A 69905-nucleotide genomic window follows, 5' to 3' on the forward strand; every position below is an offset into this window, starting at 1 on the left:
GTGATCCCGTCATGGTGCTGCACCTGGAGATAAAACAGAGGGATAATAAGATGAAAACAGTACTTATCTATTTCAAATAATTCATTTTGTGGGTCTTTTATTTCTAAATGTGTGTGTCAGAAATGGGATATGAGAATGTTTAATCACTGGGTTACAATGATAGGTACTATTAATACACAATGAATCACAATCAATCAGTGAGTATTTTGATCAGGCACCTCAGAGACAGCCCAGCGGAGGGCCTTCAGTTTCTTCAGGGCCTCTTCTTTAGGGACCGGTCCATCTGGGTAGCTGACCCGGTACCGGGTGAATAGAGTCTCTGCAGCATGCAAATGCGAACTAGCTCTCCTGGCTATCCCCTTCAGAACATTCCGGGAGGCATAGAACCCAGTCCATGCCTGGAAAGGTTCTGGAGAGACAAAAGGTTCCTTTTTAGAACTCCAAGAACCAGATTGGAATTATGTGAGAAAAGCATTTTTCGGCCCTTGGCTTCATAGCAGTTTTTACTCCTACATGTTTTGAGTGTGCCAACTCTTGGTCATTGGAACCATTGATATATACATTTTATTATACAAGTTTAATTCATATTCCATTTATATGTTTGAAACATATAATAGATAAGAACATTTATCGAAAAACCCACCAGTGGAGTAAGGAAGGAAGTCCTCACTTCCCCTCATATCCCACGTGAGATTTGATTGGTGGACAGCCTGGAAGTACTCGCTGAGAGTGGCGTACTGGACTGTCACTCCAAACTCCTTGCTGTTCTGGTTGATGTATTCCACTAAGGGATCCATGTTGTCAAACTGCACAGATGAGTTGTAGAACTGCTTGTCACAACCCTATGGAGTGAAATAACAGGAGAAACATATATTGGTAAATGGTGAAGTTACTAGAAATAACACTAATAAACGACTTTCCTGATCGCTGTATAGCTATGGCTGCGGCTCTATGTTGACTCACCCAGGGCCAGAGGACATGGTTTGTCCTGAACCACGCTGCCCTCTGCTGGATGTTCTGCACCATGGTCTTGGCATAGGAGTACAGCGTCTCTTTGGTGACAGGCAGGCTCATGTTGGGGTAGATGCCATTTTTAGGGGGGTCAGGGAACAGGGCCACGCCATTCCAATAGAAACCAGAGCTGAGAGAGAACAACTGATTAATTTCACTGAGACAAACATGTGCTTGTAATCTATTAAGAGCCTATGGTGATAGGCAAAATTGATCAAATTGAGATTTTTGGTGATCTATAGCCGTGGTCAAAAGTTTTGAGAATGACACAAGTATTGGTCTTCAAAGTTTGCTGCTTCAGTGTTTTTAGATATTTTTGTCAGATGTTACTATGGTATACTGAAGTATAATTACAAGCATTCCATAAGTGTCAAAGGCTTTTATTGACAATTACATTACGTTTATGCAAAGAGTCAGTGTTGACCCTTCTTTTTCAAGATCTCTGCAATCCACCCTGGCATGCTGTCAATTAACTTCTGGGCCACATCCTGACTGATGGCAGCCCATTCTTGCATAATCAATGCTGAGTTTGTCAGAATCTGTGGGTTTTTGTTTGTCCACCTGCCTCTTGAGGATTGACCTCAAGTTCTCAATGGGATTAAGGTCTGGGGAGTTTCCTGGCCATGGACCCAAAATGTCGATGTTTTGTTCCCCGAGCCACTTAGTTATCACTTTTGCCTTATCATGCTGGAAAAGGCATTGTTCGTCACCAAACTGTTCTTGGATGGTTGGGAGAAGTTGATCTCTGAGGATGTGTTGGTACCATTATTTATTCATGGCTGTGTTCTTAGGCAAAATTGTGAGTGAGCCCACTCCCTTGGCTGAGAAGCAACCCCACACATGAATGGTCTCAGGATGCTTTACTGTTGGCATGACACAGGACTGATGGTAGCGCGCACCTTGTCTTCTCCGGACAAGCTTTTTTCCGGTTGCCCCAAACAATCGGAAAGGGGATTCATCAGAGAAAATGACTTTACCCCAGCAGTCCAATCCCTGTACCTTTTGCAGAATATCAGTCTGTCCCTGATGTTTTTCCTGGAGAGAAGTGGCTTCCTCGCTGCCCTTCTTGACACCAGGCCATCCTCCAAAAGTATTTGCCTCACTGTGCGTGCAGATGCACTCACACCTGCCTGCTGCCATTCCTGAGCAAGCTCTGCACTGGTGGTGCCCCGATCCCACAGCTGAATCAACTTTAGGAGACGGTCCTGGCGCTTGCTGGACTTTCTTGGGCGCCCTGAAGCCTTCTTCACAACAATTGAACCTCTCTCCTTGAAGTTCTTGATGATCCGATAAATGGTTGATTTAGGTGCAATCTTACTAGCAGCAATATCCTTGCCTGTGAAGCCCTTTTTGTGCAAAGCAATGATGATGGCACGTGTTTCCTTTCAGGTAACCATGGTTAACAGAGGAAGAACAATGATTTCAAGCACCACCCTCCTTTTAAAGATTCCAGTCTGTTATTCTAACTCAATCAGCATGACAGAGTGATCTCCAGCCTTGTCCTCGTCAACACTCTCACCTGTGTTAACGAGAGAATCACTGACATGATGTCAGCTGGTCCTTTTGTGGCAGGGCTGAAATGCAGTGGAAAGGTTTTTTGGGGATTAAGTTCATTTTCATGGCAGAGGGACTTTGCAATTAATTGCAATTCATCTGATCACTTCATAACATTCTGGAGTATATGCAAATTGCCATCATAAAAACTGAGGCAGCAGACTTTGTGAAAATATATATTTGTGTCATTCTCAAAACGTTTGACCACGACTGTACTCTACAAACCAATTTGGAGTCTTAATTCAATATCAGCCTGTAGGGGTAATTGTAAGAGAGTAGGATATGCTAGGAGAGTTATGACATGGAAAATGGTGAGAGGGGAAAGGATATACAGTGAGCTCCATAATTCACTGGACAGTGACCATTCTTTTGTTATTTTGGTTCTGTAATTACAGGCCTCTCTCATCCTTTTAAGTGGGAGAACTTGCACAATTGGTGGCTGACTAAATACTTTTTTTCCCCCACTGTATATCTGGTCTCCTATAGCACTGTTTCCTGGAAATGCTGCTCTCTTTTCTGTTAATCATTTATGATCCCCGCATAGTGACGCTTTCTTCAAAAGACAACCTGTGTGTCTGTGTGCATCGCAAAATCAAAACATTTTCAGTCTTCTACATCTAACATCAATCCCCTGAATTAAACATGTTGGTTCAATATTTAAAACACAACTTCTTATATTAGATGAATCTGTGATGATAACAAGTAAACATGTACACAGGAAAGCAAAGATCTTGCCAGACGGCATAAGCAATGAGAACGTTTTGCTGTACCTAACATCTCTGGCTTGGTAGGAGTGCAGCCATGGTTACAAACTGTTGTTTGTTCTTATAAGATGTGAGTAGGTGTGTCTGCTTACTTTGTAACTGCAGGACCTAGTGACTCATTGGGGCAAGTTGTAGGATAATATATTAATATATACATATAATATATTAAGCGTTTACGACTACTGTGAGCATGATATAATTTGTTAGCCGTGACTGCAACTGATAAGAGTGTCGGCTATACAGCTCTAAATAGCTGAAATGTAAATTTGAGTGTCCCCTTTCCTGATCTGTTCGTCAAATAATTTCACAATTTGTATGTGTCTGTGTCATTTTGTAGGGCAACCACATTTACTGTTAATGTAAATACTGTTCAGTTTCTTGTTTCTGTTCATCCTGTAGTCTCCATCAGACGAGGGGCCATGGTTACTTCCTGAGGTAACAGCATATATCGCCACCACTGTCTGCTCTGTTTCCATTTCCTGTCATTGACGAAAGAGAGTGCCCCCAGATAGCATAATTTCCAATGGTGACAGAACACCAGTCAAATTGAGAATCTGATTGCTGCATCTCTGGACTGTATGATTTCTGCCTGATGCTCAATTATTGGGTATTTTTTCAATTCTACTGTATTTTCATTTGCAGTCATTATTATTGTCAAAACACACTCTTTTACTTGCTTTCTCTTGTCGGGCACATGCACACATTCACAGGCACAGTCTGTTTCTTGTGAACACTGGCTTTTGCATAGGTCTATACCACATACTGTAAAATACATACAGAAATGACTGACACATAATAAGCCATTTTAGCAGACGCTTTTATCCAAAGCGACGTACAGTCATGCGTGCATACATTTTTGTGTATGGGTGGTCCCGGGGATCGAACCCACTACCTTGGCGTTACAAGCGCCGTGCTCTACCAGCTGAGCTACAGAGGACCACATAATAGAAAAATACACTCATAGAAAATACATTCACAGACTGGGCTGAGCTGAGCAGGTCCTTAACCTTTGTCTTGGGTCGGTATAGACATGTAATCGAGTGATTCATACACCTGGACTTGACACTGAGAGATTGAGGGTGGGAGAGAGAAAGAGAGAGGGTGAGAAAGAAAGAGAGCGAGAGAAAGAGAGAGAGCGCGAGAGAGAGAGAAAGAGGGGGAGAGAGGGAGAGCGAGAGAGCGAGAGAGAGAGCGAGAGAGCGAGAGAGAGAGAGAGAGAGCGAGAGCGAGAGAGAGCAAGAGCGAGCACGAGAGAGAGAAAGAGGGAGGGGAGAGAGAGAGGGAGAGAGAGAGAGCGAGAGAGAGAGAAAGAGGGAGGGGAGAGAGAGAGTGCGCGAGAGAGAGAGAGAGCGGGAGAGAGAGAGAGAGCGAGAGAGAGCGAGAGCGAGAGAGAGCAAGAGCGAGCACAAGAGAGAGAGAGAGAGAGAGAGAGAGAGAGAGAGAGAGAGAGCGAGCGAGAGAGAGACAGACAGAGGGAGGGGGAGAGCGAGAGAGGGAGGGGGAGAGAGAGAGAGAGAGAGGGATTAAAAGTCAGCAACGCATATGGAATAACACAGAAACATTTTAAAATCGAAAGTGAGATCACCATGCCTATAGCCTAGAAGAACTTACTACACTAAATCAAGACAGGAATATTTGAGCTAATATTCTACTAGAGGAACAGGAGCTCAAGCAGTAGAACATGTGAGGTGTCGGTACTCGGCTCCGGTGAGCTCCTGCCCAAGTCAAGCACTGACGTAAAGATGTAAAATAAGCATAACATCACAATGCTCTCTGACCTTGGTGTCTTTTCCGTGCCCTGTACAGGCAGATGAGGGCGGTGAGGAACAGCGACAGGACAGCAAGAGGACGCATGATAGACAGCAGCAGGGACTGCTTTTCTGCTGGGAGCTCTGCTGTGCAGAAAGAGTGGAGTTATTAGCAAACTATTGCAATAAGATTGGATATATAGCCAGTTTAATTCGTAGGAAGCACGTTTTTAATGTAGGACTTTCACCAAATAAATGTTAATTGTCTCTAATCAGTACTCACCATTGTTTGTCTTATTTTGGGATGTAACTGTTATCTGTGTCCCATTCCCCACGAATTCAGAAAGAGATGGCATCTCTACATGAACTTTACAGATGTAAGTGCCAGAGTCATTTCTAGTGAGGTTTGAGATGGTCCAATTTGAGCAGTAACAGACTACAGTCTGCTGAGATGCCCTGTCCTGACACTGACTGTTGTCGACCAGTACACGCTTATATTTTATCCCGGTGTGCTCTTTTTGCCAATAAACTGTCGCTCTTGACACATTTTTATTCCAGCAGCACTGGATCTGAACAGTACCCCCCTCTGTTACTGTCACATCATGAGGAGACTGGGTCACCAATAATGTGCCGCTTGTACCTGTGGAGAGACAGAGAAAACAACTTATTAGTGAAACATCAAATGACAAGGATAAATAGTATGATATGCATAAAGCTGATGTAATGTATTCACATTAGGGTGGTACCATTACCAAATCTAAATCATTATTACCATATAAAACGTGGTATAAAACGTGGTTTTATTAATTCTACAGGCCTTGTTGTTGTTGTTAATGATACCAAAATAAATGTATTGACTACAGTGAAATGAATGAAAACAAGTAAAGCTAAAATAAAAGGTTATGTCCAGACCAGTAGAATAAGTAAAACATGTTTGTGATGTCTTTGCCTGGTGAGCCAATATGGTGTTGGTTTAATCTAAGATAACGATGGTCCAAATAAATGTGTAACTCAATATTTTTGTAACTTACCCCAAGAAGAGATGGAACAGAGCGAGGAGAGCAGCAGGCAGACCAGCAGATGCTTCATCTTTCTGGAATGATGTCACTATGAGCCCAGTCAGCCTTTAGGTGCTGTTTCCTCCACCCTCCACACACACACACACACACACACACACACACACACACACACACACACACACACACACACACACACACACACACACACACACACACACACACACACGCGGGTGCGTGAGAATCATAACAGACACATTGACGCACTGAATGGTTAACAACATAGTTGCTTATCTCCATCTTCCTCTTTCTTCTTTATGTGCATCATTTTGTTCTTTCTTCATGCTAAACCTTTGACCCCAGTAACGTCTTCTTCTTTTGGTCCTGCTGTCTGCTCTCTACCCAGTTGATTTCAAGTATCTGCAGTTCTGAACAAGCTTTATTTGTTGATTAAAGATCTAGTCAAAAGTTTCATCGTTGGCAAAATTATGTGGAAAGCAGAGAACTAGATGTGCAGATTGTGAAATGTCCGTTGCTGTGTCACTCTGTCAAAGGCGTCAGTGAAATGCGGTGGGCGAAGTCAAACGCAGGACACAGAGCTGATCAGAAAACGTACTTTACTAGAAAGTAAACTGAGAATACACAATCTCCACACAGGGAGGAAATAACCTGCACACTAACGACAGCCGATAACAATAACAATCACACACAACACACAGTGTAAGACAGAGGGTTAAATAGGGAAGACAATACTACATAATGGGAAACAGGTGTACACAATCAAGACAGAACAAGTCGAACACAGAAACATGGATCGGTAGCAGCTAGTACTCCGGTGACGACGAACGCCGAAGCCTGCCCGAGCAAGGAGGAGGGGCAGCCTCGGCTGAATCCGTGACAGTACCCCCCCCTTGACACGCGGCTCCAGCCGTGCGCCGACCCCGGCCTCGGGGACGGCCAGGAGGACGTGGAGCAGGGCGAGTCGGATGACACTGGTGGAAATCCCTCAACATGGAGGGATCTAGGATGTCCCTCCTAGGGACTCAGCACCGTTCCTCCGGACCGTACCCCTCCCACTCCACGAGATACTGCAGGCCCCCCACCCGACGCCTCGAATCCAAGATGGAACGGACTGAGTATGCCGGAGCCCCCTCGATGTCCAGTGGGGGCGGAGGAACCTCTCGTACCTCAGAATCCTGGAGTGGACCAGCTCCTACCGGCCTGAGGAGAGACACATGGAACGATGGGTTAATACGGTAATTAATAGGAAGTTGTAACCTATAACAAACCTCGTTCAATCTCCTCAGGACTTTAAATGGCCCCACAAACCGCCGACCCAGCTTCCGGCAGGGCAGGCGAAGGGGCAGGTTTCGGGTCGAGAGCCAGACCCGATCTCCCGGTGCATACACCGGAGCCTCACTGCGGTGGCGATCGGCGCTTGCCTTATGTCGCCTGATAGCCCGCTGCAGGTGTACATGCGCAGCGTTCCAGGTCTCTTCCAAGCGCCGAAACCACTCGCCCACTGCAGGAGCTTCGATCTGGCTCTGATGCCAAGGTGCCAGGACCGGCTGATAACCTAACACACACTGAAAAGGCGTAAGGTTAGTAGAGAAGTGGCAAAGTGAGTTTTGGGCTATCTCTGCCCAGGGAATATATCCCAACCACTCCCCCATGCTGGTCCTGGCAATAGGACCTCAGAAACCTACCCACATCCTGGTTCACTCTCTCCACCTGCCCATTACTCTCGGGGTGAAAACCTGAGGTAAGGCCAATCGAGACCCCCAGACGTTCCATGAACACCCTCCAGACTCTAGAGGTGAACTGGGGACCCCGATCAGACACTATATCCTCAGGCACCCCGTAGTGCCGGAAGACGTGTGTAAACAGGGCGTCAGCAGTTTGTAAGGCTGTAGGGAGACCTGGCATAGGAATGAGATGGCAGGCCTTCGGAAACCGATCCACAACGACCAAGATCGTGGTGTTCCCCTGTGAGGGGGGAAGGTCCGTGACAAAGTCCACCGATAGATGAGACCACGGCCGTTGTGGAACGGGTAGGGGTTGTAACTTCCCTCTGGGCAGGTGTCTAGGTGCCTTACACTGGGCGCACACCGAGCAGGAGGAAACATAAACCCTCACGTCCTTGGCTAAAGTGGGCCACCAGTACTTCCCACTAAGACAGTGCACTGTCCGACCGATACCAGGATGACCAGAGGAGGGTGACGTGTGAGCCCAATAGATCAATCGATCACGAACCTCGAGCGGCACGTACATCCGACCCTCCGGACACTGGGGGGGAGTAGGCTCGGTACATAACGCCGCTCGATGTCCGCATCAACCTCCCACACCACCGGTGCCACCAGACACGACGCCGGGAGTATGGGAGTGGGCTCAATGGACCTCTCCTCTGTGTCATACAGTCGGGACAGGGCGTCTGCCTTAGCGTTCTGGGAACCTGGTCTGTAAGTGAGCGTAAACACAAATCGCGTGAAAAACATAGCCCATCTTGCCTGACGAGGGTTCTCCTCGCCGCCCGGATGTACTCCAGGTTACGATGGTCAGTCAAAATGAGAAAAGGGTGTTTAGCCCCCTCAAGCCAATGCCTCCACACCTTCAGGGCTTGAACCACAGCTAACAGCTCCCTGTCCCCCACATCATAATTGCGCTCCGCCGGACTGAGCCTCTTAGAAAAGAAAGCACAGGGGCGGAGTTTTGGTGGCGTACCCGAGCGCTGAGACAGTACAGCACCGATCCCAGCCTCGGACGCATCCACCTCAACTTGGAATGCCAAGGAAGGATCCGGATGAGCCAGCACCGGAGCCGAAGTAAACAGGTCCTTCGACTTGTTCTGTCTATGAACAATTGATTTTTATTGAGTCACATAATCGGTATAATCAGTAAGAATCACGATACCATTTTTTAACAAACACCCAAACACCCAAACCCTTCCAACCCCCGCCCAACCCCTTCCAAGCCCCCTACACATAAAACAAGCATGAGGAAGTATAAAATAATTCGCTTTTACCAGTTATTTTCAAAACATTTCTAATGTATAAGTATCCAGGGCCCATCTCCTTGGTATCCCTCACGTCAACCTTCAGAGGCTTCACCTAGAGCAGGGATGTCAAACTATGGAAACATCTTCTTCTCTAAGGTCAAGAACAAGAAGTGGCCGTGTGGTCTAAGGTGGACTGTAAGCGCTGCGCTCACTTGCAAACAGGAAGAACATTTCTCACCAACACCCTTCAGATAAACAGTCTTACCGCTAGTCAAACAGTGAGAGACCCTCATCTCTACTGGGTAAGGTTATCAGATGCCTTGAGAGTTCAATAATGACCTTCTCCTGTCCAAGGCCTTAAAACTGAAGCGCTTCAACTGAGGCAAAGAATTAAACAGACACAAAATGAGTGACTCCCTATTTTAGATTATACTCAATTTTATACAGAAAATGTAGTCCGGCACTTCAAGATAATCCACATCCTGGTCATAAAATGTCACATGTGTTACATTAGAGAATGTACATCACAGAATGTTTAATCCCATGTTCTACATGTCAAAAGGCCTCTCTTTAGATTAGTTATCCATCTTCACAGAAGACTGAAGGGGAACTGGAACTTTCTACTTGAGCTTGAAGTAAATTAAGAAGGTCCTGATTTCTTTGGGTGATATGGTCACGTTGAAATCCGCTCTCACACAAACACTTGACCTCTTGACCCCTGAAACAGACAAACAAATACAAACACTCGGACGTAGACAAAACAAAGAATTGTAAACGCAAAAGATGGTTCAGATTTCATAGGTGGTTAAAATCTCAAAACACTATAGCCTAATCAATTGAGAACTGAATTGACTGCTCCTGAATCTCAAAGGTACACTGATAGAGTAACTTTTCTTATATCTTTTAACTTTGACAAAAGGTATTTATTCAGATGCAATATTCAGATGCAGTTATTTTCCTAAACATTTGTAATGTATAAGTTAGGTTTTGATTAACCCACCCCACCGCTGGATAAGAGAAAGCAGATTGATGAGAGGAGCAGACAGCAACACAACAGGCTATGAAAGTACTTCATGTCAGATGAATGACGGGGTGATCTGTTCTCTCACTTATACCAACACCTCTCTGACTGTCCCTCTCTCTCTCTTTATTTATTTCACACTTTCGCAGCCAATCAAAGTTTGGCATTTCTCTCTCCCCTTTCTACCGCCAACACTGCTGTGGACTCCACTACCCATCTCCCCTGGTTAGTGTAGTCCACAGTGAATATTGACCTCAAAATTACAGTAAGCTTGGAAAAACCTACTGTAGCCTGGAGACACTGACAGTCATACGATCTGTATTAAAGGAATCATAACTAGTGCCCAGAGTGTCTCCAGGGCCCATCTCCTTGGTATCCCTCACGTCAACCTTCAGAGGCTTCACCGAGAGCAGGGATGTCAAACTAATTCCACGGAGGGCCGAGTGTCTGCTGGTTGATTAATTAAGGTCACTGATTAGTAAGGAACTTCCCTCACCTGGTTGTCTAGGTCTTAATTTAAAGTAAAAAACAAAATCCAGCAGACACTAGGCCAGAGACGGTATAGAAAGCAAGACATCCCTCCCCCTCATTTTTTCTGATTGGGGCGAGGCCACTCTGGTCCACTATGGGGAGCGAGACTTCTCACTGGCAAAGAAATGTGGGTCGGGGCGGGCGAGCAGGGACTGGGACAATAAGTAGAGCCTGCAGTTCCCTCTCTCGCGTGAGCATGCCAGATATTGGTTGCGTTCCCCTGCTCATTCGTTGCATGCATCAACCAATGGTTGCGTGACACATCATCGACTGAGATTGCTATAACACATGATGTGGTTAGCCGATACATAAAATACCTATCCAGGTGTTGTAAGATCTGACATGCATCGGCAACACCTGGGCAGAGGAACGCAACCTCATATGGCGGAACCGTGAGCTCACATGGGAAAGCATGCTTACGCGCGAGAGAGGAGAACATCCACATACATACACAGGAACATTGAATATTTTTTACAATGGTAAATGGCTTGAGTGAACCATCTTCATTTATCCACCATCTTTGACTAGGCCAAGGAATGAGTTTGGCACCATTGACCTAGAGTGGTCCCAGCACCATGTCCTTACTGAAATCTCAGTATCTCCATGATAACCAAGCAAAGTATCTCCCAGCATCCTTTTGCCATGTGATAAGACACATCTCAGGTATAGTGGCAAAGTTCTATCCCTTTGTTTGATCGCTTAATACTATTTGCATGCTTGCCTAAAACTGCCCCTTCAACATGGCGCTTGCTCACCTCATTGTCTTTCTCCATTGAACAGGTGCAACATCCTATGCATCATCACCGTAGCTTTGTGTTTCACATTACAGCATTAGACCATTTCTCTGCATGTGTATGTGATCATATGTTTAGCACAATGCTGCTTTTTTTTATTTATTAACCTGTCTTGGTTGGGTTCATGCAAGTGGCGAGTTGACTGCCCAAGAGTAAACCACATTATCACTCATAAGCAATTTGGCAGTACGCCCAGAACATTGCTTGGGGAACTAGGAGTGACACAATAGCTCAGTTTCAAGGGAAGAAGCCTGGTGTGGTATCAGTCAGTCTCATGCAGGAACCAACCATGCTTATAGGACCTGTTTGTGTACCAGTATAAAGGGACTGAAAGGGAACCTCCACTTTATAGTTTCATCGGGCTTGTATTGAGTTTGTGAACCTCTCAGTGCATTAATAAAGATTGCTTCATTTACTTTGACTTTGAGTCCTCAGTGGTGAATTTTCACGACATCTGTGTCAACGGTTCTGAACAGAAACTCTGGATGAGTTTTGGATTGAACTTTCAGATCGATCACTGGATGCTCTTGATGTGGATGTTGCATTTTAGAGCCACTGGAAAGGAAAATTCAAGTGCAGCTATAGACTGATGTCACCCTACGGAAACTTCTTCTTCTCTAAGGTGAACAACAAGAAGTGGCCGTGTGGTCTAGGGTGGACTGTAAGCGCTGCGCTCACTTGCAAACAGGAAGAACATTTCTCACCAACACCCTTCAGATAAACAGTCTTACCGCTAGTCAAACAGTGAGAGACCCTCATCTCTACTGGGTTAGGTTATCAGATGCCTTGAGAGGTCAATAATGACCTTCTCCTGTCCAAGGCCTTAAAACTGAAGCACTTCAACTGAGGCAAAGAATTAAACAGACACAAAATGAGTGACTCCCTATTTTAGATTATACTCAATTTTATACAGAAAAAGTAGTCCGGCACTTCAAGATAATCCACATCCTGGTCATACAATGTCACATGTGTTACATTAGAGAATGTACATCACAGAATGTTTAATCCCATGTTCTACATGTCAAAAAGGCCTCTCTTTAGATTAGTTATCCATCTTCACAGAAGACTGAAGGGGAACTGGAACTTTCTACTTGAAGTAAATGAAGAAGGTCCTGATTTCTTTGGGTGATATGGTCACATTGAAATCACCTCTCACACCAATACTTGACCTCTTGACCCCTGAAACAGACAAACAAATAAAAAACACTCGGACGTAGACAAAACAAAGAATTGTAAACGCAAAAGATGGTTCAGATTTCATAGGTGGTTAAAATCTCAAAACACTATAGCCTAATCAATTGAGAACTAAATTGACAGCTCCTGAATCTCAAAAGGTACACTGATAGTTACTTCTCTTATATCTTTTAACTTTGATAAAAGGTATTTATTCAGATGCGATATTTCCCTCCACCAAAGTTGAACTGAAGCTTACCAAGCCTCTCACCTCTCCCTGGGTCTTCTGAAGTCTTCCACTTCCACCTCTGGAGGTCGGAGATATCCCAGGTTCCTGTGAGAGAGCGCTCCTCCACCGCTCCCACTTCTCCCATGCCCCGCAGCACTTCCTGTTTACACAGGAAATTGATTTTCAAAACAAACAGTGTAAATGGAGTAGTGACCACCAAATGTCAATATCAAATTTTTTAGTACACACAAATAACTCTTATTTGACCTCAATATGATCGCAGTGTATATAGAGTTGTCATATTCATCTCTTCCAGCTGTGTTTTCTGTTACCTTCATGTTAATTGTAGCCGGCTGAGAGAGAACCGGGTCTTCACCCTTCTCATACAGATGCATGATCCTCAGTAGGACCCGATCGTAGTCCGGCTGTGTGGATCCAGGGGTACCTGTCTCTATGTTGTGGAGGTGCAGGGTGTGGTTGGAGCTGTAGACCCAGCCCGGGACACTGAATGTCAGCAGGTGGAGGTTGTCAGGCAGGACCACGGGGCGAAGCGGAGATCTGGTCCGAGGCTCCTTCCTCCAGGCCTTCTCTAGAGGGAGAGGTGGAATGGCAGTGCAGTGTAGGTATGAGACCATACATTGTGACAATGCATAGTATAGGTGAGCAAAAACATGGTCGACTCCATTTGGGAATGTCTCAATTGTGTATTTGTTTTTAGAATGGATTACACTTTATGGATTTCTAGGGAAAGTTTTAGTGGAAAGTAGCTGTGCGTGCTTTAAGCAGGTTGGTATTTACGGTCATGAATCTTGCCCTGGGAGGCAGCTCTGCAGAGTGGTCACAAACTGGCACAGCCATAAAGTCATAAAATCTGATTTTAAACATAACCCTAGCCTTAACCTTAACCATACTGCTAACCCTAATAACGAATCCTAATCTTAAATTAAGATCAAAAAGCACATTTTGTTTTCATGAATGTTTACGATATAGGCAATTTTGACTTTGCAGCTGGACCATCTAGCGGAAAATCGCTCAGTTCTGCCTCCAGGACAAGATTCATGACATTAAAGGTCAACCTGCGAGCCAGAGTAGTTAAATAGGAGAGCTATAAGGAGTGGACTCACGTGGCCTGTCGATGGGCATGACCACAGGTCTATGCTGCAGCTCTATCGCCTCCCTCTGGTAGAGAGAGGAGTTAGCAGTCAGGGAGCTCAGTGTCATCCAAAGGACAGGCCTCACCACCGAGCTGTCGTTCAGGGTCAGGTTATAACCCAGGTTCCACTCCTGGTTGTTCCACAGACGTCGGTGGAGCATCACCTGGGACAAATACAGGGGGGTGTGTTTGTGTGTGTGTGTGTGTGTGTGTGTGTGTGTGTGTGTGTGTGTGTGTGTCTCATACCTAAACACACACTCACCTCCAGCTCTCCCTCCCTCTGGCTGGATGCACCATGAGCTCTCTCACTGAGGAGGAACAGTCTGCTAGAGTCATCTTCAATGTAGGCCGTTCGAACCATGGGGTAGTAGTTCTGCAGTACACAGACACGGGAAGAAACACCAGCAATTGTCACAAAGTCCTGAACTGTAACCCAGGCCTGATTCACCAAAGGGAAAGCTGAGGAGACCAACCACCCAAACTCCCTGAGTAGGAAAACATCTTGAGGTGAACCAGGCTCATAAAGTGTAGGCCAAACAGTCCTTAAATACAACCCACTCACTCTGGCAACATTATTATGGACGAACGTCCTGGAAGGCCTCTTCATCATCTGGTACCCATTGTCGTCAGTGAACAGAGTCCTGTTGTTCTTCAGGCTGGTCCTGGTCCTGAGGACAGCCTCGGTGTTGACCACCAGGGGGCCCAGCGAGTAGCTCTGCTCCAGCCTGTAACACAGCCTGCCCCTGGGGAAACCCTGTGGTACTCTGGTGGTGACCGAGTAGGTGTAGTCCTCATCCGCTTCCTCCCTGCGGACAGAACTCACTGTTAATGTGAGCCACCGAACATTAGACATGCACCTTACTAAGATGTAGCCTTGTTTGAGTGAGTGAGTGAGTGAGTGAGTGAGTGGTGAGTGGGAGTGAGGAGTGAGTGGTGAGTGAGTGAGTGAGTGCGCGAGAAAGAGAGAGAGGATAGAGGGAGGATAAAATAGATACAGTGAGGGAAAAAAGTATTTGATCCCCTACTGATTTTGTAAGTTTGCCCACTGACAAAGAAATGATCAGTCTATAAATTTAATGGTAGGTTTATTTGAACAGTGAGAGACAGAATAACAACAAAAAAATCCAGAAAAACGCATGTCAAAAATGTTATTAATTGATTTGCATTTTAATGACGGAAATAAGTATTTGACCCCTCTGCAAAACATGACTTAGTACTTGGTGGCAAAACCCTTGTTGGCAATCACAGAGGTCAGACGTTTCTTGTAGTTGGCCACCAGGTTTGCACACATCTCAGGAGGGATTTTGTCCGACTCCTCTTTGCAGATCTTCTCCAAGTCATTAAGGTTTCGAGGCTGACGTTTGGCAACTCGAACCTTCAGCTCCCTCCATAGATTTTCTATGGGATTAAAGGTCTGGAGACTGGCTAGGCCACTCCAGGACCTTAATGTGCTTCTTCTTGAGCCACTCCTTTGTTGCCTTGGCCGTGTGTTTTGGGTCATTGTCATGCTGGAATACCCATCCACGACCCATTTTCAATGCCCTGGGTGAGGGAAGGAGGTTCTCACCCAAGATTTGACGGTACATGGCCCCGTCCATCGTCCCTTTGATGCGGTGAAGTAGTCCTGTCCCCTTAGCAGAAAAACACCCCCAAAGCATAATGTTTCCACCTCCATGTTTGACGGTGGGGATGGTGTTCTTGGGGTCATAGGCAGCATTCCTCCTCCTCCAAACACGGCGAGTTGAGTTGATGCCAAAGTCTCATCTGACCACAACACTTTCACCCAGTTCTCCTCTGAATCATTCAGATGTTCATTGGCAAACTTCAGACGGGCATGTATATATGCTTTTTTGAGCAGGGGGACCTTGCGGGCGCTGCAGGATTTCAGTCCTTCACGGCGTAGTGTGTTACCAATTGTTTTCTTGGTGACTATGGTCCCAGCTGCCTTGAGATCATTGACAAGATCCTCCCGTGTAGTTCTGGGCTGATTCCTCACCATTCTCATGATCATTGCAACTCCACGAGGTGAGATCTTGCATGGAGCCCCAGGCCAAGGGAGATTGACAGTTCTTTTGTGTTTCTTCCATTTGCGAATAATCGCACCAACTGTTGTCACCTTCTCACCAAGCTGCTTGGCGATGGTCTTGTAGCCCATTCCAGCCTTGTGTAGGTCTACAATCTTGTCCTTGACATCCTTGGAGAGCTCTTTGGTCTTGGCCATGGTGGATAGTTTGGAATCTGATTGATTGATTGCTTCTGTGGACAGGTGTCTTTTATACAGGTAACAAACTGAGATTAGGAGCACTCCCTTTAAGAGTGTGCTCCTAATCTCAGCTTGTTACCTGTATAAAAAGACACCTGGGAGCCAGAAATCTTTCTGATTGAGAGGGGGTCAAATACTTATTTCTCTCATTAAAATGCAAATAAATTTATAACATTTTTGACATGCGTTTTTCTGGATGTTTTGTTGTTGTTATTCTGTCTCTCACTGTTCAAATAAACCTACCATTAAAATTATAGACTGATCATTTCTTTGTCAGTGGGCAAACGTACAAAATCAGCAGGGGATCAAATACTTTTTTTCCCCTCACTGTAGCAGCTAGGGAAGGAGGGTAACATGGAAACCAAAGACTGTCAGAAAGGAGTTGTTGACATTCCCACCTGTAGAAGTACTGTCTGATCTCAGTGATGATCTTCCCAGGGACAATCTCCATCTTGACGGCCTTGTATGCCCTCACTGCAGAGCCGTTAGCACTGAAGATGTAGTTATCAGAGATGGGCCCTGCGCTGACATTCCCATTGACCTGGTACTCCCAGAAATCCTGACTCATTCTCACCGTTCTCTTCTCATGCCTGTCAGGGTCACAGAAAGTTCACAGGGGGCATTGTTGACGTAACGCCTGGGCTGCGTTCAATAGGAAAACGTTGTGGAACGTTCAGTAAAATAAAACATGCTTCTCTGACATGTAGAAGAAATCACGTCAGCTCTATTAACTACATTTCTATCTGCAGCGTTCCACAACGTTCGCCTGTTTAATGTGACCCCGATGTGAATGTTGAATATAACTACCTGTCGGTGATGCTATGCAGTAGGTTAGTATCCTGGTCCAACATGATCTTATAACATTCATTCAGAACCGGTAAGAGTCTCCTTCCTGTCTTCAACCACTGTGAAACATTTCGTCTATTGAACGACACGACCCAGGCATGGTGGGTCACGAGGCCCTCTTCACCCGGCTTCTCTGAGAACTTGATGAGGTACTTCCTGTGTTGGAGACCCCCAAGGTCCACCACGATGAACAGGTCATAGGTCTTGTTGGAGTCAGCTGAACTCTGGGTCTGTTGGGAGCAGAGAGATGCGGGCCGTGTTCATTGGACACGAAACAGAAGCCAACAGACAAACAGGGAGGGAATACCTGGACATCTTCCGTTGCGAACTGTTTTTCGCTGCATGCCCAATGAACACAATCATGATTAGCTGAAAACTGGGTTTGTTTAGAAGGTATGTCGTCAATGGAACTGCAGATATACACATGGCTTTTATGTAATATAAGGGCGACTCATTGTCCTACAACATGTTTAGCTGGATTAATCAACCATGTATTTCCACACTACCTGCGCAGGCACGGCCTGTCCTTGGTCGTCAAACACCGTTGCCATGGGGAAGGTTACCGTGACGTTGATGATGGTGGTGGTGTTCCATGCCAGGGGGTTGTATACAATGATGTGCTGTTCCTGGTCCTGATGGGAGCCTGCAATTACACTTATTATCAAATTATCATTGATTTATATAAAAAAAATACCCATGTTGTAGTTGATGAAGATAGTTATAAGATTATGCCTTGGACCAAGCGGAGCCTTGGGCCTTGTCAGAATACATCCTTTTGTACCCCCTTCCTTGATGTGTAATCACTGATCTGTAGTGTGCGATTGGATAAGTGAAAACACGCTTCCCATCCTACTACTTTAACACATCCACTCCTCTGAGATCATGTCAAAGGAAGGAAGGATGCATTTTTCAATTATTAATGATTATTTTTCAAATACATTACTTTACCCTTGCTCTGAGAGTCTTGTCTATAGAAGGCTTCAGAGTTGCTAGCGGTGCCCAGGGCCTGGGGTAGGAGGAAGAGGGCAGCCAGGAGTTCCTCTACTCCCATCATAGCCTGGGTCAGGTGCTCTATGTACATGTCAGCCACCTTGGGAGACTCTGTCCCTGTGATCCCGTCATGGTGCTGCACCTGGAGATAAAACAGAGGGATAATAAGATGAAAACAGTACTTATATATTTCAAATAATTCATTTTGTGGGTCTTTTATTTCTAAATGTGTGTGTCAGAAATGGGATATGAGAATGTTTAATCACTGGGTTACAAGGATAGGTACTATTAATACAGATAAATAAACAATGAATCACAATCAATCAGTGAGTATTTTGATCAGGCACCTCAGAGACAGCCCAGCGGAGGGCCTTCAGTTTCTTCAGGGCCTCTTCTTTAGGGACCGGTCCATCTGGGTAGCTGACCCGGTACCGGGTGAATAGAGTCTCTGCAGCATGCAGCTGCGAACTAGCTCTCCTGGCTATCCCCTTCAGAACATTCCGGGAGGCATAGAACCCAGTCCATGCCTGGAAAGGTTCTGGAGAGACAAAATGTTCCTTTTTAGAACTCCAAGAACCAGATTGGAATTATGTGAGAAAAGCATTTTTCCGGCCCTTGGCTTCATAGCAGTTTTTACTCCTACATGTTTTGAGTGTGCCAACTCTTGGTCATTGGAACCATTGATATATACATTTTATTATACAAGTTTTATTCATATTCCATTTATATGTTTGAAACATATAATAGATACGAACATTTATCGAAAAACCCACCAGTGGAGTAAGGAAGGAAGTCCTCACTTCCCCTCATATCCCAGGTGAGATTTGATTGGTGGACAGCCTGGAAGTACTCGCTGAGAGTGGCGTACTGGACTGTCACTCCAAACTCCTTGCTGTTCTGGTTGATGTATTCCACTAAGGGATCCATGTTGGCAAACTGCACAGATGAGTTGTAGAACTGCTTGTCACAACCCTATGGAGTGAAATAACAGGAGAAACATATATTGGTAAATGGTGAAGTTACTAGAAAGAACACTAATTAACGACTTTCCTGATCTCTGTATATCTATGGCTCTATGTTGACTCACCCAGGGCCAGAGGACATGGTTTGTCCTGAACCACGCTGCCCTCTGCTGGATGTTCTGCACCATGGTCTTGGCATAGGAGTACAGCGTCTCTTTGGTGACAGGCAGGCTCATGTTGGGGTAGATGCCATTTTTAGGGGGTCAGGGAACAGGGCCACGCCATTCCAATAGAAACCAGAGCTGAGAGAGAACAACTGATTAATTTCACTGAGACAAACATGTGCTTGTAATCTATTAAGAGCCTATGGTGATAGGCAAAATTGATCAAATTGAGATTTTTGGTGATCTATAGCCGTGGTCAAAAGTTTTGAGAATGACACAAGTATTGGTCTTCACAAAGTTTGCTGCTTCAGTGTTTTTAGATATTTTTGTCAGATGTTACTATGGTATAATGAAGTATAATTACAAGCATTCCATAAGTGTCAAAGGCTTTTATTGACAATTACATTAAGTTTATGCAAAGAGTCAGTGTTGACCCTTCTTTTTCAAGATCTCTGCAATCCACCCTGGCATGCTGTCAATTAACTTCTGGGCCACATCCTGACTGATGGCAGCCCATTCTTGCATAATCAATGCTGAGTTTGTGGGTTTTTGTTTGTCCACCTGCCTCTTGAGGATTGACCTCAAGTTCTCAATGGGATTAAGGTCTGGGGAGTTTCCTGGCCATGGACCCAAAATGTCGATGTTTTGTTCCCGAGCCACTTAGTTATCACTTTTGCCTTATGGCAAGGTGCTTCATCATGCTGGAAAAGGCATTGTTCGTCACCAAACTGTTCTTGGATGGTTGGGAGAAGTTGATCTCTGAGGATGTGTTGGTACCATTCTTTATTCATGGCTGTGTTCTTAGGCAAAATTGTGAGTGAGCCCACTCCCTTGGCTGAGAAGCAACCCCACACATGAATGGTCTCAGGATGCTTTACTGTTGGCATGACACAGGACTGATGGTAGCGCGCACCTTGTCTTCTCCGGACAAGGTGTTTTCCGGATGGTCCAAACAATCTGAAAGGGGATTCATCAGAGAAAATGACTTTACCCCAGTCCTCAGCAGTCCAATCCCTGTACCTTTTGCAGAATATCAGTCTGTCCCTGATGTTTTTCCTGGAGAGAAGTGGCTTCCTCGCTGCCCTTCTTGACACCAGGCCATCCTCCAAAAGTATTTGCCTCACTGTGCGTGCAGATGCACTCACACCTGCCTGCTGCCATTCCTGAGCAAGCTCTGCACTGGTGGTGCCCCGATCTTGCAGCTGAATCAACTTTAGGAGACGGTCCTGGCGCTTGCTGGACTTTCTTGGGCGCCCTGAAGCCTTCTTCACAACAATTGAACCTCTCTCCTTGACGTTCTTGATGATACGATAAATGGTTGGTTTAGGTGCAATCTTACTAGCAGCAATATCCTTGCCTGTGAAGCCCTTTTTGTGCTAAGCAATGATGATGGCACGTGTTTCCTTGCAGGTAGCCATGGTTAACAGAGGAAGAACAATAATTTCAAGCACCACACTCCTTTTAAAGCTTCCAGTCTGTTATTCTAACTCAATCAGCATGACAGAGTGATCTCCAGCCTTGTCCTCGTCAACACTCTCACCTGTGTTAACGAGAGAATCACTGACATGATGTCAGCTGGTCCTTTTGTGGCAGGGCTGAAATGCAGTGGAAATGTTTTTTTGGGATTAAGTTCATTTTCATGGCAGAGGGACTTTGCAATTAATTGCAATTCATCTGATCACTTCATAACATTCTGGAGTATATGCAAATTGCCATCATAAAAACTGAGGCAGCAGACTTTGTGAAAATTTATATTTGTGTCATTCTCAAAACGTTTGACCACGACTGTACTCTACAAACCAATTTGGAGTCTTAATTCAATATCAGCCTGTAGGGGTAATTGTAAGAGAGTAGGATATGCTAGGAGAGTTATGACATGGAAAATGGTGAGAGGGGAAAGGATATATATGTAGGAGACCTGTTAGAGAAAGCCAGGTAAGATGGAGTACAGTAGCTGAACTGGTCCATGGTGTGAGTGAAGAGCTCTTGCTGCTCTTTCAAGGAGGGGGAGCCTCTCCAAACAAACTGGAGTTTCTGCTCCAGACATAAAGACCATGACAATAAGTTATTGTAAATATAGTGTAAACATTACTGTAGCACAGTTGGTAGAGCATGGTGCTTGCAACACCAGGATAGTGAGTTCGATTCCCGGGACCACCTGTACGTAAAATGTGTGCATGACTGTAAATCGCTTTGGATAAAAGTGTCTGCTAAATGGCATATATTATTTAGTCAAACCTCTTTAAACCAGTTAACTGCTTAAAAGTCACTGATCATGGTCAAGACTGCTCAATAGAGATGGTAACCTGCCTGGTAGGCTGTAGCTGAAACTATGGTGACTACCATACCTTGCTCTTCTGCATGTCATCTTTGAGGTCATAGTCGATACGCGAGATGAGGTGGGCATGGAACCCAGCCAGGGCAAAGAGGACAGGGGTGGTGGCGGAGGCTCCAAACGGGTCCACGTGCCACGAGAACCGGGGACGCACCCCAAACGTCTCGTACAGGAACCCATGGCCCTCTGTAATGAGAGTGTGTGTGTGTGTGTGTGTGTGTGTGTGTGTGTGAGTGAGAGAGAGAGAAAGAGTCCATGAGTGTTTAAAGTAACCAACAAAACAAATGTTCTACATCAAGTATGAAACCACTTTTACCCGTCAGCTGCAGTACCTCATCATCTAGATCGGTCACAGCTTCATCATGCATCACCTGTCCCCCGATGATGAACTCAAGTCGACTCTCCTTCAGTAGCTGTCGCACCTGGGGGGGAGGGAGATAGGTGAATCAACACAAAGTCAAACAAAGATAAGAGGGGGGGTTGTATAAGACAGTTGTAATGAAAAGGCCTTAATCATCATCCTGTCGTATGGTGTCCTGTCAGTTCTACAGCCCTCTGAATAGAGATCGCGACCCCGGCCCGCCATAACCAACAACAGCCACACATTGTGTCTCCGCAACAGTTTTATCACCAAGCAATCAACCCAACACACAAATTGCTTTCCTGAACACAACGGTGACTTAAACTTGACCAGTTGTTTTGCCCACATTCAAGAGTGCCAGGAATTGGCAACATTTATCCCCCTTATTACTATGGGAACTGGGGTTGAAAGACAGAGAAGCGGAGGTATTGAGAAGCATCAGGATTTATTAACATTTAGGAGGGGGAGGAACTGAATGTACTACTTGGGTTCTAATGGGGAATATGTCATGCATGGAATTGAACTGAGAGTACTAAATTAGTGGATACAGGAAATGAGAACAAACAAACAAAATAACTGTAAAGAGTTCCAACAGTCGCTAATGAAAGACAGAGCGAGCATTGAGGCATGTTGCTTCTGTTGTGGGTGAAGTTTTCAAATCAAATTGGCGTAGTCCATCCATTCCGGATTCTCACTGACCACCGGAATTTGGAGCACATATGGACAGCGAAACGGATGAACTCTCGTCAAGCCAGGTGGGCCCAATTTCTTACTTGATCTCAATTCATTCTGTCCTATCGCCCAGGATCCCAGAATGTGAAAGCCGACGCACTCTCCAGGATGCACCATACCGGAGAAAGGAAGGATCTGGGGGGTCCGATCCTGCCCTCGTCTCTCATCGTTGCACCTGTCGTTTGGGATGTGGACGAAGACATCCGCCTGGCAGCTCAGGAGGACCCAGTGCCTGCCAACGCCCCTCCGGGGCGCGTGTATGTACCCACCTGTGTCTGTGACCGCCTGCTGATCTGGGCGCACACCACCCTTACGGCAGGGCACTCTGGTATTACGCGCACCCTGCATTCTCTAGCCCAAAAATACTGGTGGCCCTCCTTGGCTTCTGATGTGTCCCGCTACGTCAACTCCTGTTCCGTATGTGCCCAAACGAAGACACCTCGGAACGCCCCGGCAGGCAAACAAGTTTACTGAGTCTACTGAGTCTACTGAGCCACCGGTCTGAGCACACCACCTCGGCAACACCGGAATGGAAACCCAACGCACCCTAATCACCTCCAGCGCACTTGCACCTCATCATCTCATCACAATTACATTTACATTTTAGTCATTTAGCAGACGCTCTTATCCAGAGCAACTTACAGTTAGTGAGTGCATACATTTTCATACTGCCCCCCGTGGGAAACGAACCCACAACCCTGGCATTGCAAGCACCATGCTCTACCAACTGAGCTACATCCATCACCACCCCTATTTAGCCCTGGACTGTTCTGAATGATGTTGTGTGTGATTGTTTAGCTTTGTGTCATGTAGTCTATCTTTGTTATTTCTCTTTGTCATTGTTTAAGTAAACCTTGACCTTGTTAATTCCTGCGTATGCGTCCTGCCTCTTCGTATACTCAGTACTCGTCACACCACCAGAGCTGTTGCCAGATAATTGAATGTTCATTTCACTACCATAAGCCGCCTCCAACGTCGTTTTAGAGAATTTGGCAGTACGCCCAACCGGCCTCACAACCGCAGACCACGTGGATGGCGTCGTGTGGGTGAGCAGTTTGTTGACGTCAACGTTGTGAACAGAGTGCCCCATGGTGGCGGTGGGGTTATGGTATGGGCAGGCATAAGCTACGGACAACAAACCCAATTGTATTTTATCAATTGCAATTTGAATGCACGGAGATCCTGAGGCACATAGTCTTACCATCCATCCGCCGCCATTCCCTAATGTTTCAGCATGATCATGCACGGCCCCATGTCACAAGGATCTGTACACAATTCCTGGAAGCTGAAAAAGTCCCAGTTCTTCCATGGCCTGAATACTCACCAGACATGTTTGGGATGCTCTGGATTGACATGTACGACAGCGTGTTTCAGTTCCCACCAATATCCAGAAACTTCGCATAGCCATTGAAGAGAAGTGGAACAACATTCCACAGGCCACAATCAACAGCCTGATTAACTCTAAGTGAAGGAGATGTGTTGCGCTGCATGAGGCAAATGATGGTCACACCAGATACTGACTGGTTGTCTGTTCCACGCCCCTACCTTTAAAAAAAAAGGTATCTATGACCAACAGTTGCATATCTGTATTCCCAGGCATGTGAAATCCATAGATTAGGGCCTAATGCATTTATTTCAATTGACTGATTTCCTTATATGAATTGTAACTTATTAAAATCTTTGAAATTGTTGCATGTTGCATTTATATTGTGTTCAGTGTAGTTTCCCTAGTCTTAGATGAAGTGTTAGCCCGGTCCCAGATCTGTTTGTGCTGTATAGGACCAGGCTAGAAGAGGGTATCTCCTCAGATAGAACAATGAGACAGATATTTCACTGGATGTATAAATGTGAAGCATCCGGTTAGCGTTTCCACTCACTACCAAATATGATAGTGAGAGGAAGCCCACTGGCGGACAGTGGGAGAAGATGGCATGAGATGGATTTTGGCCGACATTCTGCACATTCTCTCATCAATTAAACATTTAATCTCAATACAGTTTTCTGTTCCCAAAACTAGAATATGTTATGAACTGTAGCAGGTGATCACAGAATAAATGGTTTATTTGGCAGATACAGAGGTACGCAGCAATGCGTAAAACACTACAGTGCGGTATAACGGCTCACTGGAGAAAAACAAAAAACACTGGTGAATATCCTGGCGATACAATCCAATAGAGCTCCACTGAGATATTGCTAACACCTCTACACGAAGACAATCACACACAAAGACATGGGGGGCAGAGGGAACACTTATACAGGTACTGATGAGGGGATATGAACCAGGTGTGTGTAAAAACAAGACAAAAGAAATGGAATGATGAGATGAGGAGCAAAAGTGGCTAGAAGGCCGGTGACGACGAGCGCCGAAGCCTGCCCGAACAAGGAGCGGAGGCAGCTTCGGAGGAAGTCGTGACATGAACAGAGTGGACTAAGTTTTGTAGACTTTACTCTTTTCAAATATGTTAACAAACTGCGCTCTTTAGAAGGAGTGCAAAGGCAAATTAAGTTATTGCACAATCACACTTCACAGAGTAGGTGTTCCGTAACGGAAATATGCAGATGTACAGTGGGGGAAAAAAGTATTTAGTCAGCCACCAATTGTGCAAGTTCTCCCACTTAAAAAGATGAGAGAGGCCTGTAATTTTCATCATAGGTACACGTCAACTATGACAGACAAATTGGGGGGAAAAAATCCAGAAAATCACATTGTAGGATTTTTTATGAATTTATTTGCAAATTATGGTTGAAAATAAGTATTTGGTCACCTACAAACAAGCAAGATTTCTGGCTCTCACAGACCTGTAACTTCTTCTTTAAGGGGCTCCTCTGTCCTCCACTCGTTACCTGTATTAATGGCACCTGTTTGAACTTGTTATCAGTATAAAAGACACCTGTCCACAACCTCAAAGAGTCACACTCCAAACTCCACTATGGCCAAGACCAAAGAGCTGTTAAAGGACACCAGAAACAAAATTGTAGACCTGCAACAGGCTGGGAAGACTGAATCTGCAATAGGTAAGCAGCTTGGTTTGAAGAAATCAACTGTGGGAGCAATTATTAGGAAATGGAAGACATACAAGACCACTGATAATCTCCCTCGATCTGGGGCTCCACGCAAGATCTCACCCCTTGGGGTCAAAATGATCACAAGAACGGTGAGCAAAAATCCCAGAACCACACGGGGGGACCTAGTGAATGACCTGCAGAGAGGTGGGACCAAAGTAACAAAGCCTACCATCAGTAACACATTACGCCGCCAGGGACTCAAATCCTGCAGTGCCAGACGTGTCCCCCTGCTTAAGCCAGTACATGTCCAGGCCCATCTGAAGATTGCTAGAGTGCATTTGGATGATCCAGAAGAGGATTGGGAGAATGTCATATGGTCAGATGAAACCAAAATAGAACTTTTTGGTAAAAACTCAACTCGTTGTGTTTGGAGGACAAAGAATGCTGAGTTGCATCCAAAGAACACCATACCTACTGTGAAGCATGGGAGGGGAAACATCATGCTTTGGGGCTGTTTTTCTGTAAAGGGACCAGGACGACTGATCCGTGTAAAGGAAAGAATGAATGGGGACATGTATCGTGAGATTTTGAGTGAAAACCTCCTTCCATCAGCAAGGGCATTGAAGATGAAACGTGGCTGGGTCTTTCAGCATGACAATGATCCCAAACACACCGCCCGGGCAACGAAGGAGTGGCTTCGTAAGAAGCATTTCAAGGTCCTGGAGTGGCCTAGCCAGTCTCCAGATCTCAACCCCATAGAAACTCTTTGGAGGGAGTTGATAGTCTGTGTTGCCCAGCGACAGCCCCAAAACATCACTGCTCTAGAGGAGATCTGCATGGAGGAATGGGCCAAAATACCAGCAACAGTGTGTGAAAACCTTGTGAAGACTTACAGAAAACATTTGACCTGTGTCATTGCGAACAAAGGGTATATAACAAAGTATTGAGAAACTTTTGTTATTGACCAAATACTTATTTTCAACCATAATTTGCAAATAAATTCATTAAAATTCCTACAATGTGATTTTCTGGATTTTCTTTTCTCATTTTGTTACAGGCCTCTCTCATCCTTTTAAGTGGGAGAACTTGCACAATTGGTGGCTGACTAAATACTTTTTTTCCCCCACTGTATATCTGGTCTCCTATAAAACTGTTTCCTGGAAATGCTGCTCTCTTTTCTGTTAATCATTTATGATCCCCACATAGTGACGCTTTCTTCAAAAGACAACCTGTGTGTCTGTGTGCATCGCAAAATCAAAACATTTTCAGTCTTCTACATCTAACATCAATCCCCTGAATTAAACATGTTGGTTCAATATTTAAAACACAACTTCTTATATTAGATGAATCTGTGATGATAACAAGTAAACATGTACACAGGAAAGCAAAGATCTTGCCAGACGGTATAAGCAATGAGAACGTTTTGCTGTACCTAACATCTCTGGCTTGGTAGGAGTGCAGCCATGGTTACAAACTGTTGTTTGTTCTTATAAGATGTGAGTAGGTGTGTCTGCTTACTTTGTAACTGCAGGACCTAGTGACTCATTGGGGCAAGTTGTAGGATAATATATTAATATATACATATAATATATTAAGCGTTTACGACTACTGTGAGCATGATATAATTTGTTAGCCGTGACTGCAACTGATAAGAGTGTCGGCTATACAGCTCTAAATAGCTGAAATGTAAATTTGAGTGTCCCCTTTCCTGATCTGTTCTTCAAATAATTTCACAATTTGTATGTGTGTGTGTCATTTTGTAGGGCAACCACATTTACTGTTATTGTAAATACTGTTCAGTTTCTTGTTTCTGTTCATCCTGTAGTCTACATCAGACGAGGGGCCATGGTTACTTCCTGAGGTAACAGCATATATCGCCACCACTGTCTGCTCTGTTTCCATTTCCTGTCATTGACGAAAGAGAGTGCCCCCAGATACCATAATTTCCAATGGTGACAGAACACCAGTCAAATTGAGAATCTGATTGCTGCATCTCTGGACTGTATGATTTCTGCCTGATGCTCAATTATTGGGTATTTTTTCAATTCTACTGTATTTTCATTTGCAGTCATTATTATTGTCAAAACACACTCTTTTACTTGCTTTCTCTTGTCGGGCACATGCACACATTCACAGGCACAGTCTGTTTCTTGTGAACACTGGCTTTTGCATAGGTCTATACCACATACTGTAAAATACGTACAGAAATGACTGACACATGAAACGTAATAGAAAAATACACTCATAGAAAATACATTCACAGACTGGGCTGAGCTGAGCAGGTCCTTAACCTTTGTCTTGGGTCAGTATAGACATGTAATCGAGTGATTCATACACCTGGACTTGACACTGAGAGATTGAGGGTGGGAGAGAGAAAGAGAGAGGGAGAGAGGGTGAGAAAGAAAGAGAGCGAGAGAAAGAGAGAGAGAGCGAGAGAGAGAGAAAGAGGGAGGGGAGATAGAGCAGGAGAGAGCGAGAGAGAGTGCGCGAGAGAGAGAGAGAGAGCGAGAGAGAGGGAGAGCGAGAGAGCGAGAGAGAGAGCGAGCGAGAGAGAGTGAGAGAGAGAGCGAGAGAGAGCAAGAGCGAGCACGAGAGAGAGAAAGAGGGAGGGGAGAGAGAGAGGGAGAGAGAGAGCGAGAGAGAGAGAAAGAGGGAGGGGAGAGAGAGAGAGTGCGCGAGAGAGCGGGAGAGAGAGAGAGAGCGAGAGAGAGCAGAGAGAGAGAGAGAGAGAGAGAGCGAGAGAGAGAGAGAGAGAGAGAGAGAGAGAGAGAGAGAGAGAGAGAGAGAGAGAGACAGAGGGAGGGGGAGAGAGAGAGAGGGAGGGGGGGAGAGAGAGAGAGAGGGATTAAAAGTCAGCAACGCATATGGAATAACACAGAAACATTTTAATATCGAAAGTGAGATCACCATGCCTATAGCCTAGAAGAACTTACTACACTAAATCAAGACAGGAATATTTGCCTGTGAGTAGGGTGTGGAACGGTGTATCGTGGCGGTAGGCGGTGTGTACTGAGTATGAGACTCACCCATTGAGTGGATCCTCTGGAGGAGAAGGTGGCGCTCTGGTCGGCGGCCTCTCCCAGCTCCTCCATCTTCAACTCCTCGTCCTCATGGTGGGGGGCCTCGTGGATCACCCTGACCGCTCTTTCTGGGGCACCGCCTGTATACACCATAGACATACAGTGATGTGAAAAAGTATTTGCCACCTTTATAATTTTCTCTACTTTTACATATTTTTGATAATGAATGTTAGCAGATCTTCAACCAATACCTAATATTAGATAAAGGGAACCTGAGTGAACAAATAAAACAATTACATACTTATTTCATTTATTTCATAAACAAGGTTATGCAACACCCGATGTGAAAAAGTATAAAGTCCAATCTCGTCCAAAAAGTTGACTCAAGTTTGCCAAAAAGCAAGGATGTTCTATGGACAGATGAGTCAAAAGTATAACTTTTTGGACGACATGGGTCCCATTATACCTGGCGAAAACCAAACACTGCATTCCACAGTAAGAACCTTATACCAACAGTCAAGCATGGTGGTGGTAGTGTGATGGTTTGGTGATGCTTTGCTGCCTTAGGACCTGGACGACTTGCCTTAATAGAAGGAACCATGAATTCTGATCTGTATCAGAGAATTCTACAGGAGAATGTCAGGCCATCCATCTGTGAGCTAAAGCTGAAGCACAGCTGGGTCATGCAGCAAGACAATGATCCAAAACACACATTCAAGTCTAAATGAAAATGGCTAAAAAGCAAAACATTTGAGGTTTTGGAATGGCCTAGTCAATGTCCATACCTAATCCCAAATGAGATGTTGTTGCAGGACTTGAAACAAGCAGTTCATTCTTGAAAACCCACAAATGTCGCTAAGTTAAAGCAGTTCTGCATGGAAGAGTGGGCCAAAATTCCTCCACAGCGACGTGAGAGACTGGTCAACAACTACAGGAAGCATTTGGTTGCAGTCATTGCAGCTAAAGGTGGCACAACCAGTTATTGAGTGTAAGGGGGCAATTACTTTTTCCCACAGGGGAATTGGGTGTTGCATAACTTTGTTAAATCAATAAATAAATTAAGCATACATTTGTAAACTCAGGTTCCCTTTATCTAATATTAGGTTTTGGTTGAAGATCTGATAACATTCAGTATAATAAATAAATTTTGCATAAATAAGGAAAATCAGAAAGGGGGCAAATACTTTTTCACGGCTCTCTACATACATATTGGGTTTACAGATATCAAGAGCGCACACAGAAAAACAACCAAATAACAGGATGCGTCAACTCACTGTCTTGTATGGTAACAGGGTGATACAGCATTGAATATACTATAACTCTGATCTGTCGCGAAATGGGCATGAAATACAAAACTAGGGACTGTTGCAAGTTTACGTTGAAACGGCTTCCAAGACAAGACGTTGCTCTGTGGATGCTCTATGGAAATTGAAATGTTCATTGTCGGATTGGAGGTTCTATTCTATGAACGTACACATATGTAAATGTTGTTTGACAGGCTACCAACTCTTTCATAAGCACACGAGTGTATTATCCTACACATGTAAAGCATTGCTTGACTTGGACTGAAATATGTGCCGGTACTCATTTTGGGTGCTGAAACTGATTATATTTAGGTGCAGGAGCTCCACAATACTTTTGAGCTAATATTCTACCAGAGGAACAGGAGCTCAAGCAGTAGAACATGGGAGGTGTCGGTTCTCAGCTCCGGTGAGCTCCTGCCCAAGTCAAGCACTGACGTAAAGATGTAAAATAAGCATAATATCACAACGCTCTCTGACCTTGGTGTCTTTTCCGTGCCCTGTACAGGCAGATGAGGGCGGTGAGGAACAGCGGCAGGACAGCAAGAGGAAGCATGATAGACAGCAGCAGGGACTGCTTTTCTGCACAGAAAGAGTGGAGTTATTAGCAAACTATTGCAATAAGATTGGATCTATAGCCAGTTTAATTCGTAGGAAGCACGTTTTTAATGTAGGACTTTCACCAAATAAATGTTAATTGTCTCTAATCAGTACTCACCATTGTTTGTCTTATTTTGGGATGTAACTGTTATCTGTGTCCCATTCCCCACGAATTCAGAAAGAGATGGTATCTCTACATGAACTTTACAGATGTAAGTGCCAGAGTCATTTCTAGTGAGGTTTGAGATGGTCCAATCTGAGCAGTAGCAGACTACAGTCTGCTGAGATGCCCTGTCCTGACACTGACTGTTGTCGACCAGTACACTCTTATATTTTATCCCGGTGTGCTCTTTTTGCCAATTAACTGTCGCTCTTGACACATTTTTATTCCAGCAGCACTGGATCTGAACAGTACCCCCCTCTGTTACTGTCACATCATGAGGAGACTGGGTCACCACTAATGTGCCGCTTGTACCTGTGGAGAGACAGAGAAAACAACTTATTAGTGAAACATCAAATGACAAGGATAAATAGTATGATATGCATAAAGCTGATGTAATGTATTCACATTAGGGTGGTACCATTACCAAATATAAATCATTATTACCATATAAAACGTGGTATAAAACATGGTTTTATTAATTCTACAGGCCTTGTTGTTGTTGTTAATGATACCAAAATAAATGTATTGACTACAATGAAATGAATGAAAACAAGGAAAGCTAAAATAAAAGGTTATGTCCAGACCAGTAGAATAAGTAAAACATGCTTGTGATGTCTTTGCCTGGTGAGCCAATATGGTGTTGGTTTAATCTAAGATAACGATGGTCCAAATAAATGTGTAACTCAATATTTTTGTAACTTACCCCAAGAAGAGATGGAACAGAGCGAGGAGAGCAGCAGGCAGACCAGCAGATGCTTCATCTTTCTGGAATGATGTCACTATGAGCCCAGTCAGCCTTTAGGTGCTGTTTCCTCCACCCTCCACACACACACACACACACACACACACACACACACACACACACACACACACACACGGGGGCGTGAGCATCATAACTGACACACACTTGTTCTGGGCTTCCTTTGACAGTTGACGCACTGAATGGTTAACAACAGAGTTGCTTATCTCCATCTTCCTCTTTCTTCTTTATGTGCATCATTTTGTTCTTTCTTCATGCTAAACCCTTGACCCCAGTAACGTCTTCTTCTTTTGGTCCTGCTGTCTGCTCTCTACCCAGTTGATTTCAAGTATCTGCAGTTCTGAACAAGCTTTATTTGTTGATTAAAGATCTAGTCAAAAGTTTCATCGTTGGCAAAATTATGTGGAAAGCAGAGAACTAGATGTGCAGATTGTGAAATGTCTGTTGCTGTGTCACTCTGTCAAAGGCGTCAGTGAAATGCGGTGGGCGAAGTCAAACGCAGGACACAGAGCTGATCAGAAAACGTACTTTACTAGAAAGTAATCTGAGAATACACAATCTCCACACAGGGAGGAAATAACCCGCACACTAACGACTGCCGATAACAATAACAATCACACACAACACACAGTGTAAGACAGAGGGTTAAATAGGGAAGACAATACCACATAATGGGAAACAGGTGTACACAATCAAGACAGAACAAGTCGAACACAGAAACATAGATCGGTAGCAGCTTCTTCTCTAAGGTCAAGAACAAGAAGTGGCCGTGTGGTCTAAGGTGGACTGTAAGCGCTGCGCTCACTTGCAAACAGGAAGAACATTTCTCACCAACACCCTTCAGATAAACAGTCTTACCGCTAGTCAAACAGTGAGAGACCCTCATCTCTACTGGGTTAGGTTATCAGATGCCTTGAGAGGTCAATAATGACCTTCTCCTGTCCAAGGCCTTAAAACTGAAGCACTTCAACTGAGGCAAAGAATTAAACAGACACAAAATGAGTGACTCCCTATTTTAGATTATACTCAATTTTATACAGAAAAAGTAGTCCGGCACTTCAAGATAATCCACATCCTGGTCATACAATGTCACATGTGTTACATTAGAGAATGTACATCACAGAATGTTTAATCCCATGTTCTACATGTCAAAAGGCCTCTCTTTAGATTAGTTATCCATCTTCACAGAAGACTGAAGGGGAACTGGAACTTTCTACTTGAAGTAAATGAAGAAGGTCCTGATTTCTTTGGGTGATATGGTCACATTGAAATCACCTCTCACACCAATACTTGACCTCTTGACCCCTGAAACAGACAAACAAATAAAAACACTCGGACGTAGACAAAAAAAGAATTGTAAACACAAAAGATGGTTCAGATTTAATAGGTGGTTAAAATCTCAAAACACTATAGCCTAATCAATTGAGAACTAAATTGACAGCTCCTGAATCTCAAAAGGTACACTGATAGTTACTTCTCTTATATCTTTTAACTTTGATAAAAGGTATTTATTCAGATGCGATATTTCCCTCCACCAAAGTTGAACTGAAGCTTACCAAGCCTCTCACCTCTCCCTGGGTCTTCTGAAGTCTTCCACTTCCACCTCTGGAGGTCGGAGATATCCCAGGTTCCTGTGAGAGAGCGCTCCTCCACCGCTCCCACTTCTCCCATGCCCCGCAGCACTTCCTGTTTACACAGGAAATTGATTTTCAAAACAAACAGCGTAAATAGAGTAGTGACCACCAAATGTCAATCTATTTTTTCATTTAGTTTTGCATTTAGTACACACAAATACCTCTTATTTGACCTCAATATGATCGCAGTGTATATAGAGGTGTCATATTCATCTCATCCAGCTGTGTTTTCTGTTACCTTCATGTTAATTGTAGCCGGCTGAGAGAGAACCGGGTCTTCCCCCTTCTCATACAGATGCATGATCCTCAGTAGGACCCGATCGTAGTCCGGCTGTGTGGATCCAGGGGTACCTGTCTCTATGTTCTGGAGGTGCAGGGTGTGGTTGGAGCTGTAGACCCAGCCCGGGACACTGAATGTCAGCAGGTGGAGGTTGTCAGGCAGGACCACGGGGCGAAGCGGAGATCTGGTCCGAGGCTCCTTCCTCCAGGCCTTCTCTAGAAGGAGAGGTGGAATGGCAGTGCAGTGTAGGTATGAGACCATACATTGTGACAATGCATAGTATAGGTGAGCAAAAACGTGGTCGACTCCATTTGGGAACGTCTCAATTGTGTATTTGTTTTTAGAATGGATTACACTTTATGGATTTCTAGGGAAAGTTTTAGTGGAAAGTAGCTGTGCGTGCTTTAAGCAGGTTGGTATTTACGGTCATGAATCTTGCCCTGGGAGGCAGCTCTGCAGAGTGGTCACAAACTGGCACAGCCATAAAGTCATAAAATCTGACTTTAAACCTAACCCTAGCCTTAACCTTAACCATACTGCTAACCCTAATAACGAATCGTAATCTTAAATTAAGATCAAAAAGCACATTTTGTTTTCATGAATGTTTACGATATAGGCAATTTTGACTTTGCAGCTGGACCATCTAGCGGAAAATCGCTCAGTTCTGCCTCCAGGACAAGATTCATGACATTAAAGGTCAACCTGCGAGCCTAGCCAGAGTAGTTAAATAGGAGCGCTATAAGGAGTGGACTCACGTGGCCTGTCGATGGGCATGACCACAGGTCTATGCTGCAGCTCTATCGCCTCCCTCTGGTAGAGAGAGGAGTTAGCAGTCAGGGAGCTCAGTGTCATCCACAGGACAGGCCTCACCACCGAGCTGTCGTTCAGGGTCAGGTTATAACCCAGGTTCCACTCCTGGTTGTTCCACAGACGTCGGTGGAGCATCACCTGGGACAAATACAGGGGGTTGTGTGTGTGTGTGTGTGTGTGTGTCTCATACCTAAACACACACTCACCTCCAGCTCTCCCTCCCTCTGGCTGGAGGCACCATGAGCTCTCTCACTGAGGAGGAACAGTCTGCTAGAGTCATCTTCAATGTAGGCCGTTCGAACCATGGGGTAATAGTTCTGCAGTACACAGACACAGGAAGAAACACAAGCAATTGTCACAAAGTCCTGAACTGTAACCCAGGCCTGATTCACCAAAGGGAAAGCTGAGGAGACCAACCACCCAAACTCCCTGAGTAGGAAAACATCTTGCGGTGAACCAGGCTCATAAAGTGTAGGCCATCTTCCTCTGGCTGGCGAGGTACTGTGGAAGTTCAGAGTACATTTAACCACCAACACCAAACAGTCCTTAAATACAACCCACTCACTCTGGCAACATTATTATTGACGAACGTCCTGGAAGGCCGCTTCATCATCTGGTACCCATTGTCGTCAGTGAACAGAGTCCTGTTGTTCTTCAGGCTGGTCCTGGTCCTGAGGACAGCCTCGGTGTTGACCACCAGGGGGCCCAGCGAGTAGCTCTGCTCCAGCCTGAAACACAGCCTGCCCCTGGGGAAACCCTGTGGGACTCTGGTGGTGACCGAGTAGGTGTAGTCCTCATCCGCTTCCTCCCTGCGGACAGAACTCACTGTTAATGTGAGCCACCGAACATTAGACATGCACCTTACTAAGATGTAGCCTTGTTTGAGTGAGTGAGTGAGTGAGTGAGTGAGTGAGTGAGTGAGTGAGTGAGTGAGTGCGCGCGAGAAAGAGAGAGAGGATAGAGGGAGGATAAAATAGATACAGTGAGGGAAAAAAGTATTTGATCCCCTGCTGATTTTGTACGTTTGCCCACTGACAAAGAAATGATCAGTCTATAAATTTAATGGTAGGTTTATTTGAACAGTGAGAGACAGAATAACAACAAAAAAATCCAGAAAAATGCATGTCAAAAATGTTATAAATGTATTTGCATTTTAATGAGGGAAATAAGTATTTGACCCCTCTGCAAAACATGACTTAGTACTTGGTGGCAAAACCCTTGTTGGCAATCACAGAGGTCAGACGTTTCTTGTAGTTGGCCACCAGGTTTGCACACATCTCAGGAGGGATTTTGTCCCACTCCTCTTTGCAGATCTTCTCCAAGTCATTAAGGTTTCGAGGCTGACGTTTGGCAACTCGAACATTCAGCTCCCTCCATAGATTTTCTATGGGATTAAAGGTCTGGAGACTGGCTAGGCCACTCCAGGACCTTAATGTGCTTCTTCTTGAGCCACTCCTTTGTTGCCTTGGCCGTGTGTTTTGGGTCATTGTCATGCTGGAATACCCATCCATGACCCATTTTCAATGCCCTGGCTGAGGGAAGGAGGTTCTCACCCAAGATTTGACGGTACATGGCCCCGTCCATCGTCCCTTTGATGCGGTGAAGTTGTACTGTCCCCTTAGCAGAAAAACACCCCCAAAGCATAATGTTTCCACCTCCATGTTTGACGGTGGGGATGGTGTTCTTGGGGTCATAGGCAGCATTCCTCCTCCTCCAAACACGGCGAGTTGAGTTGATGCCAAAGAGCTCCATTTTGGTCTCATCTGACCACAACACTTTCACCCAGTTCTCCTCTGAATCATTCAGATGTTCATTGGCAAACTTCAGACGGGCATGTATATATGATTTTTTGAGCAGGGGGACCTTGCGGGCGCTGCAGGATTTCAGTCCTTCACGGCGTAGTGTGTTACCAATTGTTTTCTTGGTGACTATGGTCCCAGCTGCCTTGAGATCATTGACAAGATCCTCCCGTGTAGTTCTGGGCTGATTCCTCACCATTCTCATGATCATTGCAACTCCACGAGGTGAGATCTTGCATGGAGCCCCAGGCCAAGGGAGATTGACAGTTCTTTTGTGTTTCTTCCATTTGCGAATAATCGCACCAACTGTTGTCACCTTCTCACCAAGCTGCTTGGCGATGGTCTTGTAGCCCATTCCAGCCTTGTGTAGGTCTACAATCTTGTCCTTGACATCCTTGGAGAGCTCTTTGGTCTTGGCCATGGTGGAGAGTTTGGAATCTGATTGATTGATTGCTTCTGTGGACAGGTGTCTTTTATACAGGTAACAAACTGAGATTAGGAGCACTCCCTTTAAGAGTGTGCTCCTAATCTCAGCTTGTTACCTGTATAAAAAGACACCTGGGAGCCAGAAATCTTTCTGATTGAGAGGGGGTCAAATACTTATTTCTCTCATTAAAATGCAAATAAATTTATAACATTTTTGACATGCGTTTTTCTGGATGTTTTGTTGTTGTTATTCTGTCTCTCACTGTTCAAATAAACCTACCATTAAAATTATAGACTGATCATTTCTTTGTCAGTGGGCAAACGTACAAAATCAGCAGGGGATCAAATACTTTTTTCCCCTCACTGTAGCAGCTAGGGAAGGAGGGTAACATGGAAACCAAAGACTGTCAGAAAGGAGTTGTTGACATTCCCACCTGTAGAAGTACTGTCTGATCTCAGTGATGATCTTCCCAGGGACAATCTCCATCTTGACGGCCTTGTATGCCCTCACTGCAGAGCCGTTAGCACTGAAGATGTAGTTATCAGAGATGGGCCCTGCGCTGACATTCCCATTGACCTGGTACTCCCAGAAATCCTGACTCATTCTCACCGTTCTCTTCTCATGCCTGTCAGGGTCACAGAAAGTTCACAGGGGGCATTGTTGACGTAACGCCTGGGCTGCGTTCAATAGGAAAACGTTGTGGAACGTTCAGTAAAATAAAACATGCTTCTCTGACATGTAGAAGAAATCACGTCAGCTCTATTAACTACATTTCTATCTGCAACGTTCCACAACGTTCGCCTGTTTAATGTGACCCTGATGTGAATGTTGAATATAACTACCTGTCGGTGATGCTATGCAGTAGGTTAGTATCCTGGTCCAACATGATCTTATAACATTCATTCAGAACCGGTAAGAGTCTCCTTCCTGTCTTCAACCACTGTGAAACATTTCGTCTATTGAACGACACGACCCAGGCACGGTGGGTCACGAGGCCCTCTTCACCCGGCTTCTCTGAGAACTTGATGAGGTACTTCCTGTGTTGGAGACCCCCAAGGTCCACCACGATGAACAGGTCATAGGTCCACCACGATGAACAGGTCAACTTTTTAGTTTTGTCCTCACTCATCTTTTTTCGTTAAACTTTTTCACCCCGGACGTTTTATCCCGAGACAGAAGAGTCATTTTCCTGTGCGTTTTTGCTGCCAACTTTACTTTATTTTCCTTTTTTCCATCGCAACTTTTTTCCCTCATTCAACTTTTTCACTCCGGACGCTTTATCTGGACATGGTTCGTCAACATCTTCAACAGCCGAAGCTAAGTAGTAACATTAACATGATGTCTTCTAAATGCAGTCGCTGTACTCATAATATACAGGAGAACGATCGCCTTACGGCGAGAATAGCTGTGCTACAAGCCCAGCTTCAGACGCAATCGTTAGGCAAGGGTAATTTCAGTGTAGGAAAGGAAGAAACAGCGTCTGTGCCACCAGTAAGTACAGATAGTAACGTTAGTATAAATCCCCCCGCACAGTCCCCGCAGCCGGACAACTTTCTCATGGCTTCTGGAGGGAAATACTGTTGGAATGATCAACCGGTGTCGCTCATTCAGCCGACAGAAACTTTCAACCGGTTTTCCCCATTATGTAGCGAGTCGGAGTCTGAGTCTGAGTCTTCTCTTGTCTCTACTCCTCCCGTTACGGGGTCTGAGACGCCGAAGGCTCCCACCATTAGCTCTGACAAATTGAAAACCCTAGTCATTGGCGACTCCATTACCCGCAGTATTAGACTTAAAACGAATCACCCAGCGATCATACACTGTTTACCAGGGGGCAGGGCTACCGACGTTAAGGCTAATCTAAAGATGGTGCTGGCTAAAGCTAAAACTGGCGAGTGTAGAGAGTATAGAGATATTGTTATCCACGTCGGCACCAACGATGTTAGGATGAAACAGTCAGAGGTCACCAAGTGCAACATAGCTTCAGCGTGTAAATTAGCTAGAAAGATGTGTCGGCATCGAGTAATTGTCTCTGGCCCCCTCCCAGTTAGGGGGAGTGACCGAGCTCTACAGCAGAGTCTCAGCACTCAATCGCTGGTTGAAAACTGTTTTCTGCCCCTCCCAAAAGATAGAATTTGTAGATAATTGGCCCTCTTTCTGGGACTCACCCACAAACAGGACCAAGCCTGACCTGCTGATGAGGGACGGACTCCATCCTAGCTGGAGGGGTGCTCTCATCTTATCTACCAACATAGATAGGGCTCTAACTCCTCTAGCCCCACAGTGAAATAGGGTGCAGGCCAGGCAGCAGGCTGTTAGCCAACCTGCCAGCTTAGTGGAGTCTGCCAATAGCACAGTCAGTGTAGTCAGCTCAGCCATACCCATTGAGACTGTGTCTGTGCCTCGACCTAGGTTGGGCAAAACTAAACATGGCGGTGTTCACCTTAGCAATCTTATTAGGATAAAGACCTCCTCCATTCCTGCCATTATTGAAAGAGATCGTGATACCTCACATCTCAAAATAGGGTTACTTAATGTTAGATCCCTCACTTCAAAGGCAGTCATAGTCAATGAACTAATCACTGATCATAATCTTGATGTGATTGGCCTGACTGAAACATGGCTTAAGCCTGATGAATTTGCTGTGTTAAATGAGGCCTCACCTCCTGGTTACACTAGTGACCATATTCCCCGTGCATCCCGCAAAGGCGGAGGTGTTGCTAACATTTACGATAGCAAATTTCAATTTACAAAAAAAAAATGGCGTTTTCGTCTTTTGAGCTTCTAGTCATGAAATCTATGCAGCCTACTCAATCACTTTTTATAGCTACTGTTTACAGGCCTCCTGGGCCATATACAGCGTTCCTCTCTGAGTTTCCTGAATTCCTATCAGACCTTGTAGTCATAGCAGATCATATTCTAATTTTTGGTGATTTTAATATTCACATGGAGAAGTCCACAGACCCACTCCAAAAGTCTTTCGGAGCCATCATCGACTCAGTGGGTTTTGTCCAACATGTCTCTGGACCTACTCACTGCCACAGTCATACTCTGGACCTAGTTTTGTCCCATGGAATAAATGTTGTAGATCTTAATGTTTTTCCACAAAATCCTGGACTATCGGACCACCATTTTATTACGTTTGCAATCGCAACAAATAATCTGCTCAGACCCCAACCAAGGAGCATCAAAAGTCGTGCTATAAATTCTCAGACAACACAAAAATTCCTTGATGCCCTTCCAGACTCCTTCTGCCTACCCAAGGACGTCAGAGGACAAAAATCAGTTAACCACTTAACTGAGGAACTCAATTTAACCTTGCGCAATACCCTAGATGCAGTTGCACCCCTAAAAACTAAAAACATTTGTCATAAGAAACTAGCTCCCTGGTATACAGAAAATACCCGAGCTTTGAAGCAAGCTTCCAGGAAATTGGAACGGAAATGGCGCCACACCAAACTGGAAGTCTTCCGACTAGCTAGGAAAGACAGTACCGTGCAGTACCGAAGAGCCCTCACTGCTGCTCGATCATCCTACTTTTCCAACTTAATCGAGGAAAATAAGAACAATCCAAAATTTCTTTTTGATACTGTTGCAAAGCTAGCTAAAAAGCAGCATTCCCCAAGAGAGGATGGCTTTCACTTCAGCAGTAATAAATTCATGAACTTCTTTGAGGAAAAGATCATGACCATTAGAAAGCAAATTACGGACTCCTCTTTGAATCTGCGTATTCCTCCAGGGCTTAGCTGTCCTGGATCTGCACAGCTCTGCGAGGGCCTGGGATCGGGAGAGACACTTAAGTGTTTTAGTACTATATCTCTTGACACAATGATGAAAATAATCATGGCCTTGTGATGTCACGAGAGGCTGTGTCCTGGAGGGACGTTACATCCCCCTGAGGTGGCTGCAAACCCAGACAGCTATGGCTCCATCTGCTGGTATGGTCGGGAACTCCACCCCTCTATGGCCAATCTTCCCACGCAGCTGAAACAAATGAGGAGCTGATGAGCTGAAGGTTTTGGAAGGGAAGAGACACAGTCTCCAACCTGGGCTCTCTGGAGGACAAGAGTGCTGCACGTCCACTTCCATGAGGAATATAAGGATTTGGAGATACTTACCTTTGGGAAATACTCACCTTTGGATATATGCACCTGTGGAAATACGTGAGAGACATTTGGAAGGACTTTTTGCTGGGTTGGCCACTAGCTGCAACGTGGACTACAGTAAGGCTGGGGAAAAGTTATCTGAGCGAGTGAGAATTATGATTTTGGATGTGGAAGAGACATCCCTGAACTGTTAACCCTTAAAGAGCCACAAGAGAACAGAATTTTGTTATATTTTCGTTAATTTCCCAAGAGCTATAATAAAATCCTTGTTTTGTTTGAACCTTGTCTCCTTGCACTACTTGAGCAATCCCGCTGAAAGCTGTGTAGCCTCTCGTGACGTCACAGATGGTGGAGAATACAGGCAAGCTCAAGCGTTAATAGTGCATGTCAGAGGAGGATACCGAAGGTTTGATCACCCAGTTTTCCAAGTTGGCCGTAGGCTCCCCGCCGACTGAAATGGAGGACATATTGAAAGCCCTTGTTGCTGGCCAGCAAGCCCAGATGCAAGCAAACGTGGCTCTCTTGGAGGAGCAAAAGAAAGCCAACCTTCTGAAGGCAGAGGAATTGCAGTTGCAGAGACAGAGGGTGGTCCAAAATACCCGCCCAATAAAGGCAAGTGACTTTATATCTAAGATGGGAGCTACCGATGACATTGAGGCATACCTGCATGCATTTGAGGCCACGGCCACTAGGGAAGCCTGGCCCAAGCAACAGTGGGTTGGTCTGTTAGCCCCTTTTCTAACCGGGGAATCGCTGAATGCTGTCCGGGACCTGGGCCCTGACCAGGTTACTGACTATGATGCCCTGAAGTCTGAGATCCTCAGCAGATATGGACTCACAAAGTTTGGTATGGCCCAGCGCTTTCACAGCTGGACCTTCCAACCAGACCAACCTCCTCGGGCGCAGATGCATGAACTTGTCCGAATCGCAAGGAAATGGCTGGATCCGCAGAGGAATACAGCAGCGGCGGTGGTGGAGGCCGTTGTGGTGGATCGTTACCTACGCGCCCTGCCTTATGAGGCAAAACGGTTAATCAGTCAACAGGCCTTGACCACGGCTGATCTGACCGTGGAAGCTGTGGAAAAGTACCAGGCCACAGCGGAGATGCTGAATGCTTCCCGAAAAGACCCCAGGAGTGCGGCCCCACCACAAATGGGAAGAACCCGTCCAAAGGACCCCAAGGTCTCGAACCCAGCCACGTCAGGACTTATCCCGGCTCCAGGGGGAGCCAGAAACCAGGCGGGTCCAAGAAGAGTACACCAGGAGGGGGGAAACTCGACAGTGTTACCGGTGTGGGGAGATGGGACATATCTCCTGGCAGTGTGGGAAACCAGCCGATGAACCTATGCCCACTGCGGAGTCCTCCAGCTCAGCACCCACACACCGTTTTGCCTCGCTCTTGGGAGTCGTAGATGGCGGCCCAGATCGACCCCCCACCTGCCCGGTAACTGTGAATCACCATGATGTGGAGGCCTTACTGGATTCTGGTAGCCGGGCCACCCTGGTGCGTAAGGATTTGGTGGGCCCAACGTGTCTGACCCCGGGGAAAGTCCTCCCAGTTTCCTGTGTCCATGGGGACACCAGACAATACCCCATTACTGAACTTACAATGACCAGCACACGGGGAACCATACACACGACGGCGGGGGTGGTTGATTCCCTCCCCGTCCCTGTCCTAATTGGACGAGACTGCCCAGCCTTTTACCCACTCTGGAGAGAGTCTCAGGAGAGGATAACCCGAGTACCTCGGAAACGGAGAGGCAAGACTCATCCTGGGAAGGCTCCGGTGCAATCCTCCGAGTTACTCACTCCCGCCCGGGCTCTGATAGGGATGGCAGGTGCCCAGACCGACACAGAGACGGAGCTACAGAATCTGGACAAAGAACTGTCTGGTCTGAAGGGGACCGCTGAGAGGTATCGTTTGTTAAAGCAACAGTTAGACATGAAGACAGAAGAGTTAGATATCCTCCAGGCTAAACTCCAACAGAGCTCCTTCCCTAAGCAACAGGAGGAGCTGGAGAGGCTGCGCAGGACCATCGAGGAGTGTGAGGAGACCCTGCGCAGTAGTAAGGAGGTCCAGAAGAAGGCAGAGGAGAAGTACAAGGTGTTGGAGAACAAGATGAAGAATGCGGAGGCAGAGAGAGAGAAGGAACTGAAAGCTGCTCAACAGAAGCTAAACTCTGCTAAAACCAAGGCTGATGCGTTCAGTAAGAAACTCAAGGAGAGACAACAGGAGGCTGAGTCCCTGGTCCTAGAGTTGGAGGAGTTGAAGAGAGAGCAGTCTGGCAAGCACCACGGCAATGCGGACGCCCTCTCCCGGCGTGATGCCTTCTTCGCTGCCTTTACCCCGACGAGGACGTCGGTCCCGAGGAGGGGGATGTGTGATGTCACGAGAGGCTGTGTCCTGGAGGGACGTTACATCCCCCTGAGGTGGCTGCAAACCCAGACAGCTATGGCTCCATCTGCTGGTATGGTCGGGAACTCCACCCCTCTATGGCCAATCTTCCCACGCAGCTGAAACAAATGAGGAGCTGATGAGCTGAAGGTTTTGGAAGGGAAGAGACACAGTCTCCAACCTGGGCTCTCTGGAGGACAAGAGTGCTGCACGTCCACTTCCATGAGGAATATAAGGATTTGGAGATACTTACCTTTGGGAAATACTCACCTTTGGATATATGCACCTGTGGAAATACGTGAGAGACATTTGGAAGGACTTTTTTGCTGGGTTGGCCACTAGCTGCAACGTGGACTACAGTAAGGCTGGGGAAAAGTTATCTGAGCGAGTGAGAATTATGATTTTGGATGTGGAAGAGACATCCCTGAACTGTTAACCCTTAAAGAGCCACAAGAGAACAGAATTTTGTTATATTTTCGTTAATTTCCCAAGAGCTATAATAAAATCCTTGTTTTGTTTGAACCTTGTCTCCTTGCACTACTTGAGCAATCCCGCTGAAAGCTGTGTAGCCTCTCGTGACGTCACAGCCTCTAAACCTTCAAGCTGCATACTGGATCCTATTCCTACTAAACTGCTGAAGGAGCTGCTTCCTGTGCTTGGCCCTCCTATGTTGAACATAATAAACAGCTCTCTATCCACCGGATGTGTACCAAACTCACTAAAAGTGGCAGTGATAAAGCCTCTCTTGAAAAAGCCAAACCTTGACCCGGAAAATATAAAAAACTATCGGCCTATATCGAATCTTCCATTCCTCTCAAAAATTTTAGAAAAAGCTGTTGCGCAGCAACTCACTGCCTTTCTGAAGACAAACAATGTATACGAAATGCTTCAGTCTGGTTTTAGACCCCATCATAGCACTGAGACTGCACTTGTGAAGGTGGTAAATGACCTTTTAATGGCGTCAGACCGAGGCTCTGCATCTGTCCTCGTGCTACTAGACCTTAGTGCTGCCTTTGACACTATCGATCACCACATTCTTTTGGAGAGACTGGAAACCCAAATTGGTCTACACGGACAAGTTCTGGCCTGGTTTAGATCTTACCTGTCGGAAAGATATCAGTTTGTCTCTGTGAATGGTCTGTCCTCCGACAAATCAACTGTACATTTCGGTGTTCCTCAAGGTTCCGTTTTAGGACCACTATTGTTTTTCACTATATATTTTACCTCTTGGGGATGTTATTCGAAAACATAATGTTAACTTTCACTGCTATGCGGATGACACACAGCTGTACATTTCAATGAAACATGGTGAAGCCCCAAAATTGCCCTCGCTAGAAGCCTGTGTTTCAGACATAAGGAAGTGGATGGCTGAAAACTTTCTACTTTTAAACTCGGACAAAACAGAGATGCTTGTTCTAGGTCCCAAGAAACAAAGAGATCTTCTGTTAAATCTGACAATTCATCTTGATGGTTGTAAAGTCGTCTCAAATAAAACTGTGAAGGACCTCGGCGTTACTCTTGACCCTGATCTCTCTTTTGACGAACATATCAAGACTGTTTCAAGGACAGCTTTTTTCCATCTACGTAACTTTGCAAAAATCAGAAATTTTCTGTCCAAAAATGATGCAGAAAAATTAATCCATGCATTTGTTACTTCTAGGTTAGACTACTGCAATGCTCTACTTTCCGGCTACCCGGATAAAGCACTAAATAAACTTCAGTTAGTGCTAAATACGGCTGCTAGAATCCTGACTAGAACCAAGAAATGTGATCATATTACTCCAGTGCTAGCTTCCCTACACTGGCTTCCTGTTAAGGCAAGGGCTGATTTCAAGGTTTTACTGTTAACCTATAAAGCGTTACATGGGCTTGCTCCTACCTATCTTTCCGAGTTGGTCCTGCCGTACATACCAATACGTACGCTACGGTCACAAGACGCAGGCCTCCTAATTGTCCCTAGAATTTCTAAGCAAACAGCGGGAGGCAGGGCTTTCTCCTATAGATCTCCATTTTTATGGAACAGTTTGCCTACCCATGTGAGAGACGCAGACTCGGTCTCAACCTTTAAGTCTTTACTGAAGACTTATCTCTTCAGTAGGTCATATGATTGAGTGTAGTCTGGCCCAGGAGTGTGAAGGTGAACGGAAAGGCTCTGGAGCAACGAACAGCCCTTGCTGTCTCTGCCAGGCCGGTTCCCCTCTCTCCACTGGGGTTCTCTGCCTCTAACCCTGTTACAGGGGCTGAGTCACTGGCTGGTGCTCTTTAATGCCGTCCCTAGGAGGGGTGCGTCACTTGAGTGGGTTGAGTTACTGACGTGATCTTCCTGTCTGGGTTGGCGCCCCCCCTTGGTTTGTGCTGTGGTGGAGACCTCTGTGGGCTATACTCGGCCTTGTCTCAGGATTGTAAGTTGGTGGTTGAGGATATCCCTCTGGTGGTGCGGGGGCTGTGCTTTGGCAGAGTGGGTGGGGTTATATCCTTCCTGTTTGGCCCTGTCCGGGGGTTTCTTCGGATGGGGCCACAGTGTCTCCGGACCGCTCCTGTCTCAGCCTCCAGTATTTATGCTGCAGTAGTTTATGTGTCGGGGGGCTGGGGTTAGTTGGTTATACCTGGAGTACTTCTCCTGTCTTATCCAGTGTCCTGTGTGAATTTAAGTATGCTCTCTCTAATTCTCTCGTTCTCTCTTTCTCTCTGAGAACCTGAGCCCTAGGACCATACGTCAGGACTACCGGGCATGCTGACACCTTGCTGTCCCCAGTCCGCCTGGCCTTGCTGCTATTCCAGTTTCAACTGTTCTGCCTGCGGTTACGAAACCCCTACCTGTCCCAGACCTGCTGTTTTCAACTCTTAATGATCGGCTATGAAAAGCCAACTGAGAGACCTGAGCCCTAGGACCATACGTCGGGACTACCGGCCGTGGTGACTCCTTGCTGTCCCCAGTCTGCCTGGCCTTGCTGCTATTCCAGTTTCAACTGTTCTGCCTGCGGTTATGGAACCCCTACCTGTCCCAGACCTGCTGTTTTCAACTCTTAATGATCGGCTATGAAAAGCCAACTGAGATTTATTCCTGATTATTATTTGACCATGCTTGTCACTTATGAACATTTTTGAACATCTTGGCATGGTTCTGTTATAATCTCCACCCGGCACAGCCAGAAGAGGACTGGCAACCCCTCATAGCCTGGTTCCTCTCTAGGTTTCTTCCTAGGTTTTGGCCTTTCTAGGGAGTTTTTCCTAGCCACCGTGCTTCTACACCTGCATTACTAGCTGTTTGGGGTTTTAGGCTGGGTTTCTGTACAGCACTTCGAGATATTAGCTGATGTAAGAAGGGCTATATAAAATAAAATTGATTGATTGATTGATTGTTGGAGTCAGCTGAACTCTGGGTCTGTTGGGAGCAGAGAGATGCGGGCCGTGTTCATTGGACACGAAACAGAAGAAAACAGACAAACAGGGAGGGAATACCTGGACTTGTCCAATAAGAAACATTCATTTTCATCTTCCGTTGCGAACTGTTTTTCGCTGCATGCCCAATGAACACAATCATGATTAGCTGAAAACTGGGTTTGTTTAGAAGGTATGATGTCAATGGAACTGCAGATATACACATGGCTTTTATGTAATATAAGGGCGACTCATTGTCCTCCTACATGTTTAGCTGGATAAATCAACCATGTATTTCCACACTACCTGCGCAGGCACGGCCTGTCCTTGGTCGTCGAACACCGTTGCCATGGGGAAGGTTACCGTGACGTTGATGATGGTGGTGGTGTTCCATGCCAGGGGGTTGTATACAATGATGTGCTGTTCCTGGTCCTGATGGGAGCCTGCAATTACACTTATTATCAAATCATCATTGATTTATATTTAAAAAAATACCCATGTTGTAGTTGATGAAGATAGTTATAAGATTATGCCTTGGACCAAGCGGAGCCTTGGGCCTTGTCAGAATACATCCTTTTGTACCCCCTTCCTTGATGTGTAATCACTGATCTGTAGTGTGCGATTGGATAAGTGAAAACATGCTTCCCATCCTACTACTTTAACACATCCACTCCTCTGAGATCATGTCAAAGGAAGGAAGGATGCATTTTTCAATTATTAATGATTCTTTTTCAAATACATGACTTTACCCTTGCTCTGAGAGTCTTGTCTATAGAAGGCTTCAGAGTTGCTAGCGGTGCCCAGGGCCTGGGGTAGGAGGAAGAGGGCAGCCAGGAGTTCCTCTACTCCCATCATAGCCTGGGTCAGGTGCTCAATGTACATGTCAGCCACCTTGGGAGACTCTGTCCCTGTAATCCCGTCATGGTGCTGCACCTGCAGATAAAACAGAGGGATAATAAGATGAAAACAGTACTTATATGTTTCAAATAATTCATTTTGTGGGTCTTTTATTTCTAAATGTGTGTGTCAGAAATGGGATATGAGAATGTTTAATCACTGGGTTACAATGATAGGTACTATTAATACAGATAAATACACAATCAATCAGTGAGTATTTTGATCAGGCACCTCAGAGACAGCCCAGCAGAGGGCCTTCAGTTTCTTCAGGGCCTCTTCTTTAGGGACCGGTCCATCTGGGTAGCTGACCCGGTACCGGGTGAATAGAGTCTCTGCAGCATGCAGCTGCGAACTAGCTCTCCTGGCTATCCCCTTCAGAACATTCCGGGAGGCATAGAACCCAGTCCATGCCTGGAAAGGTTCTGGAGAGACAAAATGTTCCTTTTTAGAACTCCAAGAACCAGATTGGAATTATGTGAGAAAAGCATTTTCCGGCCCTTGGCTTCATAGCAGTTTTTACTCCTACATGTTTTGAGTGTGCCATCTCTTGGTCATTGGAACCATTGATATATACATTTTATTATACAAGTTTTATTCATATTCCATTTATATGTTTGAAACATATAATAGATAAGAACATTTATCGAAAAAACCCACCAGTGGAGTAAGGAAGGAAGTCCTCACTTCCCCTCATATCCCAGGTGAGATTTGATTGGTGGACAGCCTGGAAGTACTCGCTGAGAGTGGCGTACTGGACTGTCACTCCAAACTCCTTGCTGTTCTGGTTGATGTATTCCACTAAGGGATCCATGTTGGCAAACTGCACAGAGGAGTTGTAGAACTGCTTGTCACAACCCTATGGAGTGAAATAACAGGAGAAACATATATTGATAAATGGTGAAGTTACTAGAAAGAACACTAATTAACGAGTCTCCTGATCTCTGTATATCTATGGCTCTATGTTGACTCACCCAGGGCCAGAGGACATGGTTTGTCCTGAACCACGCTGCCCTCTGCTGGATGTTCTGCACCATGGTCTTGGCATAGGAGTACAGCGTCTCTTTGGTGACAGGCAGGCTCATGTTGGGGTAGATGCCATTTTTAGGGGGGTCAGGGAACAGGGCCACGCCATTCCAATAGAAACCAGAGCTGAGAGAGAACAACTGATTAATTTCACTGAGACAAACATGTGCTTGTAATCTATTAAGAGCCTATGGTGATAGGCAAAATGGATCAAATTGAGATTTTTGTTGATCTATAGCCGTGGTCAAACGTTTTGAGAATGACACAAGTATTGGTCTTCACAAAGTTTGCTGCTTCAGTGTTTTTAGATATTTTTGTCAGATGTTACTATGGTATACTGAAGTATAATTACAAGCATTCCATAAGTGTCAAAGGCTTTTATTGACAATTACATTAAGTTTATGCAAAGAGTCAGTGTTGACCCTTCTTTTTCAAGATCTCTGCAATCCACCCTGGCATGCTGTCAATTAACTTCTGGGCCACATCCTGACTGATGGCAGCCCAGTCTTGCATAATCAATGCTGAGTTTGTGGGTTTTTGTTTGTCCACCTGCCTCTTGAGGATTGACCTCAAGTTCTCAATGGGATTAAGGTCTGGGGAGTTTCCTGGCCATGGACCCAAAATGTCGATGTTTTGTTCCCCGAGCCACTTAGTTATCACTTTTGCCTTATGGCAAGGTGCTTCATCATGCTGGAAAAGGCATTGTTCGTCACCAAACTGTTCTTGGATGGTTGGGAGAAGTTGATCTCTGAGGATGTGTTGGTACCATTCTTTATTCATGGCTGTGTTCTTAGGCAAAATTGTGAGTGAGCCCACTCCCTTGGCTGAGAAGCAACACCACACATGAATGGTCTAAGGATGCTTTACTGTTGGCATGACACAGGACTGATGGTAGCGCGCACCTTGTCTTCTCCGGACAAGCTTTTTTCCGGATGCCCCAAACAATCGGAAAGGGGATTCATCAGAGAAAATGACTTTACCCCAGTCCTCAGCAGTCCAATCCCTGTACCTTTTGCAGAATATCAGTCTGTCCCTGATGTTTTTCCTGGAGAGAAGTGGCTTCCTGTCACGATCGTCTAGTAGCGAAGTAGACCAAGGCGCAGCGTGTGAAAGAAACATGACTTTATTATATTAAAGTTTCTAATAAACAAACAAAACACGACTCGTGAAGTCCAAACGGTTACACTGACCGTAAAGGAACAAAAACCCACAACCCCAAGGTGAAAACAGACAGTATAAATATGGCTCCCAATCAGAGACAACGAGCCAACAGCTGACACTCGTTACCTCTGATTGGGAGTCACTCATTCAAACAAAGAAATACAACCACATAGAACAACCCAACCAAACAGAACACCATGAAACGAACACACCCTGGCTCAACATACAAAGTCCCGGAGCCAGAGCGTGACAGTACCCCCCCCTAAAGGCGCGGACTGCGACCGCGTCTAAACACCTCAAACAGGGGAGGGCTGGGTGGGCATTCCTCCTCGGAGGCGGCTCCGGCTCCTGCTTTGACCACCACCCCTCCATAATCCCCCCGTAGCGCCCCCGGTCCGGTCTGACCCCGCTGGCTGGATCTGGACCGGACATAGACGGAGCGGATTGCTCAAACTCCGTAGTGGAGTTGCTGACCTGACCAGGCACCGGACTGACGACGCGCACCCCTGGCTTGGCGCGTGAGGCAGGAACGGACCGGACCTGGCTGACGATACGCAACCTTGGCTTGGTGCGTGGAGCCGGAACGGACCTCACCAGGCTGACGACTCGCATCCTTGGCTTGGTGCAAGTAGCAGGAATGGGCTGGATCAGGCTGATGACTCGCACCCTTGGCTTGGTGCGAGTAGCAGGAACGAGCTGGACCAGGCCGACGACGCACCCCGTAGGCTTGGTGCGTGGAGCAGGAACAGGCCGGGCTGGGCTGGCGACGCACACCGTAGGTTTGGTGCGAGGAGCAGGGACAGGCCGGGCCGGGCTGACGACGCACCCCGTAGGCTTGGTGCGTGGAGCAGGAACAGGCCGGGCTGGGCTGGCGACGCACACCGTAGGCTTCGTGCGTGGAGCAGGAACAGGCCGGGCTGGGCTGGCGACGCACACCGTAGGTTTGGTGCGTGGAGCAGGGACAGGCCGGACTGGGCTATGGAGACGGATAGGAGACCTGGAGTGAAGAGCTGCCACAACCCGTCCTGGCTGAATGCCTACCTTCACACACTCTGTGTGAGGCATCAGCACAGGACGTACAGGGCTGTGTACCCGTACTGGCATAACAGCACGTGACACTGGCGCAGGATATCCGGGACTGAGGAGAGGCACTGGAGGCCGCGAGCGCTGAGCCGGCACACTCCGTCCTGGCTGCATGCCCACCTTCGCACAACACGTGCGGGGTGCTCGCACAGGACGTACCGGACTATGCCGGACCACTCGCGGCACAGTGCGCATCTCCGCATACCGCGGAACCTGTCCAGTCTCATTCTGCCATGCCTGAGTATGGGGAGTTGGCTCTGCTCTCCATCCAGGCTCCGCCAACCTGCCTTCTGGCCCCCAAAAGCCGGTGGCCTCCTCTCTTAATCTCCCAATCCGCCCTGTGGCAGCCTCCTGCTGCCCAGTCGCCCATGCCGTGTGCCCCCCCCTAAAAAATTCTTGGGGGTGCCTCTCGCCTCTCCGACCACGGCCCGGTTGACGCCGCTTCTCCACTCCTGCCTGGGTCTCCCCCTTCATCGCCTTCCGGTACCGGACGGCCTCCTCCTCGGTAATCTGCCCCCAAGAGAGGAGGACATCCACCAGCGTCACCTCCTGCGTGTGTTCCTGGACACGCTGCTTGGTCTTTGTATGGTGGGTTTTTCTGTCACGATCGTCTAGTAGCGAAGTAGACCAAGGCACAGCGTGTGAAAGAAACATGACTTTATTATATTAAAGTTTCTAATAAACAAACAAAACACGACTCGTGAAGTCCAAACGGTTACACTGACCGTAAAGGAACAAAAACCCACAACCCCAAGGTGAAAACAGAGAGTATAAATATGGCTCCCAATCAGAGACAACGAGCCAACAGCTGACACTCGTTACCTCTGATTGGGAGTCACTCATTCAAACAAAGAAATACAACCACATAGAACAACCCAACCAAACAGAACACCACGAAACGAACACACCCTGGCTCAACATACAAAGTCCCGGAGCCAGAGCGTGACACTTCCTCGCTGCCCTTCTTGACACCAGGCCATCCTCCAAAAGTATTTGCCTCACTGTGCGTGCAGATGCACTCACACCTGCCTGCTGCCATTCCTGAGCAAGCTCTGCACTGGTGGTGCCCCGATCCCACAGCTGAATCAACTTTAGGAGACGGTCCTGGCGCTTGCTGGACTTTCTTGGGCGCCCTGAAGCCTTCTTCACAACAATTGAACCTCTCTCCTTGAAGTTCTTGATGATCCGATAAATGGTTGATTTAGGTGCAATCTTACTCGCAGCAATATCCTTGCCTGTGAAGCCCTTTTTGTGCAAAGCAATGATGATGGCACGTGTTTCCTTTCAGGTAACCATGGTTAACAGAGGAAGAACAATGATTTCAAGCACCACCCTCCTTTTAAAGATTCCAGTCTGTTATTCTAACTCAATCAGCATGACAGAGTGATCTCCAGCCTTGTCCTCGTCAACACTCTCAACTGTGTTAACGAGAGAATCACTGACATGATGTCAGCTGGTCCTTTTGTGGCAGGGCTGAAATGCAGTGGAAATGTTTTTTGGGGATTAAGTTCATTTTCATGGCAGAGGGACTTTGCAATTAATTGCAATTCATCTGATCACTTCATAACATTCTGGAGTATATGCAAATTGCCATCATAAAAACTGAGGCAGCAGACTTTGTGAAAATGTATATTTGTGTCATTCTCAAAACGTTTGACCACGACTGTACTCTACAAACCAATTTGGAGTCTTAATTCAATATCAGCCTGTAGGGGTAATTGTAAGAGAGTAGGATATGCTAGGAGAGTTATGACATGGAAAATGGTGAGAGGGGAAAGGATATATATGTAGGAGACCTGTTAGAGAAAGGCAGGTAAGATGGAGTACAGTAGCTGAACTGGTCCATGGTGTGAGTGAAGATCTCTTGCTGCTCTTTCAAGGAGGGGGAGCCTCTCCAAACAAACTGGAGTTTCTGCTCCAGACATAAAGACCATGACAATAAGTTATTGTAAATATAGTGTAAACATTACTGTAGCACAGTTGGTAGAGCATGGTGCTTGCAACACCAGGATAGTGAGTTCGATTCCCGGGACCACCTGTACGTAAAATGTGTGCATGACTGTAAATCGCTTTGGATAAAAGTGTCTGCTAAATGGCATATATTATATATTATTAAGTCAAACCTCTTTAAACCAGTTAACTGCTTATAAGTCACTGATCATGGTCAAGACTGCTCAATAGAGATGGTAACCTGCCTGGTAGGCTGTAGCTGAAACTATGGTGACTACCATACCTTGCTCTTCTGCATGTCATCTTTGAGGTCATAGTCGATACGCGAGATGAGGTGGGCATGGAACCCAGCCAGGGCAAAGAGGACAGGGGTGGTGGCGGAGGCTCCAAATGGGTCCACGTGCCACGAGAACCGGGGACGCACCCCAAACGTCTCGTACAGGAACCCATGGCCCTCTGTAATGACAGTGTGTGTGTGAGTGTGTGTGTGTGTGTGTGTGAGTGAGAGAGAGAGAGAGAAAGAGAGAGAGAGAGAGTCCATGAGTGTTTAAAGTAACCAACAAAACAAATGTTCTACATCAAGTATGAAACCACTTTTACCCGTCAGCTGCAGTACCTCATCATCTAGATCGGTCACAGCTTCATCATGCATCACCTGTCCCCCGATGATGAACTCAAGTCGACTCTCCTTCAGTAGCTGTCGCACCTGGGGGGGAGGGAGATAGGTGAATCAACACAAAGTCAAACAAAGATAAGAGGGGGGGTTGTATAAGACAGTTGTAATGAAAAGGCCTTAATCATCATCCTGTCGTATGGTGTCCTGTCAGTTCTACAGCCCTCTGAATAGAGATCGCGACCCCGGCCCGCCATAACCAACAACAGCCACACATTGTGTCTCCGCAACAGTTTTATCACCAAGCAATCAACCCAACACACAAATTGCTTTCCTGAACACAACGGTGACTTAAACTTGACCAGTTGTTTTGCCCCCATTCAAGAGTGCCAGTAATTGGCAACATTTATCCCCCTTATTACTATGGGAACTGGGGTTGAAAGACAGAGAAGCGGAGGTATTGAGAAGCATCAGGATTTATTAACATTTAGGAGGGGGAGGAACTGAATGTAATATACTACTTGGGTTCTAATGGGGAATATGTCATGCATGGAATTGAACTGAGAGTACTAAATTAGTGGATACAGGAAATGAGAACAAACAAACAAAATAACTGTAAAGAGTTCCAACAGTCGCTAATGAAAGACAGAGCGAGCATTGAGGCATGTTGCTTCTGTTGTGGGTGAAGTTTTCAAATCAAATTGGCGTAGTCCATCCATTCCGGATTCTCACTGACCACCGGAATTTGGAGCACATATGGACAGCGAAACGGATGAACTCTCGTCAAGCCAGGTGGGCCCAATTTCTTACTTGATTTCAATTCATTCTGTCCTATCGCCCAGGATCCCAGAATGTGAAAGCCGACGCACTCTCCAGGATGCACCATACCGGAGAAAGGAAGGATCTGGGGGGGTCCGATCCTGCCCTCGTCTCTCATCGTTGCACCTGTCGTTTGGGATGTGGACGAAGATATCCACCTGGCGGCTCAGGAGGACCCAGTGCCTGCCAACGCCCCTCCGGGGCGCGTGTATGTACCCACCTGTGTCTGTGACCGCCTGCTGATCTGGGCGCACACCACCCTTACGGCAGGGCACTCTGGTATTACGCGCACCCTGCATTCTCTAGCCCAAAAATACTGGTGGCCCACCTTGGCTTCTGATGTCTCCCGCTATGTCAACTCCTGTTCCGTATGTGCCCAAACGAAGACACCTCGGAACGCCCCGGCAGGCAAACAAGTTTACTGAGTCTACTGAGTCTACTGAGCCACCGGTCTGAGCACACCACCTCGGCAACACCGGAAGGGAAACCCAACGCACCCTAATCACCTCCAGCGCACTTGCACCTCATCATCTCATCACAATTACATTTACATTTTAGTCATTTAGCAGACGCTCTTATCCAGAGCAACTTACAGTTAATGAGTGCATACATTTTCATACTGCCCCCCGTGGGAAACGAACCCACAACCCTGGCATTGCAAGCACCATGCTCTACCAACTGAGCTACTGTCGTATCGGGTGAATTGTGGCAATTATTGCTGATGAACAAAGGAGTCCGCTCATACTGAACTTAGATCATTAGGTTTATTCATATCACAAGCTTCAGCATAAGTGACAGGTGACATGCCCACCCGGAGAGCGACGCCTCAGAATGGCCGCTCTGCCCTCTCCTTCGTTTTTCCCCCAGTATATATAATCTCCCCAAGATGTGGGTGGCTCCCTCTACTGTCCAATCCCCTGTCTACAACACACTTCCTGTCTGTTGTATGTGGCGTTACACTAAAACATTCCCTCTTGATACTAAAATCAACATTCTTTCAGGTCCACTTAAAAACATTTAACAAAGGCATAATCCCAATACACGACATTTCCCCCCTTCGAGACTAAACAGTCTCGAAAACAAACAGAATAGGATTATGACAAGTAACAATTTATCTTATTGAGTATCTTTAACATTAAACCAAAAACATTCTTCTCTAGAGTGTAAATACCTTTCTATGAAATAACTGTTTATGAAGTGTGAATACATTACTATGAAATATGAACAAATCTTTATGGAGTGTAAGAGCGAAAAACTGTCCGGCAACCTTCATTCCAAATCCATCCATCAATCAAGACAGTAAAATTCTCTCACGGTCCCTCTGCCCCAGGCAACCACCTCGGTACTCCCGATAAACTCATAAACAATGTAAATGCATTTGAAACTATGATGCAATTAAATACACATGTAAGCCCCTGCAAACAAAATCCTATCCAAAAAATATCCACTCTAAGGCTGGTCAACCCATTGGACCCTACAGTGGACCTCTCCCTGCCTAGACTCCCTGTCCCTAAGCATTCACGAAATAAACAAAAACATCTAAGATCCTCACATGTATTCAATAACATCAAATATCATTCTACAAAAATTAATACGTAAGGCTATGACACAAATTATGTATTACACATCAAATATGTCTATATTTCATTGCAGACACTGGAATGTAGTCCACTACACTTCATCTCCCCGTAGTCTCCTCTTCCAATGCATTGTTGATGATGGAATCGGAATCTCTCCACACCCTCCTTGTTCCATCTCCTCCAGTCATTCTCCTTTCATATTGTCCTTTCACATTGTCCTTGTTTGAGTATTTCAATCTCCACATGTCCCCCAAATGCTTCTGAAAGAAAAGAAAAGACCAAACAGTATCTTTTGCAAAACAACACTTTCAAATTGAACATCAATATCAACTAAGCAGAGGTGGGTAGAGTAGCCAAAAATTGTACTCAAGTAAAAGTACTGTTACTTCAGAATAATATGACTCAAGTAAAAGTAAAAAGTAGTCATCCAAATAATGACTTGAGTAAGAGTAAAAAAGTACTTGGTGAAAAAACGACTCAAGTACTGAGTAACTGTTGAGTAACGTCTGATTTATTTTTTAACACAAGACAACAATCAGACAGACAAAAATACAAAATAATCATCTTTAATGAATTACAAAATAGCTTAAATTAAAATAATTCAGGTAAATTCAAGTATAAAAAAATAAAAAAATAAAAAAAAATAAATAAATAAGCACAAGTAACACAAATTTCCAAACCTTTATACTTTTTTTACCAGGCAGAACTAGAACGAGGCAGCCCATAAACTCTCATAAACTGTGTGTGTGTGTCTCCACAGTGACAGAACAACAGAAGGAAACACACAAACATTTCATACCAGGCATGCTGAACAGAAAACTGCACACCAGAAGGAAGCGGTCAACGTAAAATAATCAATAGGTGTTGATTAGGCCTACTCAGTACCTTTGTATTGCATGGCAAGCAACAGCCCTTTTTCTGTGTGCCTAGAAATGAATACTCTGATCTGTGACTAGGCCACACTGCACATCTCACTGAGCAGAGGAAAAGAGCAGCAGTACACATCAACTGAAAAAGCACCAGTCCATGATAGATGGCCAAATAAAACAATATTGCAGGCCTAGTATCCCAGAACACAAATTAAGCTGAATGCATGTTCTCTAAAAGGCATTAGAGGAGAGTGATGTAGTTGTAGATCGGGCATTATGTTTACTTCCAGTTCCAATATCTAACAAGAAAAGTCAGCAAAAAAAAGTCACACTAACTATATTGCCACCCTGTGGTTTGTCACTGACACACTATAATCCTAAATGACAGTAACATTATACAGAGTTATATAGGTCAATGTCTACTGGTTCACATTTGAATTGATAAACAAGTATATTTATCAGCATTTAAGATGTTCTCCTCTGTGGTCCAGGATGTTCTGAATCTTGGTATGAGTATTGCTGCTGCAATCAGCTCAGGCTCTTTCATGACGTCTCCAAAACGTTTCTGGATCCCTTGCTGCAGGGCGTGAACAAGAGGTGTACACATTTTGCAAGTTGACTCCAACTTCTTCAGCTTGTCCCGCAACTGGTAAAGTGTTGGCAGCAGGAGGCCCATATGCACAGATGATTCCCCTTGGAGGATATTAAGGGCCATGGCAACAGGCTTCATCACAGCAGCATACTCGACCAAAAACCCATTTTCAGCTGGATTGAACCTATAAAAGATGTAACGATAAAACAATTACTTATAGCTATTTCTGGTACAATGTCTTTATTATGCATTGTACATGTTAAATACAAAAAATATATATATATATTTCATTCAAGTCATCCACAATTGTCACACCACCATGCAAATAAAACTTAGTTACTTGAGACAAGTGGATTCACCCATTAATCAGCAAGGCTTATTTACTTTTATTATTCTTTAAAAACAAAATATACATTTTGTCAACTTACATCTTTATCTTTAATGCTGTGCAGACATTGCGAATTGCTTGTTCTCCTTGCTCTCGGTGAATGCGCACATGTCACGGTATACTACGCCAGAACCCAGAAGCAGACCAGGACAAGGTACTTAGAGGAAAAGGTGAGTGTTTATTAATTGACTCCCGAGTGAGGCTGAATAATCCAGGGACAGAGCGGGTGGCGTGGATGGGTTGTTGAGGGTGCAGTGGTAGGTCCAGACATGGCTCGGCAGCCGCCGACCATCAGGCAGAGGTTGGGTGAAGGTTCCGGGTGAGAGACTGCAGACAGAACAAAACGGAGGTGAGTACACAGCAATTCAACAAGGTGCAAAACAACAAAAACTAACGCTAGAACTCAAGGCTGATACGCTGACAAACATACTGTTCATGGCTAACGATCCGGCAGGAACTGGATGTTTGGCCAGAGCCTAAGAAGGGTGATGATCAGGACCAGGTGTGCAGATTGCTGATGGGATGCAGGTGCGGAAAACAAGAGAGCTCCCCGGAGCGTTCCCGAACCCTCGGGAAACTGGAGATCACGAACAGGAAAAACTAGTCACCAGACAGGACCCGACTCAGACTGCCGGGATCGTTACAGTACCCCCCTCCGACGAACGCCACCGGGCGGACCTCCCGGAGCGCCAGGATGGAGGCGGTAGAAATCACTGATGAGGTCAGCATCTAGGACCTGTCGCCGCGGAATCCAACTCCTCTCTTCAGGACCATACCCCTCCCAGTCCACGAGATACTGGAAACCCCGGCCCCGCCGTCTGGAATCCATGATGCGACGCACCGTGTAGGCAGGACCACCTCCGATCATCCGAGGAGGAGGAGGAGGAGGCGGAGGAGGCAACAGAGGACTGAGGAAGACAGGCTTGAGGCAGGAGACATGAAAGGTGGGATGGACTCTGAGCGTCCTCGGTAGTTTGAGTCGAACTGCCACTGGATTGATCACCTTCTCCACCACAAACGGACCAATGAACTTCGGTAACAACTTCCTAGACTCAGTCCGTAAAGGAAGATCCCGTGTGGCCAACCAGACCCTATCTCCGATGGTGTAGGTGGGAGCGGGGATCCGGCGACGATTCGCCTGGAGCTGATACGGTCCGAAACTCTAAGGAGTGCCTTTCTGGCCCGATGCCAGGTCCGGTGGCAACGACGAATATGGGCCTGAACAGAAGGCACTGAGAGCTCCTTCTCCTGAGAAGGGAACAAGGGAGGTTGGTAGCCATACAGGCACTGGAAGGGAGACATCCCAGTGGCAGATGTAGGGAGAGTATTGTGGGCATACTCAACCCAAGGCAACTGAGAGACCCAGGAGGTGGGGTTGGAAGAGACCAGACAGCGTAGCGTGGATTCCATCTTCTGGTTGGCTCTCTCCGCCTGACCATTGGATTGGGGGTGAAAACCAGATGTGAGACTGACTGTAGCTCCAATGGCCAAACAGAAGGACTTCCAGACAGCAGAGGTAAACTGAGGGCCACGGTCGGAAACGATATCACTGGGCAACCCGTGGACCCTGAAAACCTCCCTAACCAGGATCTCGGACGTCTCCGAGGCAGAGGGAAGCTTGGCAATAGGCACAAAGTGGGCGAACTTGCTGAATCTGTCCACGATCGTCAGAACGACCGTGTTCCCCTCAGAAGCGGGCAACCCAGTGACGAAGTCCAGGGCCAGATGCGACCATGGTCGCCGGGGAATAGGAAGGGGGTGAAGTAGTCCAGAGCTGGGCCGATTGGTACTCTTATTCTGCGCACACACTGGACAGGCAGCAACAAAACCCCGAGTATCCTCGGCCATGGCAGGCCACCAAAAACGTCTGCGAAGAAACGCCATTGTCCGAGCCACGCCAGGGTGACAAGCCATCTTGCTGGCGTGGGACCATTTGAGGACAGCAGGACGAACCGACTCAGGCACAAACAACCGACCGGGTGGACCGTTACCGGGACCGGGCTGAGTCCGAAGGGCCGCCAGCACCTCCTCCTCAATCTTCCACATAACTGCTCCCACGACGCAGTTCCGGGGAGGATTGTCTCGGTCTTGGACCCACTCTCCTCCGTCTTGGAGAACATCCGGGACAAGGCGTCCGCCTTGCCGTTCTTAGATCCAGGTCGGAACGTCAGGGCAAACTTGAATCGTCCGAAAAACAACGCCCACCTGGCCTGACGGGAGTTGAGACGTTTAGCCGATTGCACGTAAGCAAGATTCTTGTGGTCAGTCCAGACAATAAACGGTTGCTCCGCCCCCTCCAACCAGTGGCGCCACTCCTCCAAGGCAAGTTTCACCGCGAGAAGCTCCCGGTTACCCACATCGTAATTCCTCTCCGCAGGCGAAAGGCGACGAGAGTAGTAGGCGCAGGGATGGAGTTTACTGTCCGTGGAGCATCGCTGCGACAGGATGGCGCCAACTCCCACATCAGACGCGTCCACTTCAACGACGAACTGACGGGCCGTGTCCGGTTGAGAGAGAATCGGTGCGTTGGTGAATCGCCTCTTCAAATCCAGAAACGCTCGATCCGCCTCCGGATTCCACTTGAAGGTCCTGATACTGGAAGTCAAGGCAGTTAACGGAGCGGCCACACGGCTGTAATCCCGGATGAATCTGCGGTAGAAATTCGCAAACCCCAAAAATCTCTGGAGCTGCAATCTCGCACCGGGCTGGACCCATTCCAGAACCGCTCTAACCTTCTCCTGGTCCATCCTAATCTCTCCCTGGAGATGATGTACCCGAGAAAGGATGTCGTGTGGGCGTGAAACTCGCACTTCTCGGCCTTCACGAACAGGCGATTCTCCAACAATCGCTGCAGCACCTGCCGGACATGCTGGACGTGGTCGGAAGGTTCCTTCGAGAAGATCAGAATGTCATCCAGGTAAACAAACACAAAGAGACCGATCATATCTCTCAGGACGTCGTTCACCATACTCTGGAATACCGCTGGAGCATTGGTCAGTCCAAACGGCATCACCTGATACTCGAGTGACCCATCGGTGTATTGAAACCCGTCAACCACTCGTCCCCCTCTCTGATCCGGACCAGGTGATACGCATTGCGTAGGTCTAGCTTGGTGAACACCGTAGCACCCTGTAAGGAGTCGAAGGCAGAACTCATCAAGGGCAGGGGATACTTGTTCTTGATCGTGATGTCATTCAACCCCCGATAATCAATACACGGTCGAAGAGAGCCATCCTTCTTACCCACAAAGAAGAATCCTGCCCCCAGGGGCGATGACGAGGGGCGAACGAGACCAGCAGCTAGGGACTCCTTGATGTAGGTCTCCAACGCCTCACGTTCAGGTCGGGAGATACTGTATAACCTTCCCTTGGGGTAGACAGCTCCAGGGACCAGGTTGATGGCACAATCATATGGTCGGTGGGGAGGGAGTGACAGAGCCTTCTGCTTACTGAAAACTTCCCCCAAATCGTGATATGTCTCGGGAACCAGGGACAAATCTGGGGGTTTAGCCTCAATCACCTGACTGGGAACCGAATGGGGGCAGGCAGTCTTGAGACAGTTAGCATGACAATCAAGGCTCCAACTCGTTACCTTGCCCGTCACCCAATCGAACGTGGGATTGTGTTCCTTCAGCCAGGGGTATCCAAGGACCAGAGGAACATGGGAAGACGGCAGAATGAAGAATGAAATCATCTCAGAATGATTCCCCGACAACCGCATCTTAACCGGTTCAGTCCTCATCGTGATACGTGCCAGACTACTGCCGTTCAGAGTGGTCGCTTCAATGGCTTCCGGCAATTGCTCCTTGGAAAGCCCCAGCTGTTCCACCAACTCGGCATCAAGAAAGCTTCCATCGGCACCTGAATCGATAAAGCGTTAAGCGCTAAGCTCTGATTCCTGTTCACAAGGGTAGCCGGGAAACGGGGTCTGACAGAGGTACTGAGAGGTTGAAACTGGCTCGCTAAAAGTCCTCCCAACTTTAGCGAGCCGGGCAGTTTGACGACCGCCGGGAACAGGTGGAGATGTAATGTCCCGAGCTACCACAGTAGAGGCAGCAGTTGGTCTGACGTCTATGTTGACGCTCCTCCTTGGTTAACCCGTGCCGCCCCACTTGCATGGGTTCAGAATCGGGAGAGAGGACCTCTCCACTAATCCATTGTGGAGGAGAATGATCGACGTGTTCTGGTCCACCACCCGACCCGACTGGGAACTGAGAAGCTGATCGATTGGACGGACCCCATTGCTTCTCCCTCCTTCGCTCTCGGACTCGATTATCCACCCGAATAGACAAGGCTACCAAGCTGTCCAGGTCACTAGGCTCCGGATAGGAGATCAACTCATCCTTGAGCTGCTCCGACAGACCCTGGTAAAAGGCCGCTTGCAGAGACTCCTCGTTCCACCCACTCTCCACAGCCAACGTCTTGAACTCGATCACGAAGTCGGCCACGCTCGCAGTTCCTTGGTGAAGCGAAAACAGGCGCCTAGCTGCGTCCCTCCCTCGGACGGAATGGTCGAAGAGCTTCCTCATCTCGGCCGTGAACCCCTGGTATGAAGCCATGCAGGGGTCTTGTCGTTCCCAAACGGCTGAAGCCCACTCCAGCGCTCGACCACGCAGCAACGCAATCACAAAGGCTATCCTAGCCTTGTCTGTGGCATAAGAGTAGGGCTGTAGATCGAACACTAATCCACACTGCATAAGGAAGGAACGGCATCTTCCCAGCTCCCCCTCATATCTATCCGGCGTCGGAACCTCGGGCTCACGGAAGGACACAGCTCCCGAAGCGGCAGGCGAGATGGGGGAAACCGGTAGTGGATCCTCCACCGGAAACTTGCGTTGGTTCTGGACCTCCGTCAGACCGGTAGAAAGGTTCCGAACTGACAACGCGATCTCCTGTAGTACCGTGCTATGATGGCCCAACATCTTCTCCTGATGGGTAATGGCATGGCGAACAGAGTCCAGGTCCGCTGGGTTCATTACTGGCCGGATCGTTCTGTCACGGTATACTACGCCAGAACCCAGAAGCAGACCAGGACAAGGTACTTAGAGGAAAAGGTGAGTGTTTATTAATTGACTCCCGAGTGAGGCTGAATAATCCAGGGACAGAGCGGGTGGCGTGGATGGGTTGTTGAGGGTGCAGTGGTAGGTCCAGACATGGCTCGGCAGCCGCCGACCATCAGGCAGAGGTTGGGTGAAGGTTCCGGGTGAGAGACTGCAGACAGAACAAAACGGAGGTGAGTACACAGCAATTCAACAAGGTGCAAAACAACAAAAACTAACGCTAGAACTCAAGGCTGATACGCTGACAAACATACTGTTCATGGCTAACGATCCGGCAGGAACTGGATGTTTGGCCAGAGCCTAAGAAGGGTGATGATCAGGACCAGGTGTGCAGATTGCTGATGGGATGCAGGTGCGGAAAACAAGAGAGCTCCCCGGAGCGTTCCCGAACCCTCGGGAAACTGGAGATCACGAACAGGAAAAACTAGTCACCAGACAGGACCCGACTCAGACTGCCGGGATCGTTACAGCACAATCCTTTCTACAGCGAGGAACAGGGAGCTCCAGCGTGTCTGATTGGGTCGGAGAAACTGCAGCTTGCATTCACGTTCCACTGTTTCATGAGCCATGGTTGACCTGCTGGTTTTATTCCAAAGAGCATGACATTTTGCAAAAGCAGACCGAGACAGCCTCTTGTAGGTTTCGTTTGCAGCTCCTCCTGCAGCAGTGGCATCAACTGTGGATATAAGATTGAGGAGATGGCATGCACACTTTTGGTGCCTTGGAAGTTGGTACTCAAGGCCTGTGTTGTCATCCAGAATTGCAGACATCTTGATACTCCACCTCTGACTCACTCTGATCTTCTGTTGCATCATCAAGGGTGGAGTCACTCTCCTCTTGTACATTGATGGCTTCCTCCTCTTTCTCCTCACCATATAATCGAAAGGAAGTTTGAGCCACTGTCTGTCGTCCTGGTCACTTTTTCCCTGATGTGGTACTCAGAATGTATTTCCTCTAATGCAGCAGCAAGGACATCAAACGTGTGCGAGCCTTTGACAGGTCTACAAGCCAATGTGGAGTGCCTCTCCAGTGAGGTGTTGTCTATCCAGTGACAGGTGACACCTAAGTAGCTACGTTAGCAACATATAGTTCACAGCACTCAGCTTTTTGATGATTATGCTCTTCTTGTGTTTTGCAGCTTCTTGTATTCTTGTGCATAACGTTTTCCTTGTCATTACTGTATGAGGTTGCAAGGTTTCTATCAAAGTATTGAAGGATGACGTCTCAACCACAGAAAATGGTTGGTTGGCCTCACATACAACATTTAGCATCAGCTTGTCAAGCGTTGTTTGTGTTACCCGCCCTGGGGCAGCAAAGGCTGTGATTTTTGCATTTTTCACAAGAGTATCACTGGAAGAGGAGGCCTTACGCTTTCTGTGGTTCTCTAGTAAGTCTGTGTACTTTGCCAGTTTGTTGAAGTGAATCCTCTGTGGACAAAAAAAAAATCTGTGAGGCTACAGGGAGATCAAGACATTAAAAGAGACTTATTATCACATCAAATGTGGATATATATATATAGAAAATGTTTAAAACATATGTAACCTAAAAGACAAACATTCGCCTATCCACAGCAAAAAAAAACGAATTTAGGAAACTTACCGCTACATGTTTCCTCAAGTTAGATGTTGAGTTCTTGAATGCTGAAATGTCCGTTTGTTTTGGTAGACACAGAAGACACCGCATAATGTAGCTGTTCTTTCGCACTTTTACTAAGGTAAACATGCTTTCAATATGAGGCCAGGGGTGCGGGTGTTCCTCCTCGTCTGTGTCTGCATTGCCGACGGCTAATTCTGACATTCTTGTGTTGCTATGACTGTAAAGCCAACCCGTCCCGCCGCTGAGATTGAGTATGGTAAAGTGACGAGACTACACAACTACGTTTGATTGGTGAAACACAGTCACGTGGTAGAGCCTCAGCGGAAGTCTCTCTCTCTCTGTCAAAATAAAACATTAAAATAAGGCATATGCGGGGGGATAAAGACAATGACGCGTAGAATACCAAAGAGGTAAAAACAAAAGTAACGACCTCATTGTAGCCTAATGTAGCGGAGTAAGAGTACAGTTTCTTCTTCACAAATCTACTCAAGTAAAAGTAAAAAGTATAGTGATTTAAAACTACTCCTAGAAGTATAATTTTTTAAAAAACTTACTCAAGTAAATGTAACGGAGTAAATGTAACTCGTTACTACCCACCTCTGCAACTAAGAATATAGAAATGATATATAAATGATGTATGAATCACATTAAATGATAGAATAATGAACTAGGATAATTATTCATTCATACATTTCCCCCCTTTGATTCATAAAATCATACCAAAATCACCCTAATATTGAAAAAAAAATTGAAAAATGATCAAAACATCAAAAATGATATTTATCCATTCAGTTCCACTTGTCCATCTTCCTCCAGATCAGGAACAGTCAACACCGGTATCTGAGTGTTGTCTCCAGGCATCACTCTCCAACCTATCTCAATATCATAGCTTTCTCAAAGGTCAGTAACAAATTACAAACATCACACACAGTGCTATCAAAGCTGCCATTAAATGTAACCCATCACTGCCCCTACTGGCCTACCTGATCTTGCAACCAAGTCTTCGCTGACCATCCAGCTCCCTCAGATATCCCAAATGCATCCCTTATATTCTTCAATGCATATATAACCCTAGTGATAATATCTGAACTATCTGGACTCAAAGTATAACTAATATTATCAATATGATCTTCCCAAATGTTACACCATACCATGGAAAAAGTCCCCCCTTCTCTATTGGATTTATCCTTCAATGATAGGCTTGAAGACTATGACATGCCTCCATGTCTTTTTCATCCTATTTCCAACCCCTAGATTTATCTGTGTCCGGTGGTACCCCTCTTTTAATGGTAGAAACCTCATATGGAAGCTTCAACGTTGACATGTAACAACATCCTATCCATCAATAGGGTAAGAATATATATGCTTTATCACCATAAACCCTCAAAATATCTCTAAAATTCCCAATAGTCACATTGTCAGGCAAAAGCTAATATTTTAACCATCAAAGTCCTGCTCTTCTTACTAACTGGAACATAAAAAGTAACATTATATTTCTCATTACTACCCTTAAGGTCATGCTTACCCAAAGTTATCATATAATAATCACAATCTGATATTCCCATAAACATACCATTTACATCATCTGTTTTATTAGAACAAAAACAACTTTTAGCCCTCACTGCTTTCACCTCCAATGTTCAGGGTTTGCTGTTACCTGAGTTTCCTTCCCATCTAACAAATGCACACAAGTTAATTCACTTAACCCAATACCACCTAACACTAGGCTTAAACAAATGTTTTGACAACGACATTATTTTATCTGTTACTGACTGTTGTTGCTGATACAACAGCCATGACAAAGCATAAGATTGACACATACTTGATAGAGGTCGAGCGACCGTCTCTAACATGTTTGTCTGGAATTCTCAACAGACATGGACCCTCAAGATTCCTCCCTGATATTACAGAATGAGCTGCTGGAACCTGCCCATCTATCTCTAATTTTCACAACAGAAGAATCAAACCACTCCCTTTAGTTTCTCTCTTCCCTAACGAGCGGTACTGATCAGATACCTCTCCTTGTCTGTCATTAAAATCAAAGACCTCATCCTGTACCTCCATGATGAATCTATATTCTCTCTACTACTATCTGTTCTCCTATTTTAACCCTATTCGTACTATCATTGACAGCACTCTCCATCCGTAACATAAACCCTGAGTCCTTCTTGCGACCCCCTTTAATTTCAGAAAAGTTGTTGTCAGTGTCATACTTCCTACATTTGCTATTGCCATCGTATCATTAATCCCTTATATACTCTGTGTATTATTTATTGTTGGAGTGACTACTGTAATAAACTTATCCTGAACTCCTTCGGTGACTGCGGAAGCTTCAACAGACTTCAAATCTTCCATTATAAGCGTCACTTTACGAATTACATAGCCCTTTAACCAATAATTCTTAACCGGAACAAATTCTAATGCTTGCACTAGATAAGTATACTTCTTCTCCAGAATTATCTCTCCATGTGGGAGGAACGCCCCATCCTAACCCTAATAAGTATTTTTCCTCTAAAATTGGTGCTGGAGCTATTGGTTCCCTTATAATCAAATGCGATATATTTATGGCCTTAATAACTATCAATGTTGAAAGAGTTAAATGGCTTCTCACTGTTGTTATAATAGACTGAAGTGTTGATGTCATTATTGTTACTTCATCCATTTTCCCCAAAGATTCGAAGTCTTTGCTTGTACTTCCATCTATCACCACTAGTGTCACTTTTTCCCAACTCTCAGTCCTACCTGTAATCCCTGACTTTCAAACTTTTGATTATAAAAAATACACCTATAATTACCTTGATCTCCCTACTCTAAAGTGTCCTTCACCATTGTTCTCTCTCTTACTACTAACTTTGAAACTTAGCTTACTGTCTTAGAGTTCCTTCAACCTAGTTCTCCTAACTTATTTTAATCTAATATTTTCTCCTAACCTTTAAAAACCTTTTCCACTGATTTATTCACAAAATCCCTTTACCACCAATTTTTAGAATATTTGATTGGGAAAGTCCCCACCTGCTTCTGACTTCTTTACACACAGACTTGGCAAACGACTAAACACCTTTTAGCCTAGCCTGGAAATCCCTTGGTGTAAGAATGTAACCCAGAATAACAGTCACCCCTTTTAACTTTATTTTTCAGACAGATTGTCTAATAGGCAGTCTAATAGATTATCATCCTTCCTATGATATTATCTTTTGAAGCAAATATGATTCCCAAAAACCCTACTTTTATATCTTCTACCAGACAGCCGTTTAATGTACATCTTATTGTACAATTCAATTTAAACAATGCATCTCTTCCCAACACTGCAATAGGTATATGTTATAATATTAGTATGTCTATTTTAATTTCTCCTTGAGTTCTATAGCAGAGCTCAATTGGTTCCCTAAGAGTAATTAACTGTTTTATTACCTCAAATCCCTATCCTAATTAGTTAATTTTACATAGTGAGATGTTTAACCACTTTAGGCTGAACACAGATAAAAGCTTTTACACTATTCACTATCACTTCTCATAGTCCTCTGGTTTTACTTCAATTGTTAGATATTTTCTCTTCTTCTCTAATCGGTGCTATCAGCTGACACCCCCCTTCGTATCTTCTAGGCACTAACAGGTGATCTTGACTGGCCCCTGTATCTTCCTTAAAAATGTTCTCTGTTGTTTCCTCCTGGCCCATTGCACTCACAGGTAAAGTGACCAACCTGTCCATAATTATAACAGTCTTCTGAAAGTTGCTGGAAGTGTAGCTGAAATCTTCCTCCTCCTTCTAAGCCTGCTCGTCCTCTTCCTCTCCAATTCTGTGTCTGTCCAGAAACTGGCTGTGGATATGAAACACCTGGTACCCTCCTTGGCTGGTACATTGCATTTGATATTGTTCAGTTGAAGCTGTAACAGTGATTGTTGATTTGGTTCACTTTGATTCTTCATAACCAAAGCTTCTCTTCTCCACCAGTTGTATGATTGAGTTCTCTGAGAGTTTCTTGATCCTGTTCTTTCTTGCTGTTGACATATCAGGATTCTTCAAAAGCTTATATTCTAAGTTCTGTCCTCGAAATATCATCTTCCATCATCTTCTTACTTTTCTTCAGCTGCTTGGCCTCAATGTATTCTTCTCCTCCAATTCTTGGGATCCTTTTCTCAGCAGGTTTTCTCCTTCTGTATCTTCATCCTCATCTTTCCGAACCTCATTCTTCTCTTAGTTTCCAGACATCTCGGGTTTTCTTCCTTCTGGAGTTTTGGATTCATCTTTCTGGTCATTTCTGCTTGTCCTCTATCTATTATTTGTTCATCTCCATCTCTGATGCAATAATCACCCTCCTGGATGATCCCTGGAAGCTGAGGATAAACATCCCTAAGCTCTACTTCCTTCTCATAAGGTGGGTGTCTTTTTGCTGAATCCGTATGTGAGAAAGGTGTACTAACTTCTGCCATTAGTTTTCCTGTCGCCTTTTCTTCCTTTAGCATTTTCTCTATACCTTTATCTTATCACTGGAATCTTTTATCAGTTTTTGTTTGAGAATGAAGGGCAACTTTTGTTTCATTTGCCGGATAACCTAGCAATACTCTAGTTAAAGGGGTTACTATTTTTGTACTATATCAATCGGTGTAATGACTTTTATAGCCTTGCTGTCCTTTCTCCCCATTGAAACTACCCTTTTATATTCCTTTATTATGAATTATCTTATTTTAGACTATATAGCCTATGGCTTTCTTACCACAACCCATCAGGAAAGTAAATGTAAGTTAGTCAACTTTAAAGCAATCCCAAAAACAAAGCCTTTTAACCTTACAACACTACAATTCCCATAAACAATTATCTTAATTTTACAGAATAATGTCAGTCCTTGATTCCCAACACAACTCCAATCAACCCCAGTGATGCACATAGCCTCCAAAATGCAATTTTTAATGAAATAGTATTTGCCAAGCCTATGTGAAATTGTCATAACATCAGATATTTTGTAACCAGACCAGTCTCAAACCCTTGACTCGATCCTGTCGCGTCACGTCTTGTCACGTCACGCACACGTTAGCCCCTCCTCTCTCTCTCCTTTGTTCCTCTCATATGACAAAAGAACAAAGACACAGAATAACATTTTAGTAGTTAATGCAATTACTGAGTATTTCCAACCATTCAATATTCGTTCGTTCTACATTTGCTCTAAGAATTAACTCAGGAATAATTATCGATCGCTCAAAAACATTTTATTTTATTTTAATCCGTCATTTAATTTAATTCATTATACTCCGTCAACATATATTTAATGTATAAATTCACTACATCTCAACAAATAGTTTCATGTTCAAACACCAGCCGCTTTAAACTATAAGATTGCGTTAAAAATCTCTCCTCTTTATTCCCTCGTCTGTGTCTATTCCTGCAGCACGCAGCCCCCCAGAAATATGACACGTTACCCACAATCCCGTTTTGTAGTTTTAGTAAACAACGTTTTGTAGTTTTTTTAGTACCGGAACCCAACGTCTCATAATCTCGTGCCATAAACTACAACTCCCCACGTTTTGTAGTGTAGTGTCATAAAATTAAACGCATGCGCAAATGCATCCAATGATACGATTCCCAAACAATAGAACGATAGCATTACGCTACAGCTTCACTATTTTATACCTTATACTCACACAATTACACATAACAGAGCTCACATTTGCGTAGAACTTTGAATTCTACACACACATACATATTTTAAGAGGCTTATCCTATCGCAATAGGACCTCTAAGGATACGTTAGCATGTAGCACACAACACAATTAGCATTTAGCATTAGCCGCTATGTACCATGTAGCATGAAACACAATCCAGCATTTAGCATTAGCCTTAGCCTTTAGCTAACTGCGGCTCTACCACGCCCCTAAGTAACCTTGCATTGTGCCTAAATCATTGTCCATATATCACCTGCTAACTTTATGCTGCCGTAAGTTCTGGATAATCATATGAG

The 69905-nt window shown here is 45.6% G+C and overlaps 3 protein-coding genes, 1 long non-coding RNA gene and 1 pseudogene across 4 annotated transcripts in view; all 5 read right to left on the reverse strand.

Annotated features, from left to right (window-relative positions):
• LOC123492683 (epididymis-specific alpha-mannosidase-like) overlaps nt 1–2909 on the reverse strand; it is an 8861-nt gene extending 5952 nt beyond the window's left edge. Inside the window, exons 1-5 of the mRNA XM_045225462.1 lie at nt 2898–2909; nt 964–1203; nt 644–842; nt 219–409; nt 1–23 (exon numbers count right to left, since the gene is read on the reverse strand). The exon at nt 1–23 is cut by the window's left edge and continues 161 nt beyond it. Coding sequence (XP_045081397.1) covers nt 1–23; nt 219–409; nt 644–842; nt 964–1203; nt 2898–2909 — 665 coding nt within the window. The remainder of the gene's footprint in view (nt 24–218; nt 410–643; nt 843–963; nt 1204–2897) is intronic.
• A 1334-nt stretch (nt 2910–4243) lies between these two features.
• Nucleotides 4244–5693, reverse strand: LOC123492665. Its single transcript, XR_006661828.1, has 3 exons — nt 5361–5693; nt 5108–5224; nt 4244–4394 (listed from the first exon to the last, which is right to left on the reverse strand). It is a non-coding gene; the product is annotated as an uncharacterized LOC123492665 (long non-coding RNA).
• Nucleotides 5694–12320: 6627 nt separating this feature from the next.
• Nucleotides 12321–21995, reverse strand: LOC121559000 (annotated as a pseudogene).
• Nucleotides 21996–26780: 4785 nt separating this feature from the next.
• Nucleotides 26781–31493, reverse strand: LOC123492666. Its single transcript, XM_045225416.1, has 5 exons — nt 31436–31493; nt 30688–31044; nt 30450–30551; nt 28675–28808; nt 26781–27997 (listed from the first exon to the last, which is right to left on the reverse strand). The coding sequence occupies exons 1-5, from the start codon at nt 31491–31493 to the stop codon at nt 27935–27937; spliced, it is 714 nt and encodes a 237-aa protein (XP_045081351.1). The 3' UTR covers nt 26781–27934.
• A 1012-nt stretch (nt 31494–32505) lies between these two features.
• LOC121559007 (epididymis-specific alpha-mannosidase-like) lies at nt 32506–53165 on the reverse strand (the record flags this gene model as incomplete). The annotated part of the gene is made up of 17 exons (XM_041872303.2): nt 32506–32797; nt 33049–33178; nt 33365–33621; nt 34162–34354; nt 34423–34533; nt 34782–35025; nt 36876–37067; nt 37285–37524; nt 46297–46325; nt 46628–46764; nt 47071–47254; nt 47450–47640; nt 47876–48074; nt 48190–48367; nt 52282–52397; nt 52719–52891; nt 53036–53165. Coding segments are annotated over 17 exons (2796 nt in total), but the record flags the coding sequence as incomplete, so codon positions are not given.
• Between the last annotated feature and the right edge of the window lie 16740 nt (nt 53166–69905).

The sequence above is a fragment of the Coregonus clupeaformis genome, chromosome 15 (genome assembly GCF_020615455.1).
Source record: "Coregonus clupeaformis isolate EN_2021a chromosome 15, ASM2061545v1, whole genome shotgun sequence".
Taxonomy (NCBI): Eukaryota; Metazoa; Chordata; class Actinopteri; order Salmoniformes; family Salmonidae; genus Coregonus; species Coregonus clupeaformis.

Coding starts and splice junctions, on each gene's coding strand:
- LOC123492666 (XM_045225416.1), bottom strand. CDS start 31,493: ATGAAGCATCTGCTGGTCTGCCTGCTGCTCTCCTCGCTCTGTTCCATC. Junction 31,045..31,435: donor CTGTTCCATCTCTTCTTGGG/GTAAGTTACAAA, acceptor GTCTCTCCACAG/GTACAAGCGGCACATTAGTG. Junction 30,552..30,687: donor CCAAAATAAGACAAACAATG/GTGAGTACTGAT, acceptor CTTTCTGTGCAG/AAAAGCAGTCCCTGCTGCTG.